The 60,948-nt window shown below is 40.4% G+C and overlaps 2 protein-coding genes and 1 pseudogene across 2 annotated transcripts; 2 read left to right on the top strand and 1 right to left on the bottom strand.

Annotated features, from left to right (window-relative positions):
• The first annotated feature begins 293 nt into the window (after positions 1-293).
• On the top strand, positions 294-33,941 carry LOC109439251 (arfaptin-1). The gene is given in 7 exon segments (XM_074323331.1): positions 294-435; positions 1,424-1,536; positions 15,681-15,902; positions 22,063-22,220; positions 29,657-29,831; positions 33,787-33,892; positions 33,895-33,941. Coding segments are annotated over 7 exon segments (963 nt in total).
• LOC109439250 (ATP synthase F(0) complex subunit g, mitochondrial) lies at positions 5,676-6,825 on the bottom strand (annotated as a pseudogene).
• Positions 33,942-52,854: 18,913 nt separating the features above from the next.
• Positions 52,855-58,566, top strand: LOC109439253 (zinc finger X-linked protein ZXDB). Its single transcript, XM_074323256.1, is given in 6 exon segments — positions 52,855-53,500; positions 53,502-53,722; positions 53,725-53,786; positions 53,788-53,914; positions 53,961-54,954; positions 54,956-58,566. Coding segments are annotated over 6 exon segments (2,457 nt in total). The 5' UTR covers positions 52,855-53,102; the 3' UTR covers positions 55,611-58,566.
• Positions 58,567-60,948: the final 2,382 nt, after the last annotated feature.

The raw sequence follows: 60,948 nt of genomic DNA, 5'->3' as shown, positions 1-60,948 counted from the left end.
ATATAAACAAAGTCATATAGTATGCTCTCCTGTGTGTATCATTTATTTCACTTCATGTAACACATTTTAAATTTATGCACGTTCTTTCATGTATTAGTAGTTTGTTCCTTTATAGTACTAAGTAGTAACGATTATATGGATATACCACAATTTGGATATTCATTCAGCTGGGGCTGTTGGTCAAAATGCTTCCACAGTGACTTTTCTACAGTGGTCTCAGGGTCACTGAACTTGTCACTTAACGGCTGACATTCCCCAAAGTGATCAACTTGAGAGAACCATGTGAAGGCTGAATGGCCTATTATGACCCTGCCTTTGAAGGCACATATCATATCATCTGCTATACACTGTTCATCAAAGCTGTTGCAAACTTGCCAAGATTCAAGGACAGGCAAAATAGATCCCACCTCTTGACTGAGGGTATTTCAAAGAAAGGTAGGTGTGTGTTTTAAGAATTAAAAAATGAATTCTGCATTTATTTATATGTGAAATGTTAATATTTTATATCTTATTTTTATTGGACTTTTGTAAATTTCAAAAAGTGATTGACTTTACACACTTTTGGATCATAAACTGTAGCACATACAAAGCAGCAGCACTAAAGACTGGGCCAGCAATAGTAGTGTTCGGGGAAAGAAAATTTTTCTGCTGACTCCATATTTTAACCTTTTTATAACATTTACTCTCTTCATTATTTTACTATACTTCTTAAAATGTTAGAATATTTCTATGTAAAGAGACGAGTATTACAGATATTTAGTAAATATTTTTATGCTATAAGAAATATTTTATAGGACTCATTTAATTGCAGTTCTGAAATTGTCATACCTTACTATTTTTGGATCTGTGCATGATTATTCACTGTTAGTATTTTATCATTACTCTTGCTTACTGTCATTTTCTTTGTCGCTCAATAAAAAGGAAGTAAAATGTAAGTATTTTTCAACCCAAAATTTTAGACTAATTGTGAATTATTTTTAATGGCTTTGTAAAATTAGAATGCCATTTCCAAATCCTCTTCAAGTATATCAAATACTGATTTTGGCTGTGGTCTACAATGTGCAGTGAAACAGAAATTACTATGAGGAATACTAGACTCGTATTAACAAAGTTTATTTTAGGCTCATTAGGTTATGAGATAATATGCAAAAATTTACTTAACGTTAATAGGAGCTAATATATAAAGAAAACTGATTAGAACAGAAATTTGAATGAAAGCCAACCATATGTCATTTGCTATTAACTGACAGAAATTATTTCTTGGTAATTGCAAAATTATCTTCAAAGATTCCAGCAAGTTTTAGTCCTTTTATTTATGGAAACTACTTTTTAAAAACCTTAAGTAGTTTAATTTAAACAGAATTTCCTTTCTATATTCATATTTACTTGATTTTTCCTTCTGTTTTTGTTTACAATAATGCAGATTGCCAGGTGATCCCACCCAAATGTGGGTTAATTACTATTGAGAATGAAATGAAAAACCCAGTGATAGAGAAATTCGAACTATTAAGAAAGTGGAGCCTAAACAAATACAAGGTTTGTAGATTTTGAAATAATTATTATAAGTTTTCTTCCCTCTACGTGGCTCTAAAGACTCATTTCTTATTCAAATTATTTTGTTAAGCTATGTGTGCATATAGGGAAGATTGATGTCATATAAACAGAAAAGCACAAATAAGGCATAAAGTATTTCATATTATTGTTAATATCCAAAAAATCCTAGTAAAGAGAATCATTAACAAAACAGTTAATTTCAGATTTTTCAAACTATTGAAATGGAGATAATACAGATGATTGAATAAATGTATCACCTTAGAATACATTCAATTTAGTTGGTGGTTTGGTAATATATTGTTCTCCTTTGGGTACTTTATAGAAATGGAAAGTGAGGAGAAGTATACTAGCTCCCACAAATTTAAAGTCATCTGATATAAGTACTTCTTTAAATAATTGGCCATTAACACGATAGGCATTACTAGTGTATAAGCAGGATGTGTTTTTACAGTTGTTTGTTACAGTGCCTCATATTAATTAATTTTTTTCTTCTGCCTTTCACAAAACACTTTTTAATCCCAAATATGGCTTATATAGTTATAATTAGTCAATCACTGAATCCACCTAAGTACTTTTGCATTTTGAGGAGGAAAGATGGTGGAATAAGCTACAGGCTAGAGCAACCAACTCTTTATATTCATATGTTAGTTGTGAGTCTAGTGTTTTGTACGTCAGGGAATTGTATTTTTAAAAAGGCAGGTCCCTTTTATGTGACTTATGACAAAGTACAAAAAAGACAAGTATTTTGGTTAATACTTTTAAAACATGGATACAAATTAATGTCTTCATGATAGCAAATAAACTGTACATTTACTACCATTTGTTAAAGGGTAAGAGAACGTTTCCTCTCTGTTTACCTCATGCTTAATTTATGTATCTTTATTATTCACTCACTCAACAGATATTAAACCGTTGTTATATGATATGCTGTTCTGGATATAGAGTTTAGAATATGGCAGTGAATGAAATGAAAAAAGATCCGTGTCTTCATGGAGCTTGTGTTCTGCTAGTCACAGAGAAGCTCCACAGAAGCTTCCCAAGCTTTTCCTTTGTTTATAAAGTATTTCTAAGATTAATAATTATTGATTTTAACTTCATTTTTCAATGTTTATTAAAGTAATCACTATTGTAATCACAGTGTTAATCACTATTGAACTGAAAAAACAAGCTAATTTTTTCACTATATTTAAGGGTCCCGTAGAGGATAAATTCTTCCCCTTTTTTCCTGCTACCTGCAGAGAGAGTTGGACTTCCAATGTGGACTAGTTTTGCTTTTATTGATTATCTGACTTTCTTCATAACATAGGGTTTTTTATCTTAAAATCAGAACTTAAAAGTGCCATTCTTTGATAAACGTCTAAGTTTTGCTTTGTCTTGTGCACCTGAAACTAATTAAAAAACAAATAAATAAATTTGAAAAAAAAAAAAAAGTGCCATTCTTTTTTTTTTTTTTTTTTTAAGAAAAAACAGGGTTTTTTTAAGCATTGATAGATGTTGGAGACTTTTTGGTTTTATAATTAAGCTTTGATTAACTTAATCTGACATTCAACTACAGAGAAATATTTTTTATGTTCCATATACATGAATGTATTTTGAATGTATTGTTTTTTCACGTGGCTTAGTTTCTGAAGAATATATATTTTCATCTTGTTCTATAAAAAATCTTCAGCATAGGACTACTTCTTCCTTGTTTTATAAACCATTAATGGGTAGGATTATGCATGAGTTGTTCTACTAAAAGTACTGATTTAATAATTTTTAATGAGAAAATAAATGTGCTTTTATTTTTATTTCCCAAATATCTCTGTTTCTCTAGGATTATTTTACCCTTTTAAGCCATTAACTGGTTCCCACTTTTTTAGTGCATGCTATTCAAAACACCTCTACTATGTTTCAATTTGGCTGTCCCAAATCACCTGTAGTTTAGTGCAGTAAATGCTGAGTTTGATTTCCATACTGCTTAGGGAAAAATTAAAAATGTATATCAAGAAGCTATCTCAAGTCTTCATATGCTTATGGTTATTCCATCCTCTTTTTATGTTAATTTCTCTGAACACCTGAATATTACTTTATTGTTTTAGGAAAGTATGAATAAACAGATATAGTGGGGGATTTAAAATTTTTTTTAAAAAAAAACCTTTTTTATTGCTTTGTAATTTAAAGAAGTCTTGAGGAAAATAATTACTATAAAATGTGATCCTTTGAAGAAAATAATGACTTTTTTTGAATCGGGGTTGTTGTCATTGAAATTTTTAACCTCCTACTTTATTTTATTGTTATTCTTATATTGATTAATCTGCAGAAAAAAAAGATTCATTTAGCAAGCTTTAGTAACATTGCCCCTCCTCCCATTTTAGATTTTAAAAGTTCAACTCAAACTAGCTTGAGTAATAATACATAGTTTTGTTGGGAAGATAGTAGGGTAGTTAATAAATCAAAGTAAGAACTCCAGGAATCCGAGCAGTTCTGATGACTTCAGACACAAGAACTAGGGGCTCTAGCCAAAGGACTTCCCTTATCTGTCTCTCATCTCTACTTGGCCTTATTCTCTTTTATTGCAGTCAGGCATTCTTCATGGAGACATCACCGTGGACGACAGAAGAGAGATACCCCTTTCTCCAAGCTTCTGTATACTAAAATTCCACAGAGACTCATTAGTATAATATTTTTCTATTCTCTCTTCTGACTTTGATGGTGTCAATCTCACAGATCAGACCCTATATTCAGAAGATAGGAAACTGTTTTGCCAGACCTGGTACCCCTTAGCTACTTTTATGAACTAGATGGGATACTGTGACTGGCAAACCTTCAAGAATCATATACTTGGAATGGAGGGTAGAGTGGTTCCCTGGAGTAAGGTGCTTTCTGCACTTATTAGAGGTGCTTAATTACCAATAACAAATTGTATCCTTTCTTGGGTGTTGTATTATAAGGATACATATCTGTTGATAAAAGACACAAAATCTCATAGAAATGCAAAAACAAAACCATAATGATCAAGTCCTTGTTAAGTCTTGCTGAAGTGGTTGGCTCCATTTCCAAGACAACTCAAAGTTTTCAGATTAGGAGGATATTTTTTTCTAGTGCTCTACAATTATCCTAACCTAATTAACAGGAATTAGCTCCTTTCTGTAGTGTTTCACCCAAGATTTTCCCAAAGGGTGTTTTTCTAACTACTAGTTAGAAATGAATTTTGGTGATAAAAACATAATAAATATGGGAAGTCCAAACTTTGCATCTCCTCTTTGACACTCACAATAAATATTTAGTAGAAAGTAAAGGCTCTAAGACGTATTGCTGTAAAGGATCCAGTTTAATTTTTTTTTTAAAGATTTTATTGGGGACGGGGAGCAAGACTTTATTGGGGAACAGTGTGTACTTCCAGGACTTTTTTACAGGTCAAGTTGTTGTCCCTTCAATCTTAGTTGTGTAGGGTGCCATTCAGCTTCAAGTTGTTGTCCTTTCAGTCTTAGTTGTGGAGGGCGCAGCTCAGCTCCAGGTCCAGTTGCCAATGCTAGCTGCAGGGGGCACAGCCCACCATCCCTTGTGGGAGTCCAACCGACAACCCTGTGGTTGAGAGGACGCCCTCCAACCAACTGAGCCATCTGGGAGCTCAGTGGCAGCTCAGTGGCAGCTCAGCTCAAGGTGCCGTGTTCAATCTTAGTTGCAGGGAGCGCTGCCCACCATCCCTTGCAGGAGTCGAGGAGTCGAACTGGCAACCTTGTGGTTGAGAGCCCACTGGCCCATGTAGGAATCGAACTGGCAGCCTTTGGAGTTAGGAGCAGGGAGCTCCAACCACCTGAGCCACCAGGCCAGCCCCAGTTTAATTTTTTAAGTCATTTTTTTCCATTCTGTAAATCACTGATTATAAATCTACTATTGTCCCAGGAAAACAAAATTTTTCCTCAATTGCATGACCTCTATAAATAATTTCTGCTTCCTCCTAAACTCATATATAACAAACTATGGGAGTGCTGGATGAAGAATTGCTAACTGTTTCAACTGCTCAGGATTTTTAGGTAAAAACACTGAGAGAAATCACCAGCTAATAGACATTTGGCTTCTTTTCTTTTTCTTTCTTTTTTTTTGATATCGAAAATACTGATTTTGACATATTTTATTCAAATACCAGTCTGATCACACATGGTCCAAGAACATTCGAATAATAAACCCAAAAGAAACGTGTTAATGATTGGTCTTCGAATATTATAGCCAATGATGCCACGCTTGCCGATAACCTCACCAACATCAGTGGTGACCAAACCATTCAGCAGACCTTCCTTAGCTGTGAGCCATTTGAAGCCCCTAGTTTGAGCACTACTGACTATTTTATTCAAGCTCTGAATAGCTGTAGGGATCTCAGCAGGGGTTGGAGGAACCAGCCCAACCTTGGCATAGTGCCAAAATGTGACCAATCGAGATTTCAAGTAAGTCACAGCAGCATTTACCAGTGCCGGGGCCTTCTCTGCGAGGTTACAGACAAACTGGGCCGTGGTTCTAGGATGGAAAGTCTCTTTTCATTTTTTTAAATTATTATTAATAATTCTGCTGAAAACATTAATGTGCAAGACTTAGTACAGATATGTATTTTTTTTTATCTCTCTTGGGCAGATACCTAAGTGGGAAGTGATAAGCCAAATAATGAATTTATTTTTCAGCATTTGAAGAAAAACCAAAATGTATTCTAAAGTAGCTGTAACATTTTGTATTCCCACCAGCAATGTATACGAGTTTCTGTTTCTCCACATACTTGCCAATATTTGTTGATGTGTACCTTTTGTATCTCTATTATAGAAGGTTTGAAATGATATCTCATTGTGGTTTAATTTGAGTTTCCTTAATGACTAATAATGTCGAGCATGTTTTCATGTGCCCATTAGCCATACTTTTATTTTTTTGAGAAATATCTATTCAGATTGTTTGTCCAGTTGTTTGTCTTATCATTGAGGTGAAAGAGTTCTTTGTATATTCTTGGTGCAAGTCCTTTATCAGATATGTGTTTTGGAAATATTTTGTTTTCCAGTGTGCTGCTTTAATTTGTTTCTGAAAATATAGTTTATTCTTTTGGCAGTTTTAGGTTCACAGCAAAATTGAGCATAAAATAAAAAGAGAGTTCTCATATGTTCCCTATCCCCATTTTCTTTTATTTTTTATTTTTGACATTTAATATTATTTTATGTTAGTTTCAGATGTACAGCATAGTGGTTAGACATTTGTATAATTTATGAAGTGAACCCCCAGTTAGTCTTCTACCCACCTGGCACTGTACATAGTTATTACAATATTATTGACTGCATTCTTTATGCTGTAATTTACATCCATGACTGTTTTGTAACTACTAATTTGTATTTCTTAATCCCTTCACTTTTTTCCCCCAGCTCCCCCAACTGGCAACCATCAAAATGTTCTCTGTATCTGAGTTTGTTTTTGTTTTGTTTGTTCATTTATTTTGTTCTTTAGATTCCACATGTAAGTGATCATATGGCATTTGTCCTTCTATGTCTGACTTACTTCACTCCGCACAATACCCTCTAGGTTCATCCATGTTGTTGCAGATAGTAAGATTTCATTCTTTTTTATGGCTGAGTAACATTCCACTGTAAATATGTACCACCTCTTCTTTATCCTTTCATCCATTCATGGACATACAGGTCGCCTCCATATCTTGTCTATTGTAACTAATGTTACAGTGAACATAAGGGTGCATATGTATTTTCAAATTAGTGTTTTGGGTTTCTTCAGAAAAATACCCAGCAGTGGAATTTCTGAGTCCTTCTTTCCTTTTTGTTATAACCTTTGTTTTAAAGTCTATTTTGTCTGATATAAGTATTACTACCCCAGCTTTTTTTATTCCTTTTCTTGTCATATAAAATGTCTTTGTCCATCTCTTTACTTTTAATCTGTGTGCATTTTTTGATTTGAAGTGAGTCTTTTGTAGGCAGCATATGTAAGAGTTTTGTTTTCTTATCCATTCAGCCTCCCTATGGCTTTTGATCGGAGCATTTAATCCATTTACATTTAAAGTAAATCTTGATAGAAATGTAGTTATTGCCATTTTATTATTCATATTTTCTTAAAGTTTTTGTTCATCTTCATCTTAAAGAAATCCTTTTAACATTTCTTGAAATACTAGTTTGGTGGTGATAAACTCCTTTAGCTTTTTGTAGTCTGGGAAGCTCTAGCTGCCCTTTGATTTTAAATGATAACCTTGCTGGATATCTTGGTTATAGGTCTTCACTTTTCATCACTTTGAGTATTTCTTGCCAATCCCTTCTGGCCTGCAGTTTCTGATGAGAAATCAGCTGACAGTTTTATGGGAGCTCCCTTGTAGGTAACTAACTGCTTTTCTCTTGCTGCTTTTAAGACTCTCTTTTTATCTTTAACCTTTGGCATTTTAATTATGATGTGTCTTGGTGTGGGCCTGTTTGAGTTCATCTTGTTTGGGATTCTCTATGCTTTCTGGGCTTGTATGTCTATTTCCGTCACCAGGTTAGAGAAGTTTTCCATCATTATTTCTTCAAATAGGTTTTCAATTCCTTGCTCTCTCTCTGCTCCTTCTGGTACCCCTATGATGAGAATGTTGATATGCTTGATGTTGTCCCAGAGGCCTCTTAAACTCTCCTCAATTTTTAAATTCTGTTTTTCTTTTTCCTGTTCTGGTTGGGTGTTTTGCACGACCTTGTCATCCAAGTCATTGATTTGATCCTCTGCTGCATTCAATATGCTGTTGATTCCTTCTAATGTATTCTTCATTTTTGACTGGTTCTTTTTTATGGTTTCTGTCCCTTTCCATTTTTACTATCTCTTTGTTGAAGTTCTCACTGAGATCACTGAGCATAATTATAACCAGTGTTTTGAACTCTGCATCTGGTAGATTGCTCATCTCCATCTTGCTTAGTTCTTTTTCTGGAGCTTTGTTCTGTTCTTTCATTTGGGACATGTTTCTTTGTCTCCCCATTTTGGCTGCCTCCCTGTGATTGTTTCTATGTATTAGGTAGGGCTGCTATGTCTCCCAGTCTCAGTAGAGTGGCCTTATGTAGTAGGTGCCCTGTGGGGCCCAGTGACACAGTTTCCCTAGTCACCTGAGCTGGGTGCTCCAGGTGTGTACATTGTATGGGTTGTGTGTACCCTCCTGCTGTAGTTGAGCCTTGGTTCCTGTTGGCACATCAATGAGAGGAATTGACCCTCAGACTGATTGGCTTTAAGAACTGGTTGTGACCACAGTGAAGGAACTATTGTGCAGGGGGTGACCCTATGAAGCAGGATTCACTTTAGCAGGGCTCTGGTGCCTTCCTAGTCTGTTCTTTGGGTGTGTTATTTGTGGAAATGATTCGATGGTGCTGTGGTGTGGTTGGGAGCTGGTCACCCGGTGTGTTGGTTCTGGGGTCTCTTGAAAGGGGCTCTGTTGCAGGTCAAGGTCAGCCACTGCCTGTGCTCTGTCTGGGCCACTTGATAAGAGCTACAAAGTGATTGCAGATTGTTGTCGTTAATCCTGGGCTTGAGGCTGCTGACGGAGAGGTACAGGGCATGCTGAAGCCAGATTCTGTTTTTGGGTGGTATGTGAAACTTTGTGAGATTTTAGGAAGCTGCAGCATGAACCAAGACAGGCTGTTTGTATGGAAAAGCCACTGTAATAGGTGGGTCGGCATGTTAGGTGGGTTGGAGTCTCAGGGAATCACCAAGGTAGAGGGAATGGTATTAATCAGGTCGATGGAGACTCAGATATGGTAGCTGCCTGTGTCTGCCCATTGGGTAGAGGAAGGGCTCAACAAGGAACAATGGCTTCTGCCAGCACATCTGTCTGGGAGAAAGCTGCCCTTCCAGCCCTTACCCTGAAGCCAGACTATTCACTTTCTCCCTGTATGTCCCTGGCACCTTGTGAGCTGCTGCCCCAGCACTGGAGCTCAAAGTGAGTGAGTCTGTCAGTGAGTAAGTATATCCCCAGGCTTTTTAAGAGGAATGCCTGGGTCTCCAGAAGCCCTCCACCTCACTAAGCCACAATATCCCCCTGGTTTTCACAGCCAGTTTTCACAGTTATGAGTAATTCTCTCTCCAGCACTGGAGCCTGGGGCTAGGGAACCCAGTGTGGGCCTGGGACCCCTTACTTCTCCAGGGGGACATCCAAAACTGAGATATCCCTCCTGATTTTAAAACATGGGCATAAGGCCAGCCTGTTACACATCTTTGCCCTTCCTACCAGTCTCTACATGGCTTCTTCTATATATCCTTAGTTATAAGGATAGACTTCAGGCAGTTCTCAATGATGGTTGTTCTGTAGTTTAGTTATAATTTTGATGTGGTCGTGAGAAGAAGTAAACACAGCATTTACCTACATCACAATCTTGACAGGAAACAATAGATATTTTTAATGCTTTAAAAATTTCTTCTCTCTGCCTTTTAGTCTCCATGATTTCCAATGAGAAGCCAGCTAGCTGAAAACCTTACTGATGAATTCTTCTACACGTCAGTTCACTTTTCTCTCTCTCTTTATTTTTCAAATAGAAAGTGTATACATTTAAAATATATGACATTATTATTTGATATACATTCTAAAATGATCACTATAGTCAAGCTAGTTAATACATCTGTTTCACATAGTTACCATTGTTTTTTGTTATGAGAACACCTGAAATCTACTCTATGTAAATTTATAGTATTCAGTACAGTATTCATCATTTTCAACATTAGATCTCTAGGCTTATTAATCCTCCATAACTGCAACTTTGTACCCTTTCAGCAATATTTCTCCATTTCCCACAAACTCACCACCCCTGGTAACCAACTTTCTACTCTGCTTCTGTGTATTCAACTTTTAAAAATTCCACATATTAGTGAAATCATGCAGTATTTTTCTCTCTGCATGTAACTTATTTCACTTAGCATAATGTCCCCCATGTTCATTCACTTTTTGGCAAATGGAAGGATCTTCATATTTTTAAAGCTGAATAATTATTCACTATGTACATATACCACAATTTGTTTATCTGTTAGCAGGTACTAAGGTTGTTTCCATAAACAATGCTATAATAAACATGGTGGTGTAGATATGTCCCTTCTCTGTTGATATGTTCAAGATTCTTTGCCTTGGCTTTCAACAGTTTGATTATATAGTAACTTCATGAATTTGGGTGCTGATTAAGAAACAAGACATGACCGAAAGATTGCAATAGTATACAATAAACTCTATTTTACCCATGATTTTATAGGAAACATGAGAGGGAATGTTAATTATATCTTGAGACTTGCTAGCAACAGTAGCTTGAGGCTACCTCCCAGAAGCAGTGAAGAGCAAGGGAATTCCAGAAGTAGCGACACATCAGAGAGCATGCTTAAGTGTCTAATTTATATTACTCAATTTAAAGACAACAAGTGTGGGGACAGAGTCCCAGAGAGCAGTTTCCAGGCTGTTGGCCTCACATGGAAAGGTGCTGGCTCGGTTAGTAGATGGACATCAGCTGTTACTGGTTAGCCATTAGCCACTAATATAACCGCCATGGCTGAGCTAGGGGGTTGGTTGGTTTGCAGAGAAGCGGCCGGCGGATTGCGGATCACGTGGATCCTACTTCCTGTGTCTCGCCCGGCCACCTGAGAGACTGGGGTGCAGGAAGACTCCTTGTTGGGGTACTGGCAGATGTTTGCTTTTGTGTCTCGACCAGCCGCCAGCGAGAATTTAGTGGTATGACTCCCCTATTTATGGCTCCGTGGGTGTTCCTTTTTGGCCTCACCATACCCTGCGTTCTTGTGCAGGGAGCGGGAGCTGAGTCCCTGCGTGACAATAAGTCTCTGAGTCAATGAGATCTGAATGACAGTATAAACTTATGGTCTTTTATAGTCCCAGAGTTTCTTTTATCTGTTGTTAGAAGATGTTTGGTGCAGTGGCTGTGAGTGACTAAATATATGCTTATTAGGCCTATATCACAAGCAACTGGATGTATAAGTATTTGAGCTTGGCTCCAGCAGGCTTTGAACTGACTATTGTGGTTTGCTGTGAAGAGGTAAACTGTACAGGCATGCCTTCATTTTATTCCATTTCACTTTATTGTACTTCACAAAAATCACATTCTTTTCTTTTTTTGTACAAATTGAAGATTTGTGGCAACCATGCAATTAGCAAGTCTATTGGCATCATTTTCATTTGCTCACTTTGTGCCTGTGTGACATTTTGGTAATTCTCAAAATATTTCATACGTTTTCATTATTATGTTTGGCATGGTAATCTGGGATCAGTAACCTTTGACGTTACTATTGTAATTTGGGGGAGGGGAGCAGCATGAACAGCAAACTTAGTAAATAAATGTGTGTTCTGACTGCTCCTGTTTGCAACAGACCAGCTGTTTCCTCGTTTTTGTCCCTCTACTCAGGCCTCCTATTCCCTGAGACACAACAATATTGAAATTAGATCATTTAATAACTCTACAGTGGCTTCTAAGTGTTGAAGTGAAAGGAAGAGTTCCACATTTCTCACTTTAAATCAAAAGCTAGAAAGGACTAAGCTTAGTGAGGAAGGCATTCCAAAGCCAAGATAGGCTGCAAGCAAGGCCTCTCATGCTAAACAATTAGCCAAGCTGTGAATGCAAAGAAAAAGTTCTTGAAGAAAATAAAATATGCTACTCCAGTGAACACATGAATAATAAGAAAGGAAAACAGCCTTATTGCTATGGAGAAAGTTTTAGTAATCTGCATAAAAAAATCAAACCAGCCACAATATCCCTTTAAGCAAAAGCCTAATCCAAAGCAAGGCCCTAAGTCTTTTCAATTCTATGAAAGCTGAGAGGTAAGGAAGCTGCAGAAGAAAAATTTGCAGCTGGTAGAGGTTGGTTCATGAGGTTTAAAGAAAGAAGCTGTCTCTATGACATACAAGTGTGAGGTGAAGCAGCAACTGTGGATGGAGAAGCTGCAGCAAGTTATCCAGAAGATCTAGCTAAGATAGTTAACGAAGGTGGCTACACTAAACAACAGATTTTTAATTTAGATGAAACAGCGTTATGTTGAAAGAGGATGTCTTCTAGGACTTTTATAGCTAAAGAATTGAAGACAATGCCTGACTTCAAAGCTTCAAAGGAAAAGCTGACTCTCTTGTTAGGAGTTAATCTATCTGGTAACTTTAAGTTGAAGCCAATGCTCAATTACCATACTAAAAGTCCTAGGCCCCTTAAGAGTTATCCTAAATCTATTCGGTCTGTGCTCTGTAAATGGAACAACAAAGCCTGGATGACAGCGCATCTGTTTACAACAAAGTTTACTGGATATTTTAAGCCCACTGTTGAGACATACTGAGAAAAATAAAAGATTCTGTCCAAAATTTGATGGCTCACTGACAATGCACATGGTCACCCAAGAGCTCTGATGGAGATGGACAATGAAATCAATGTTGTTTTCATGCTTGCTAACACAACACCCATTCTGCAGCCCATGGATCAAGGAGTAATTTTGACTTTCAAGTTTTATTATTTAACAAACTAATTTCATAAAATTAGAGCTGCCATAGATAGTGACTCCTCTAATGGATCTGGCAAAAGTTGAAAACCTCTTTAAAGGATTCACCATCCTAGATGCCATTAAGAGTATTCATTATTCATGGGAAGAAATCAAAATATGAACATTAACGGGAGTTTGAATGAAGTTGATTCCAAACCTCATTGATAACTGCGAGGGGTTCAAGACCTCAGTGGAGGAAGTAACTTCAGACGTGATGAAAATATTAAAAGAACTAAAGTTACAAGTGGAGCCTGAAGATGTAACTAAATTACTGCAATATCGTGATAAAACTTCAACGAATGAAGAGTTGCTTCTTATGGATGAGCAAAATAAGTGGATTCTTGAGATGGAAGCTACTCCTGGTACAGATGCTGTGAAGACTGTTGAAATGACAACAAAAAATTTAGAAGATTACATACACTTAGTTGCAAAAGCAGCGGCGCAGTTTGTGAGGACTGAATACAATTTTGAAAGAAATTCTACCATGGTAAAATGCTATGAAACAGCATCACATGCTACACAGAATTTTTTGTGAAAGGAAGAATCAATCAATGTGCCCAACTTCATTTTTGCTTTATTTTTAAAAATGAAGCACACCCTCCCAACCTTCAGCAACCAGCACCCTGCTCAGTCTCAGGCACCAACATGGAGGCCCCCCCAGCAAAGATGGTAACTCACTGAAGACTCAAGTGACGTTTAGCATATTTTAGCAATTAAATATCTTTAAATTAAAGTATGTACATTGTTTTATTAGATATAATGCTATTGCATACTTCATACACTACAGTATACTGTAAACATAACTTTTATATGTAGTGGGAAAACAAAAGATTTGTGTGACTCACTTTATTGTAGCATTCACTTTATTGCCATGGTCTGGGGAAAAACCTGCAATATCTCTGAGGTATGCATGTAGTTGAGTGTGTGCCATACCCATTTTGATGTTGGTGATGTTGTTTTCTTATTCACTCAATGTATAGGAGTCACTCAGCCAGTTCCTGGATGTTTATCACAGGGGATTTACCAATGTGTAGCTAGTTATAGGTTTTATGTGTCCATGGGAAAAGTTGTGTTACAAAGGCTAATATGTCACCATCTTGGATAAGTACCTTTCCGATAGCTTTAGAATCCAGTCACGTATTACACTGGTCCTCATACTTGAGAGTGTTTTAAAATCACCTGTTAGGACTTGGGAAAGTACAGATTCTTGGGTCCCACACCTAGAGTTTCTGATGTAGTTGCTTTCAATATTTGTTGAATTGATCCCTTCTCTGGTGTTCCACAAAATTGGTATTTTCCTTTAGTGCTTATATATTACTTCTTATATGTATATGAATACATATATATACATATATAATATATGTTTCCATTCTTATCATTTGTGTATTTTACATCTATAATATTAAGAACCACTTATCTGTACTCATCATAATGTAAAACATTAATGTGTTCCTTTCGGCATAATTTTCTTTCAAGTGATCATTTCTTCCATTTTAAAGGAAAAATATATTTTATTATAACCTATTTTTGGTATTTCAGTGGAAGTCTAAGTAATATGGAGCTTATTATACAGCACATATGAACTGACAAAAACTTCTTCCTCTAGTAAAGCCCAGAGCCTGATATAATTATTGGTTCTATGTGACTCTGTGTTTCTCAGGCTTTCTGAACTCTTTAGTACAATTTATGATTCTTTGTCACCTGGACAGGCACTCAGCTACTGATTCTGATTTAGTTGATGTAGGATAGGAGTGTATGCTTTATCCAGTTTCCCCTTGGATACCTTCATTCTGGCTGTGACTGTTTTCTTTTGTGAATTTCAGGAATACTTTCTCATTCCTATTTTGCAGTTCCTGTTTCTGTTCTCTTGCAAACACATTCTTAAGGTATTCTACGTAGACATATTTTGTTACAGAACTAATTTGGTGTCAAAAATTATTTTGGTCACAACAGGTCTGATAAGTTATATGCTTTCACCACTTTCTATATAGAAAGCTAAATATCTCTCATGGGACAGGATAGTTTAGCATGCCTCTTAGTAACATACTCTTTGGCAAAAGTAAAAAGACAATTCTCTCTCTCCCTTTCTCTCTCTCTCTCTCTCTCTCTCTCTCTCACACACACAGACACACACACACACATACAATAGCTATCATAGCTATTTAAGGTAAAACTATAAGAATACTGAAGCATTTGAAAATAGAAAAGTGGAATTTTAATATTTTTACTATTCATAATTTAATAGTTTTATATTATTTAAAAATCAATGTCCACTAGCCGCATTGTCAAAGGCAGGTGGTTAATTGAGTACACTAAACTTAAAATAAGATATGTGAAAGACCACATTTTTCAGATAATACTTAGCTGGATAATTCTTCAAAATTTTTAAATATAATGTTTATATTAACATAGGTTGACAGGTGTATAAATATTTTTATTGAGTTCTGATTAACTTCTATGGTGCTTGACAATTTACACTGTGTTGTGCCTTATTAAATCAAGAATGCTAAGTTAAGATGTTTAAAATAGCTCATTTGAAACAAACGAAAAAAATGATGTATGTTATATGCTCCAGCTTTTGTACTTGTGGGTTGCTATGTTATGTATTTTATGTTTTTAACTGAAAAATTGCACTTTTGCACTTTTAGTACACTCGACAACTTATGTCAGAGAAGCTGGGACATGGCTCAAGAACAGTCGACCCTGAACTTGATTGCCAGATTGATATATTACAAGATAACAAGAAAAAGTATGAAAATATTCTAAGATTGGCTCAGATGTTTTCCAACCATCTCTTCTACATGGTGCACACCCAAAAACAACTTGTACATGTATTTGCTGACTTAAGCCTGAAGTCACTAGATCTACATGTAAGATTATTTTATAATAGCTATAGGAATGGAGGGAAGGAAAGTGATAAATTGAAATAACGCTGAGATAATAGATTTAATTGGTAATTTATTAAATTCTTACTAAAATTAGAATTTATAAGATTGTCCTTAAGAAGTGCCAACTGAATCCTTGGAATGTGGGAATCCAATTATAGCCTCAAAGTTAGCATAAGTTGCATAAGTTCCTTCATGATATACATTAACTAAAATCATGAATGCGTAATAGTAATTTGAGAGAACTTTCTTTGTCTTATAGTGATACCTTTTATGTCTTCTCTGTTGCTTTCTCTACTTAAAACTACAAGTTCAGGTAACCCTCATCATTCAGGCTTTAATTTTAAATCTTTGATAATTAGTATATTAACCAAAATTTTTTATTGTGGTAAAATGTACAAAACACCTTTTTAATCATTTTAAAATTTACAATTCAGGGCATTTAGTGTGTTCAAAAATATGTGCAACTGGTACCAGGATCTGATTTTTTAATATTTTCATCATCCTAAAATGAAACCCCATAGCAATTAAGTAGTAATTTCCCATTTTTGTGTTCCTCAAGCCCCTGGAAATCAAAACTACTTTCTGTTTCTATGGATTCGTTCATTCTGACTATTCCATTAATATGAAATCTTACTGTATGTGGGTGTTAGTACCTTGCTTCCGTCATTTAGTATATATTGTCTTCAAGATTTATTCATGTTGTAACATCTATCAACAATTCATTCCTTTTTTGGCCCAAAATATTCCATTGTATGGATATATCACACATTTTTTCCATTCATCAGATGAGGTACATTTGGGCTTTTTCCACTTTTAACTATTATAAAATATTGTTGCTATAAATATCCATATACACATTTACTTTAAACATTTGTTTTCAGTCCTTTGAGGTAAATAGGTAAGGATGCAATTGCTGTTTCCATCACCATATATTGGATCCCCTTTACCCTCATCTACCATCCCCCTACCCCCTTATCCTCTGGTAACCACTAAATTATTGTCTGTGTCTATGAGTTTTTGTTTCTTCATTTTGTCTTGTTCTTTTGTTGTTTTCATTTTTATATGCCACATATCAGTGAAATCATATGGTTCTCTACTTTTTCTGTCCTCTTCAATTTTTTGGAAGCATTTGAGAAGAATTGGCATGAATTCTTCTTCAAATGCTTGATAAAATTCAACAGTGAAACAATTTGATCCTGCACTTTTGTTTGTTGGGAGGTTTAGATTACTGATTCTATCTCCTTACTCATCATTAATATGTTCTGATTTTCTTATTCTTCATGACTCTTTCTGGTAGGTTGTATGCTTTTAGGAATTTAGCCATTTCTTCTAGGGTATCCAATTTGTTGGCACATAATTTTTAATAGTAGTCTCTCTGATTTTATACGTATTTATCTAGTGTCTGTTTTAATGTTCTCTTTCATTTGTGATTTTTAATATGCCTTCTCTTTTTTTCTCAATTGGTCTAGCTAAACATTTGTCAATTTTACCTTCTGAACAATAATTCTTAGATTTATTCATATTTTCTAATGTTTTCCTTGTACCTATTTCATTTATTTCTGCTCTCATTTTTAAATTTCATTTCTTCTGCTAACTTTGGGCTTTGTTGTTCTTCTTTTTCTAGTCCCTTGATGAGTAAAGTTAGACTCTTTATTTAAGATCTTTCCTTTTGTCATGTAGGCAATAATTGCTATAAATTTCCTTCTTAGACCTGCTCTTGCAGCTTCCCATATATTTTGCTATGTTGTTTCCATTTCATTTTTGTTTTCAAGATATTTTGTAATAGCCCTTTGACTTCTTGATCCATTGGATTTTTCACAAATGTTCTTCTTAATTTCCACATATTTATGAATTTTTCCAACTTTCCTTCTGTATTTATTTCTAGTTTTATACCATTGTGTTTGGAAAATATACTTGGTATAATTTCAGTCATCTTAAATTTGCTAAACTTGTTTTGTGACCTATCATATGCTCTATCCTGAAGAAAGCTGTGTATATGCTTGGGAATTATGTATACTCTGTTACATTTGGATGAAAAATTATGCATCTACTGTTAGTTCCAGGAGTTCCAAAGTATAAAATCCAATACTTCCTTGTAGATTTTCTGTCTGGATTTTCTATCCATTGCTGAAAGTGAGGTGGTTAGTCTCCTACTATTGTATTGTCTACTTCTTCATTTAATTCTGTTAGTATTTGCTTAATACATTTAGGTGCACCAATGTTTGGTGCACATATTTTTCAACTATATCTTCATGATTATTTGACCACTATATCATGTTATAACCTTTTTTTGTCTGTTGTTATTGTTTTGGGCTTAAAGTCTATTTTGTATAAGTATAGCTACATTTCCTTACTTTTGCTCTCCACTGTGTGCTGTATCTTTGTCTATCCCTTTACTCTGAGCCAGTGTGTGTCTTGAAAGCTGAAGTGAATCTTTTGTAGGTAGCATATAGTTGACTCTTGTTTTTTTGTTTGTTTGTTTGTTTGTTTGTTTGTTTGTTTTTGCCCATCCGGCCACTCTATGTCTTTTTTTTTTTTTTTTTTTAAGATTTTATTGGGGTAAGGGTTACAGGACTTTATTGGGGAACAGTGTGTACTTCCAGGACTTTTTTCCAAGTCAAGTTGTTGTCCTTTCAGTCTTAGTTGTGGAGGGCGCAGCTCAGCTCCAGGTCCAGTTGCTGTTGCTAGTAGCAGGGGCACAGCCCACCATCCCTTGGAACCAGCAACCTTGTGGTTGAGAGGACACACTCCAACCAACTGAGCCATCTGGGAGCTCAGTGGCAGCTCAGCTCAAGGTGCCGTGTTCAATCTTAGTTGCAGGGGGCGCTGCCCACCATCCCTTGTGGGACTCAAGGAATTGAACTGGCAATTTTGTTGTTGAGAGCCCACGCTCCAACCAACTGAACCATCCAGGAGGCAGCTCAGCTCAAGGTGCTGTGTTCAATCTTAGTTGCAGGGGGCAGAGCCCACCATCCTTTGCGGGACTCGAGGAGTTGAACCAGCAACGTTGTGGTTGAGAGCTTCCTGGCCCATGTGGGAATTGAACCGTCAGCCTTCAGAGTTAGGAGCATGGAGCTCCAACAGCCTGAGCTACCGGGCCAGCCCCTCTATGTCTTTTGATTGGAGAACTCAATCCATTTGCATTTAGAGTATTTATCGATAGGTAAGAACTTAGTAATTCCATCTTATTTATGATTTTCTTGCTCTTTTAAATTGCTCTTGTTCACTTTTGACTTTCTTGCTGCCTTTAAAAAATGATGATTGTTCTGTATTGGTATGCTTTGATGACCTTGCCTTTATCTTTTATGAATTTATTTTAGGTTTTCTATTTCTGGTTACTATGGGGCAGTCTATTTTATGCTCATAACAAATTAACTTCTTGTGTAAATTCTGCATTCAAAGAATTTACACAAGAAACTTAAAAATTTTTAATATGATAATAGAATTGTGGTTATGTAGTGCTTATGTGGTTATGTCCTTGTTCTTAGGAGATTAAGAAATGAAGTGTAGTAATGTCTACAGTTTACTCTTAACTGTTTTAGATAAAATGCATGTGTATGTGGGTGGAGAGAATAAATATGGCAAAATTTTGCAACTAAAAAAAAAAAATTAACTTCAATCGCATACAAAATGTTTATACTTTTACTCTTCATCTTTTCTACTATTGATGGCACAATATACATATTTTATATTGTGTATCCATTAACAAATTGTAACTGTATTTGTTTTTAATACTTTTGTCCTTTAATCTTTATACTAGAAGTAACTCATTAGTACACCTCCATATTATAGCACTAGAGTACTTTGAATCTGACTATATGCTTTCCTTTACCAGTGTGTTGTATATTTTCAGGTGTTCTGATATACTAATTAGTGTTCTTTCATTTCAGCTTGAACTCTTTTTAGCATTTCTTGTAAGGCAGGTTTAGAAGCAATGAATTTCCTCAGCTTTTGTTTGCTAGTGAGAGTCTGTATGTTGCCTTTATTTCTGAAGGACAACTTCACTGGGTATAGTATCCTTGGTTGACAGTTTCTTACATTTTGCATTTTGAATTTGTCATCCCATTCAATTCTGGCCAAAGTCTCTGCAGCAAAATCTGCTGATAGCCTTATGGGTTTTCTTTAGTATGAGATAACTTTTTTCTCTTACTTCTTTTAAAATAATCTCTTTTTTTTTCTTCAGATTTGTGGCTGTTTTATTTTAATGTATCTCAGAGAATATTGCTTTGGGTTGAAGTTTCAGGGTTAGCTATTAGCTTAATGTCCAAATTTCTCCCCAGATTTGGGGTGTTCTCAGTCATTATTTCTTTAAATAAGCGCTCTGCCCCATTCTCTCTCTTTTCTCCTTATGGGACTGCAATGATGCATACAGTGTTTTCCTTGGTGGTACCCCATTTGTCCCATATATTTATTTCTTTTCATTCTTTTTTATCCTTTTTGCTACTATGATGGATAATTTCAATTGACTTGTCTTCTAGCTCACAGATTCTTTTTATATGCTGTTTAAGTCTGCTGTTAAAGCTCTCTATTGAATTCTTTAGTTTGGTCTTTGTATTCTTCATTCCAAAATGTGTTTGGTTCTTTATGTTTCACTATCTTTCTTGTTGAACTTCTCATCGTTTTGTTCTTGTATTGTTTTCCTGATATTGTTAAGTTGTTTATCTATGTTCTCTTATAGCTTTCTGAACATCTTTAGAACATTTTTTAAAAAGTCTTTGTGGGAAATTCCTGGATCTCCATTTCCTTGGGGCTAATTACTGAAAGTTTATTTCATTCCTTTGGTGGAGACATGTTTCCCCAATTCTCTGTGATCTTTGTAGCCTTCCATAAGTTTCTGCATATTTGAAAAAGTAGTTACCTCTTCCAGAGTTTATAGATTGACTTTGGTAAGGGAAGACTTCCACTTGCTGATAGAGATACACTGGAGAATGCAAAGATCCCAAGTCTAGTGGTGCAGGGTGCTCAGTGTGGGGCACATGGTGGCACCTTGTCTGGGTGGGCACAGTGTCTTATTAGCTCAGGCTGCTGTTGTCCATAGTATTGACAACTCTGTGGTGCTTGGCAAGAACTGGGTGGGGGCCACAGTGGCACCAAGGTTTGTTGGGGTCTTCATTGTTCTTTGAGGTGAAGTGGCTAGGGAGAACCAGGGAAGGCAGTATTGGTGACCAGTGCTAGTGGTGTGCACACACTCATCTGGGCCCCCCAGATGAGTGTGTGCACACCACTAGCACTGGTGCATTTGCCTATGTAGTGGCAGGGGATGGTTTTAGACACACGTGTAGTGGTTGGGACCAGGACAAACAGCAAGCACTAGTACCAAGCATGTGCTCACTGGTAGCTGTGGGGACTGTCCTGTCTGTATGTGGCCGTATAGCTTCCCCCTAGGTGTGTACACTGCAATGTGTGCTAGATGTGATTCTAAGAGCTTTATATTTATTACACATTCAATGCTCACAACAATATTAGACCGTAAGTCCTATTGTGGTCCTCCTTTTACAGAAGTGGAAAGGAGGGACAGAGAGGTTGCATAGTTAACAAGTGATATCATTGGAACTTGAACCCAAAGAATCTTGCATTAATGTTTCTGCATTTAACCATCATGATATACAAAGCTGCATTACCATTTGACTACTTAGGTTTAGAGTACCTAAACTCTTACCTCTCTTCTCTTCTGATAAATGAATTTCCATTTCAGAAAACCCTATAGGTAACATTTTTAAAAGTAAGATTTTTATAGCAGTGAGAAACATGGGCTTTGAAACCAGCTATTCTTCTGAGCCAAAAATAATTTTTGTTTACCTGATTTTTTCAACAATCATTTAGTTACCTTTGATTTATTTCAATTTTCAATTATTTGAAAAGTGTAATTGAAAAAATATCACAATGGAAGGAGAACTGACTCTGGTGTGTGAACACACAATGTGATATATAGATGATATATTACAGAATTGTACCCTTGAAACCTATGTAACTTTACTAATAATTGTCACCCCAATAAACTTTAATTAATAAAAAAAGAAAAAAAATCACAAAATTTTTTTAAAGTTAGATCTCTCCATATTGAATAACTTCCAATTAGTGGCTTTTTAGTCATATTTACTAATGCAATTATAAATAAGTAAATGTATGTTCTTTATTATAGAAAGAGTTTGGCAAAAATGCAGATACTCAGAGGCTGATGGTAAAAAATGGAGAAACTCTTTGTGTGGCCATTAATTCTTTCATTGAGAATGTCAACACTTTAGTGAACAAAACAATTGAAGACACTTTACTGACTGTGAAACAGTATGAAAATGCCAGGTAGGTAAAAATTTTCACTCTGTGGTCTCTTTATGACATAAAATAATTATGTATTTTAGTTTGCAGACAACAGAAATTGTCTCAAGCTGATATAGGCAAATAATTTATTGCTATTACCTTTGATAGCCCATGGAGTTAAAGAAGGTTGAAGAAAAAAATTTGGAAAACAGGCAGCAATTAGAGCCAATGTCATGTCACATTAGGATGATGCTAGCACTTAATTTTACTACTGCTATGGTAAATAATTTCTGAAGTAACTCCTGAATCTCTATATAATTATTTGGAAATTTATAGTCCTGAGTGATAATGTCTAATAAGTTGAGCCCAGGTCATGTGCTCATTCCCTTCCTGAATGGGCATGAGGAGATGGAAATTCTCCCAGCTCATTCCCTTAGAGGGTACTAGGGTTCTTTGTCTTATAGTTGGATGCTGGATGACCTTCCACAATCTTATCTAAGCTAACTTTCAACCTTATTTCTTTTCTTTTCTTTTTTTTTTTTAAAGATGTTATTGGGGAAGGGGAACAGGACTTTTATTGGGGAACAGTGTGTATTCCGGGACTTTTACCAATTTCCAAGTCAAGTTGTTGTCCTTTCGATCTTAGTTATGGAGGTTGCAGCTCAGCTCCAGGTCCAGTTGCCATTCTTAGTTGCAGGCGTGTAGCCCACCATCACTTGCAGAGTCGAACCGGCATCCTTGTGGTTAAGAGGACACGCTCCAACCAACTAAGCCATCCAGGAGCTCAGCGGCAGCTCAGCTTAAAGTGCCATGTTCAATCTTAGTTGCAGGAGGCAGAGCCCACCATGCCTTGTGGGAGTCGAGGAGTTGAACAGGGAAACTTGTGGTTGAGAGCCCACTGACCCATGTGGGAATTGAACTGGCAGCCTTCAGCATTAGGAGCATGGAGCTCCAACCACCTGAGTCACCGGGCTGGTCCTTCAACCTTATTTCTTACTGCTTGCAAATGTCACCTTTCCACAATATCCAAATTCATTATTTTAATCACTCTTGCATATAAAAAGATCATTTTGCCTCCAGGTTTTTCCTCATGTAAGCATCAATTCCCTCATCTTTTCTTTATCCAAATTATACTCAGCCTTCAACCCCTTTAGAGTTTTACCTTTAACATAATTACATTTCAATATAGGTTTATAGCATAATATTTTCAAGGTGTTTAGAGATAAATGAAGCACATATCATGCCATTTTATAAATGGAGAAATGAGGTTCAAAGAAATTGTTACATGCCTCTAGAAAGTGGCACATTTAATATAAATAGCATTCCCAAATTTTTAACACCTGATCTTCTTGTTTTTCCCTCCTGATGGCTCATTGATTTATTAACCTGATTTCTGATTAATTATTTTCCTTTGAATTTCTAAAATCCTTATTTTTTAAAGTGCTGTTGTATAATGATAAAGCTTTACATATAGGAAGCATAACTTGACTTTCCAGCCTCCTGCTCTAGATAATGATATGAGAAGTGATTATGAACTTTCTAAATTTATCTAATCTTTTTGCAGTGCATATTATTTAACTTCCTAAATAAGTAAAAACAAAAGTTACTTGGAAAAGTTAAGTTTTTATCTTTTTTTTTAATTTATTGGGGTGACAATTGTTAGTAAAATTACATAGATTTCAGGTGAACACACAATGGGATTTATAGATGATGTAATACAGAATTGTACACCTGAAATCTATGTAATTTTACTAACAATTATTGTCACCCCAATAAATTTAATTTAAAAAAAAAAAATGCAGGTTGCCATCTCATTTCATAAATAATCATTTTTCATTTAAAATACAATTTATGGTGTCATCCAATGACTTAATTTTGGATTTGATGACCCTTTCTGTGCATGAACTGGCTGTAAAATTGACTTGATGCAAAAATGAAGATAACTTCAAGACTGAAACACTGCTTACCATGTGACAAAGATTTTAAAAAAAAAATGCCAGAAGCTTTTAAGTTTCATATAGTCCCATTCATTTATTTTAACTTTTACTTCCATTGCCTTTGGAGTCAAGTTCATAAAATGCTCTTTGAACCCAAGGTCCATAAGTTCTAACAATTGTCACCCCAATAAATTTAATAATAATAAAAAAAAAAAGAAAAAAAGAAAAGCTGGAAAAAAAAATGCCAGATTGAAAATTTCTCAATAGTTGTATTTTCTTCTTTCAAAGGCAGAACACACTGATATTTAGGGTGAAGCCATCTGTTTGATCAGGATTTTTAAAAGTGCTAATAAAGGCAGATACCCAGAGGGCCTTTTAATTCTTCCTGTTATATATTGTGTATAACTAAAACTTCTGGTGCATTATGCATGGAAAAAAATTTTGAAAAACAAAATCATCAATAGATGAAGAAAAAGCATTGACAAAAGTCAAAATCAATTTATGATTAAAACTCAACAAAGTGGCAATAGACAAACGATAACACAATAAAGACCATATATGACATGCCCATATCTAGCATTATACTCAATGGTGAAAAGTTGAGAGATTTTCCTCTAAGATCAGGAATAAGACAAGGGTGCCCCCTCTCATTGCTTTTATTCAACAGTAGTGGAAGTCCTGGTCAGAGCAATTAAGGAATTAAAAGGCATTCAGTTGGGAAAGGAAGGAGTAAAATTGTCACTATTTGCATATGGTATGATATTATATAAGAAAACCCTAAAGACTTCACCAAAAAGCTGGTAAAACTAATAAATTCAGTAAAGTTGCAGGATATAAAATCAATGTGCAAAAATCTAATACATTTCAATGATTAATCACAAACTATCAGAAAGAGAAATTAAGAAAATAATTCCATTTACAATTACATCAAAAAAGAATAAAATACCTAGGAATAAACTTAAGCAGGGAGATGAAAGACCTGTACACTGAAAACTATGGGCTCCACGATTGCCTGGATTCTCTCCTCAGGCTTACTTAATCATAACTGGCTACTCTATTCAGTAATAGATGGGAAACCCTCCATACCTGGTACTGACTATGCTCTGGGGGCGATCAGCTCTTCCTGCTTATGCATAGCTGTGTTACACAGCTTCCAGGGGCTCTCAACAGCCCTCTGACCAGATGGGACCAGGAGACACTCTCCCAAGCAGGTGGGTCTATGACTCAGCTCCTGTCTGGGTGAGGACAAACCGGGCTCTAGGGCCAGAAAGAACTCCTCATTTGAGTACACAAATCCAGCAGATCTGCACTCCATGAAGTTCCCTGGTCAGAGTGCACCACCACATTGTTTGTGCAGATGAGCAAAGCTGCTGATTGGAATGACTATTGGGGCCCTGAAGGTATGAACTTGGACTGCCAAGATTCTTGTGCGGATTGTTGCAAGCCCTTCCCCTCTTCTTCATCACAGCCACATTCCCAGTGGTTGAGCATTATACATATTTCCCTACAATCCTCATGGGATGAGAGCAGAGTAAGAGCTCCCATAAAGTGACCCACAATGCTAGGGGAGTTGGTTGTCCTCCCCTGGGCTCTCCATTCCCATTGGAGGAACTGGAGTCTCAGGGGAGGACTCTCCATGTGGTCCTGCATAGGCATGGGAGAGAGGCAATGCAGTCAGTGTGTAACAACTTCTCTTAACCTTCTGCTGCAGACTGTTTTAGTTTCTGTGGTACACTGGGTTGCTTCAGGCTCACCCCCATGTTCTAGAAGTTTCTCAGTGGTATCTTATTCATGGATACCGTGTTTCTTTTATCATTATAAAATGTCACTCTTTAGTAATATATTTTGTTTTAAAGTTCACTTTATCTGATATTAGTATAGCTAATCTATTTTTTTGTATTTATTGTTTGAATGGTCTATCTTTAAAATATTTTACTTTCAGTATGTATGTATCTTTGAATCTAAATTTTGTTTCCTATAAACAGAATATAGTTGACTTTTTTATCCAATCTGACAATCTCTGCATTTGATTGTATTTATTCATCCACATTTAACGTTTTATTATATAGCTTGATTTACACATGCCATTTTATCTTTGTTTCCTTTGTGTCTCATATCTTTTTGTGCTTCTACCTCACCTTACTGCTTTATTTTACATTATTGAATATTTTCTAATGTAGCATGTAATTTTACTATAGAGTTTTTCACTACATTTTAAAATTACTTTTAGTGGTTGCTCTAGGACTGACTATGTACATTTTAACTTATCAGAATCGGCTTCAGATTTATACTAGTTTAATTCTAGTACAACATAGAAATACTAATCCTATGTAGCTTTATTCAATTTTCTCTTTTGCAGTATTATTGTTATACATATTATATCTATTAGTGTTAAAAACTCAAGAATGAATTGTTGTAATTATGACTTTAGCATCTGTAGCTATTTCCTTAGCCCAATACACCTTTATTCCCACACAGCTACTTTGTGCTGTTGTTGACAAATACATTACATTTCAATATCTTATGGGTCTAATACCATATATAGATACTTCACACAATACTTTAAAAGTCACTTAACAGAAGAAAGAAGGAAAAATACATTTATGCTATTTTTTATATAATTACAAGTATTCTCTTATTGGAGCTCTTTGTTTTTCATGTGGATCCAAATTATCATCTAGGATTACTCTTTCAGCCTGAAATACTTTCTTTAATATTTCTTGTGAGGTAGTTCTGCCAGAAACAATTTTTTCAGTTTCTGATTATTTGAAAATGTTTTATTTTGCCTTCATTTTTGAAAGATAGCTTTACTGGATATAGAAGTTTTGGTTTAGATTTTTGTCTTAGAGCACTTTAAACGTGTTGTCCCATTGCCTTCTGTCCACAAGTATTCTCGCTTAGAAGTTAGCAATTAATGTATAGGGGTTCCCTAAAATGATGAGTTGTTATTTTTTTAACAATAACTTGAGTAATTTCCTCCTGCTAGTTTCAAGATTTTTCTCCTTATCTTTGACTTTTAACATTTTTACTATGACATGTCTGTTTGTGGATCTCTTTGGACTTTATGGATCTATTTGGAGTTTGCTGTGCTTCCTGAATGTGTAGTTTAGTGTTTGTCAATACATTTGGGAAGTGTTCAGCCTTTAGTTGCTCAAATATATTTTTTATCCTCCTTTATGTCTCTACTCTCCTTCTGTTACTCCAGTTACTTGATTTTTGGTGCACTTAGTGCTGTCCCATATTTCTCTGATGTTCCATTCGTTTTTCTTCATTCATTTTTCTCTCTGTTCTTTGGATTGCATAATCTCTATTTATCTATCTTCAAGCTTATTCATTCTTTCTTCTTTTAGGTCAAATCTACTATCGAGCACCACTAGTGAATATTTCATTTTAGTTTTCCTACTTTTCAATCCAGAATTTCCATTTGGCTCTTTTTTTCTTACAATTTTTAAAATGATATTCTGTATTCAATATGACATTGTCATCATACCTTCCTTTACTTTATTCAAAGTTTTCTTTATTTCTTTAAATATATTTATAATAGGTATTTGGAAGTCTTTTTTCTCTTTTTTTAATTTTTATTAAATGTATTGGTGTGTCCTTGGTTAGTAACATTCTATAGGTTTCAAGTGTACAATCCTGTAATACATCATCTATATATTGCATTGTGTATTTACCACCCAGAGTCAGTTCTCCTTCCATCACCATATATCTTAAATCCAACATTAAATTTTTAACACAGGCAAGTATCTTTTGCCTGCTTTTATTCCAGTGTATAAGACACACTTTCCTGTTTCATTATTTTGTAGGGTTTTTGTTGTTGTTGTTGTTGTTGAGAACTGGATATTTTATATAATATATTGTAGCAACTCTGTGAGCTATCTTTTTACAGCCTTCTTCTCCACTCAAGAAAAATCACTGAACCAGGACTCTGGAGATAGAGGTAGGGATAATGGCATGCTTCTCTTTGAATGGCATGCCCACTTAGGAGCTCATCACTCAGTGGAGTAAAGGTAATATCTTGCGGTCTTCTCAACTTGTATCTCCTAGAGTAGTGACACCACCTTAGGAGCCAGGAAACAGGGGATCATGTCCCAGTATTTTCTGTGTCTATGCCTAAGGTAGAGTCTTCATTCCATTACGGTGAGTGGGAAGAAGAGAACCCTCACCTCTTGACCACACTCACCCAGAACTTAGATTCAGCAACACCTAGTTAGGAGCAAGATAATAAATACTACCAGGAAAAAAGACCTCTACCTCTGCACTGGTGAGGTCTGTGTTCTTGGGTATAGCAGTCTTAAATGGAGTTTCTGACTTATTCAATTTGGAGGGAGGAGAAAGGGAGTGGTCTTTGTTAAAATATCATACTCTTACTTTTCTATAGCATTTTCATAGATTTTCTTGAATAAATATTTCTTTATTTGCTATATACCCTTAGGACAATTTTCAGAGCCTTTAAGTGGTTGTTTTGTTGCTTTTGTTAAGTAATTTTCATTATGTTTTCTAAGGAGCAAGTCCATGTTTCTCTTCACACTGAAGTCAATCCATTTTTAGTTTCAGTTTCTAGCGTTGTACTAGCAAACAGAAGATTTTTATTTCCATGAAAGGGACTGATAAATTTATTCACAAATTACATTTACAATGTTATTTCTTTTTGCTATTTAATGTATGGTTGATTCACAAAATAGGGTATAAAACTATGCTATAATTATTTGAATGAAGTTCAGCTTTGCAGGATGAACTTTGTAACACTGATTTCACTAAACTGAAGGTATTTTTGCTTCTTGTCTTAACCATGTGATGAATGGTTTTCTTTAGTTTTCTAAATATATTTGTAATGACTATTTTGAACTCTTTTTTTTTCTTAAATAAATGTTACTGTGGCATTTTCACATGTTCTGAGATAGAAGGATATACTGGGTTTTGAGAGAGCATGCAGTGGTGGCAGTGGCAGGAGGTGCCTCTTTCAGCTGCTGGTAGAAAAATATGAGTGGAAGTTTCAGGGAGGAGATGATAATTCAGTTATAGCACGTGTTACTGTCATAGTATAAACGTAGATTTCATGAGAACCCATAGATTATACTTTATGCATCACTAAGCATGTGTGACATAGGTGATTCGTCTGACCCTCAATGTATCTTTAACGTGACTTCCTCTTAGCAGATACTTTACCAATATTATTTTGCTTGTCCACAGTTCACACCTGCTTTATCTTCACTAAAATTAGCTTTTCCACCACGTTGGGATTGATCATATGACTGTATTACTATTAAGTTGTCAAATTCAGTCCTTAAAACTAGTTTTAAAATTTTGTGGTTTTCACTTGCCATTTAATACTGTTGTGTAGAGAGAGATAGTTATGAAATAAGATAAATAGCCTTTTATCTTTCCCATGTTAATAACTGTTTTACTCACAGAAATAAATGACTTAAAAGATCCCTGGTATATGATATGTATGAATAAATCAGTGTGAATTTTCCTCCTTTGTACTAAATGTATTGTACTCTGTTTCTGTGATCCTCCACTTTTTTCTCTTTTAAGAATTGAATATGATGCATATCGCACTGATTTAGAAGAACTGAGTCATGGAATTGTGGGCCCACACAGTTTGCCAAAGATTGAGCAGTCAAAGCTTCTCTTCCAAACATATAAGGAAAAATATGAGCAAATGCGCAATGATGTTGTTATCAAACTCAAGTTTCTGGAAGAACACAAGGTAAATTTATTTTTTAACTTCTGAGATCTTTCTGGAAAATTTAAAATGAGATCACCAGGACAAAGGAGACTACACAGAAAGATTTGATGGTTCTTTTATTCTCTTTTATGAGACTCACAGTAAAGAATTCCAGTCACAATTAATGATGAGTCTTTAAAAGTACACAAAGTATACTTTCCTTTCTGTCCAAAGAGATATCACCAGTTCCACTATCCACACTTTTATACTTGACAATTAGCAAAAAAGTATCTTATATTTAAATATGGACTGGGTAGCAATTACTTTTAAAAATTTAATTATGCCAAATTGCATTCTAAATTGTATTTAAAAATCTTGATGCTTGTTACAGCTTATGTAATGGATCAATGCAGATTTGAGGGGAAAAAAGCATTCTTCCCAGTTACTGCTAACTGAAGAATGGCAAGTGGTCTAATTTGCAAGCATGCATTTATATACCTATAAGACATATATTCAGAAATCAACTGTCAACATTTTTTTTTTTAAATCCACATTTTTATTGTTAGATTCATTTATTAGATAGTTAGACATAAAATTACATTTCAATAAACAAAATCAGAACCAACATAAAAGAGGAGAAAAAAATACAAATATTGAGCATATTGTTTTTGAAAGTATGCATACAAATGATTAACCTAGGTAAGCACTACTACCTTCATAACTTGATTGTTCCACACTTTTTTTTAAATTTATTTATTTATTTTAAATTAGTTTCAGGTGCACAAGACAAGGCAAAACTTACACGTTTATCATTTATATCCCTCACACTGTGTGAACCCCCCTCCCCCCATCCACTATCCCTCTGTACGTTCCCCAAATTAATTTTCAAACCCCCATGACCATCTTGTGGTTACCGACTATTTTTCAAAACCTCTCACCTTCCCCTTATCCCCACCCCCCCCGCCCCTCTAGCAACCCTCTGTTTTTCCTCCATGTTTCCAAAACTGTCTCTGATTAGTTCATTCACTTATTCTTTTCTTTAGATTCCGCATATAAGTGAGATCATATGGTATTTGTCTTTCTCTTTCTGACTTATTTCACTTAACATAATGTTCTCTAGGTCCATCCATGTTGTTGCAAATGGTAAGATTTCTTTCTTCTTTATGGCTGCGTAATACACCATTGTATAAATGTACCACAGTTTCTTAATCCAGTCATCTACTGATGGGCATTTCGGTTGTTTCCAGGTCTTGGCTATTGTGTATAGTGCTGCAATAAACATAGGAGAAGAGTCTGATAAAACTTTTGTAGGTTTTGCCTGGAAATGGCTTGATGTCCAGCTCCTGGGTTACTGTATAGGTAGAAGACGTTTCTGTCATTTCGTGCAGTCTGTGTTTTGTGTGAAAACTGTAGTCGTGCAAATGAGAGAGCTAAGAGTGAGTGATGTGCAAGTTAGGAGAGCAGAGTCCCTGTGGGGATACCATCTTGGCATTGCACATAAGCAGTCCCTCTTCAGTGCCCTTCACACTTTTGAAGTCATCACATGCCTTCAGCCACAGTTTCTGCCAGTAAATAATTTTAAAATTTTTGTGCAGTATACCCAAAGGCAGCAATATTTATAACACCCTTCATCACATGAAATTTCTTCCTTAAATTCCCAAGAAAGTGTCTGCTGATACCCTCCGTTTTCTCTTCCATTTCATTACAGTCTCTGCTCACTGCCATAATATCTTCACTTTTCCCTTCAGAATGACACATTTCCTTGGGACATCATAACACCTCCAGCATGATCACTGGTACATCTTTGTCACCAATTAGGGTTCAAAACTCTTTAGGGGAAAAAAGTAACAATGATACACAGGAAGCCCTCAGAAAATGGTCAGATTTCCCAGAGACATTCAATTTGAGGAAATAAATTATAGTGCCACCTGGTAGTACTCAATGACTTAGTGCAAAGATAGAAAAGTACTTGTTCTACTCTGCTGGATGACAGGCTATGAGAGAAATATCTATCATCTGCTATGTTCAGCACTAAGAAGGACATAAACATATTAATATATGAAATCTATATTGTACATACAAAATACTTTGAATATCTGCCCTATAATAAATCAGACAAATACTGAAACAACTTTGCTACCATTGTATGGTCTGCTGTCCATAATCTGAATTGTAAAAAAGAAATATACCTAATTTAAAGGTTAAATATGTCTTCAGATTGAGAAATTACTGAAGAAATACAAAAGTATTTTAAGCAGCAACAATGGTTCTGCCTAGCATCCAGGATTATGGGTAATCTTTTTCTTTCTATGTGCCAGAAAATATTTTATCCTGGAAAGAATCTCTAGGCTATTGGTATATACCATGGTTTAGAAGAAGAAAGGAAGTATAAGCATGAAAACTAGCGAGAAAACTTTTACAGCAGGATCAAATGACTAAGATGCAGAACTAGGGTAATTGCAATGGCAATAGAAAGGACAGATGTAGACGGTGATTTATTTCTTGCCTCCTTAACTGGGAAAATAATGGTACCATTGACAGAGACTGGAAAATCAAAACAGGACTCCGGTTTAGCTTTTGTAGGAGTGGTACTTGGGATGCATGGAAAAGGGACAAAAGATAGTTCTACTAGACCTGTATTGAGTTTGAGATAATGACAAGTTATTCAAAAGGAAACAACTAGTAAAAGTTAAAAATATGAGTTTATAGTTTGGGTGAGTGGTCAGTGTTTCAACTACTTGTTATTATTGCATAGTTTATCTTTGTTTTTGATGTTGTTAAGCAACTTTTACACTTTATATTTACACCTTTAAAAATGAGGGCATGGGACTATGAACTTTAGGTGATAATGATGTGTCAGTGTAGGTTCATCAATTGTAACAAATATACCGCTTTGCTGGGGGAAGTTGATAACGGGGGGAGGTTCTGCATATGTGGGGGCAAAGGGAGTATATGGGAAATCTCTGTACCCTCTGCTCAATATTTCTGTAAATCTAGAATTGCTCTAAAAATAAAATCTAATAAAGAATAAAAATAATAAAAATAAATGAGGGGATGGGAAAGAAGCACAATCTTTAGCCTAAAACATGACTGTCATCCTATTTGCTTTCTTCACGGTTTGTATTGCACTAACGCAAAACCAAGTTTTTTCTTGTTTTCATAAATTTGAGCTGAAACAAAAACAAAATTGGTTTAATTTTGTCAATCACATAAGTGAATTATTTAACTACTTGTTTGTTAAGCTACATATAAAAGGTAATTTCAACAAAAACATTATACACTTCCTACTTACTTAATCATAATATACTCAATATTTTTAAAACCTAAAGTTTTCTGAATATCAGTGATTGTGCTTTTGCACAGTTGGTTAATGTCCTTAAGGCTACCACAGGAAATGGAGCTGTTTTTTTGTTACTTTGTTAAATCATATCTCTTGATATGAAAGAAGATTTAAGCAATTGAAAATTAGTATCATATTAGCTTTAAGTAAATTAAAATAATGAGAAATTTCTGCTGCCACTTGTTTGATTGTTTACAAACTATATACAGAGTAATCCTGTATCTGCAACGATTGAGCCCACTGAATTTTATATATAACCTGGTCTTAATAATGTCCTAACTTTTATAGCACAGATGGTACAGAAATTAGTATTCATATAACTCTACATCTTCCACATTATCTTGTACACAGTTGGTTTGATAGGAGAATTTGGTGATCTTTTTAAACTAATGCATTGACTAATATTTGGAAATTGTTTGCACTATATTTAACTTTTTTAACTGATTTGAATTTATTTTTTTCACTCCAAGTAAGATGGGGAATTAAAATGCTATCAGAGACTCAGTAATCCTGCAAGCAGTTTACAGCTTACATATATGAAACACTCTATAATCATCAAACTTAGCTTTTGGAGAGTTAAAGTACACAGTAAATAATCTTAAATTCCACTGTCCATTGTAATGCTAATTTTTCACTTTTCTTTCTCCTTGTGCACAGGTTAAAGTACTGCGCAATCAGCTAGTCCTTTTTCATGATGCCATTTCTGCTTATTCTGTTGGGAATCAGAGACAGCTTGAAGAGACACTGGCACGGTTCCACATCAAATGAAAACTCCAGGAGAAAAAGCCACATCTTGGTTTGAAGAACACTAGTAACAGCAGAAAAAAATAAAAACGTTATTTTACCAAACAAGTTTAAGAGTTATTGAAGTACATTTGGGGGAATGAGAGATAGCTTTGCTATTTTCAGACAAACATCTCATTATTTTTAGTTATTTAAATCAACACAAGTTCATTTTCTTACAGTTTTGAGGGACAAGAATCTGTCATGGCTTCCCTGTATTCTCTACTCAGTATCTCACACTAAATATGCCAGCTGACTCCCTGTTCTCATCTGTGCCTTGGAGTCTGTTTCCAAGCTCATTCAGATTGTTGGCACAATGCAGTTTCTTTTGCTTGTAGGACTGAGGTAACCAGTACCTTGTGGGCTATTAGCCAGGGACCTCTCGCAACTTTCTTCACACATGAGTCCTTCCATCTTCACACCAGCAAATATGTGTTGAATCCTCCTCACACTCCAATCCTCCATTACTTCCCTCAACTTTTAAAGGGCTCAGTAAACAGATCAGATCCACAAGGATAATATATCTACCTGAAGCTCAACTCATTTGGGACTTTAATGACATCTGCAAACTCTCTTCACAGCAATATGTCCATTAGTGTTTGGTTGAATAACTAGGAGACAGGAATCTTGCATGGGCCACCAAAGATGGTAGAGGGGTGGTGCAAAGGCTGGACATGCTTCATGACATCTCTGAAAGGTCCTCAGAGCTCCAGAGTTCCCTGTAGATTTGGCTGAGGCTCTGGATATGACTGCATCAGAGCTGTGCTATATTTCTTACCAACCACGTGTCCTTTGTTTACCCATAGGGGTTCGTCCCAAAAGTGTACCCACAACATTTTCTTGCACATAAATCTCCATCTCAGGGTCTGCATTCCAGGGAAGCTGGTCTGCAACAGTTGGTATTGGTTATGAGTTCAAACTATTATTTCCAGTTATTAGATACAATCACAGGATTTCTTTATCCTTTCTCCCTCTCCATATTTATAACTCCCTTCTCTGACACTGGGAAACCTGGCTCCTATTATTCATGATATATTCATTTATTTGCTCAGTCCTACAATACATATCAAGTAATTGGGATTTGCCAAACATGACTTTGTGAAAAAGAAACCCACAAAATTAAGTTCAATAATTTATTTAAAGTTCTTAGTTCTTCACTCTGAGGGCATGTAGTCCAAATAATGTGCTCCAATGATTTGGGGTTATTCTCCACCCCCCCAAATTCTGTTGTAGTTATGCTATTGTTTACTATTATTTTAAATACGGTCCAGTTTATTGTGTCTGTTTGTACTCCATTTTAGAGTGTTTCTCCCATCCTTTTTGCTTATATTTATGTATTTATTTTGAATGTAAAGGATGTAAAAATTGATGTGGCACAGTAAGACAAAATTCTGTAAAAATTAGACCCTCCCTTCTTTCTATACTTTTCATTTCACTCCTACAAAAACCATGCAGGCAATCTGTTACATGGGATTCTAACTTACATCTCAGAGTTTTTGTACAAATGAACAGATACGCATATATTTGCCTATTTCCTCTTTTATATGAGGAGTTGCTAATACATATATTCTTTTTCACTGATCATTTTCCCCTTAACAATCCTTCCTGGAAATCACTCCGTATTGTCTCACAGAGAGCTCCCTTCTTCTTTTACAGCTACCTAGTCCTCCACTTGGGTACTGTGCCAGAGTTTACACAATCCCTCTGCTACATATGAGGATTGAGATAATGTCCAATATTTTGCAATTGGAAGGAATGTTGCCATGAATAATCTTTCACATATGTATATTCTTACTGTTTTAGGCATGTCTTCAGAGTACATTCCTAGTAGGGAAAAAAAAAAGTAAATGTATCTGTAGCTACCACTCAAAGCATAATAACAGAAAGGAAACTTGATAAAATGGACTGCATCCAGATTAAAACTTTTTGCTCTGTTAAAAAAGCCCATGTGATCACCCCAATAAATCTAGTACCCATCTGACACCATACATAGTTATTATGATATCATTGACTATATTCCCAATGCTATACTTTCCATCCCCATGACTATTTTGTAACTACCAATTTGTACTTCTTAATCCCTTTTATTTTTCACCCACCCCCAAACTCCACCATTTAGCAACAATAAAATATTCCCTGCATCTTTTGTGTTTGTTAGTTTACGATGTTCATTAGATTCCACATATAAGTAAGATCATATGACATTTGTCATTCTCTGACTTACCAAACTCAGCACAATACCCTCTAGGTCTATGCTGTTGTTGCAGATGGCAAGCTTTCATTCTTCTTTATGGCTGAGTAATATCCATTGTATATATGTACCACTCTTCTTTAACCATTCATGCTTTGATGGACACCCACGTTGTCTCCATATCTTGGCTATTGTAAATAATGCTGCAATGAACATAGGGATGTAAATGTCCCTTCAAAGTAGTATTTTGGGATTTTTCGGATAAATACCTAGATGTGTGGTTACTGGGTCCCTCTTTGTCTCTTGTTATAGTTTTGTTTCAAAGTCTATTTTGTCTGGTATGAGCATTGCTACACCACCTTTATTTTTCGTTTCCATTTTCATAAAATATATTTGCCATCCCTTCATTTTCAGTCTGTGTGTGTCTTTTGATTTGAAATGAGTCTCTTGTAGGCAGCATATCTAAGGATCTTGTTCTCTTATCCATTCAGACACCCTATGTCTTTTGATTGGAGGATTTTATCCATTTCCATTTAAAATAATGTTTGGTAGATACATACTTATTGCCATTTTATTACTCACATTGTTTTATTTTTTTCTTAAATAAGTCCCTCTAAGATCCCTTGTAATACTGGTTTGGTGGTGATGAACACCTTTAGCTGTCTCTTTTCTGGGAAGCTCTACATCTGTACTTCGATTCTACATGATAGCTTTGCTGCGTAGAGTAGTCTCAGTTGTAGGTCCTTGCTTTACATCACCTTGACAATTTCTTGCCACACCCATGTGGCCGACAAAGATTCTGTTGAGAAACCAGCAAACAATTTTTTGGAAGCACCCTTGCACATAATTAATTACTTTTCTCTTGCTGCTTTAAGACTCTCTCTTTGTCTTTAATCTTTGGCATTTTAATTATGATATGTCTTGGTGGGGGCCTCTTGGGTTCATACTGTTTGGGATTCTCTATGCTTCCTGGGCTTCCATGTCTATTTCATTCACAAGGTTAGCGAAATTTTCAGACAGTATTTATTCAAACAGGTTCTCAATCCCGTGCTCAGTCTCTTCTTCTTCAGGGACACCTGTAATGTAAATATTCGTATGCTTAATGTTGTTCAACAGGCCCCTTATATCATCCTCATTTTCTTTAATTATCTTTGTTTTCTCTTCTGATTGGGTGTTTTCTGGTACCTTATCTTCTAAATAGCTGATTCAGTCCTCTGCATTATCTAATCTACAGTTGATTACCTCTAATGTATTCTTCATTTCAGTCATTGTATTCTTCATTTCTGGCTGGCTCTCTTTTCATGTGCACTATCTGTATTTCTATGTTTCCTAACTATTTGTTGAAGATCTCCCCAAGATAATTAACCATCCTTATAACCAGTGTTTTAAACTCTGCTTCTGGTAGATTGCTTGTCACCATTCTGTTCACTTCCTTTTCTGAAGCTTTGTTCTGTTCTTTTATTTGGGACATGTTTCTTTGTCTCCCCATTCTGGCTGCCTCCCTGTGTTTGTTTCTGTGTGTTAGGAAGGGCTGCTATGGCTCCCTTTTTTATTAGAGTAGCCTTATGTAGTAGGTGTCCTGTGGGGTACAGTGCTCCCCTGGTTACCTGCATGTGTCCCTTGTGTGGGATGTGTGTGTCCTCCTATTGTAGTTCAGCCATGGTTGCTGTTTCCAGATCATTCAGAGGGATTGACCCTCAGGCTCCATGGTTGTGAGGAATGGCTGTGACTACAGTGGAGAAGCTGCTACACAGGGGCTAACACTACAGAGCAGGATTTGCTTCAGTGGGGCTCCGATGCCTGCCCAGTCTGCCCTTTGGGTGTCTCATCCTTATAGTCGACCAGGTATTGCTCTGGCTCGGTCTGAAGTTGGCCACTGGGTGTGCCAGACCAGGGGCCACCTGGAAGGGGACCAGCCACAGGCCAAGTTCAGCAGCAGCCTGTGCCCTGCGGGGGGCCACCTGGCATGAGCCACAAAGCAATCTGTAAATGGTCGCCAGCTGGGCTGGGCTTACAGGTACGTCAAGAAGCCATGCCACAAACACAGGTCACCGGTTGCTAGTGCCGGGGTAGGGCTGCTCTGCCAGTGGTATAGGACCCACCGAAGACAGATGCTCTTGTCTGCACTTTGTGAACCTTTGAGAGATTTTAGGAAAGTCTGCAACATGAGTGAAGGCAGGCAGTTTGTACTGAAAAGCCAATGGAAAGAGCTTGGGGTGTGCCCCAAAATAGGGTAGGGCGGAGGCTCAGAATCACCAGGGCACGACCAATGATTGTGGTTAGCCAGGTTGATGGAGACTCAGATATCAGGGCAACCTGTGTCTGCATGCCAGAAAGGGGCAGGGCTCAACAAATGTACAACGGCTTTCGCCAGTTCCTCCGATCCTGAGAAAGCTGCCCCTCCAGCCCTCGCCCTGCAGCTAGAGAACTCAGTTCATCCCCATATGTCTCTGGTGCTTTTTGAGCCATTGCCCGAGGATTGGAGCTCAGAGTGAGTAGTCTCAGTTGTAGGTCCTTGCTTTACATCACCTTGACAATTTCTTGCCACACCCATGTGGCCGACAAAGATTCTGTTGAGAAACCAGCAAACAATTTTTTGGAAGCACCCTTGCACATAATTAATTACTTTTCTCTTGCTGCTTTAAGACTCTCTCTTTGTCTTTAATCTTTGGCATTTTAATTATGATATGTCTTGGTGGGGGCCTCTTGGGTTCATACTGTTTGGGATTCTCTATGCTTCCTGGGCTTCCATGTCTATTTCATTCACAAGGTTAGCGAAATTTTCAGACAGTATTTATTCAAACAGGTTCTCAATCCCGTGCTCAGTCTCTTCTTCTTCAGGGACACCTGTAATGTAAATATTCGTATGCTTAATGTTGTTCAACAGGCCCCTTATATCATCCTCATTTTCTTTAATTATCTTTGTTTTCTCTTCTGATTGGGTGTTTTCTGGTACCTTATCTTCTAAATAGCTGATTCAGTCCTCTGCATTATCTAATCTACAGTTGATTACCTCTAATGTATTCTTCATTTCAGTCATTGTATTCTTCATTTCTGGCTGGCTCTCTTTTCATGTGCACTATCTGTATTTCTATGTTTCCTAACTATTTGTTGAAGATCTCCCCAAGATAATTAACCATCCTTATAACCAGTGTTTTAAACTCTGCTTCTGGTAGATTGCTTGTCACCATTCTGTTCACTTCCTTTTCTGAAGCTTTGTTCTGTTCTTTTATTTGGGACATGTTTCTTTGTCTCCCCATTCTGGCTGCCTCCCTGTGTTTGTTTCTGTGTGTTAGGAAGGGCTGCTACGGCTCCCTTTTTTATTAGAGTAGCCTTATGTAGTAGGTGTCCTGTGGGGTACAGTGCTCCCGTCTCCCTGGTTACCTGAGCCGGATGCTCCACATGTGTCCCTTGTGTGGGATGTGTGTGTCCTCCTATTGTAGTTCAGCCATGGTTGCTGTTTCCAGATCATTCAGAGGGATTGACCCTCAGGCTCCATGGTTGTGAGGAATGGCTGTGACTACAGTGGAGAAGCTGCTACACAGGGGCTAACACTACAGAGCAGGATTTGCTTCAGTGGGGCTCCGATGCCTGCCCAGTCTGCCCTTTGGGTGTCTCATCCTTATAGTCGACCAGGTATTGCTCTGGCTCGGTCTGAAGTTGGCCACTGGGTGTGCCAGACCAGGGGCCACCTGGAAGGGGACCAGCCACAGGCCAAGTTCAGCAGCAGCCTGTGCCCTCATGGGGCCACCTGGCATGAGCCACAAAGCAATCTGTAAATGGTCGCCAGCTGGGCTGGGCTTACAGGCACGTCAAGAAGCCATGCCACAAACACAGGTCACCGGTTGCTAGTGCCGGGTAGGGCTGCTCTGCCAGTGGTATAGGACCCACCAAGACAGATGCTCTTGTCTGCACTTTGTGAACCTTTGAGAGATTTTAGGAAAGTCTGCAACATGAGTGAAGGCAGGCAGTTTGTACTGAAAAGCCAATGGAAAGAGCTTGGGGTGTGCCCCAAAATAGGGTAGGGCGGAGGCTCAGAATCACCAGGGCACGACCAATGATTGTGGTTAGCCAGGTTGATGGAGACTCAGATATCAGGGCAACCTGTGTCTGCATGCCAGAAAGGGGCAGGGCTCAACAAATGTACAACGGCTTTCGCCAGTTCCTCCGATCCTGAGAAAGCTGCCCCTCCAGCCCTCGCCCTGCAGCTAGAGAACTCAGTTCATCCCCATATGTCTCTGGTGCTTTTTGAGCCATTGCCCGAGGATTGGAGCTCAGAGTGAGTGAGTCCGTCAGCGGGTAAGTCCCTGTGCCGACCCTTCAAGTAGAGCACCTGAGACTGCAGCCACCTTCAGTCTCATTCAACCACAATCTCTGCTGCTTTTGACAGCCAGAGGTTTTGGGGACCTCTCTCCCAGGACTGGAACTCTGTGCTAGGAAGGTTGGTGTGGGGCCGGGACCCTCACTCCTGGGAGGGCAGGGAACGTCCCCAGCTGAAACATCTCTCCCCATGTTTAAAGGTCATGCATGGCTGTGGGACCAGCCCGTTCTGCTACTCTGCTCCTCCTACCAGTCTCTAGGTGGCCTCCTCTGCCGGTCCTTAATTGTGGGGCTTCGCTTCAGGTAGGCTTGAGGCAATTCTCAGTGATGGTTGTTTGTAGTTTAGTTGTGATTTGCATGTGGTCAGGGGAACAGGTGAGCACAGTGTTTACCTACTCCTCGTTCTTGACCGGAAATCATAAACCGGTTTTCTGAGAGGAGAGATCAACACGGACTGCAGCATTTGGAAAGGTGGTAGGAGGGGGTTGTAAAACGAAGCCTAGAAAGGCAGGCAGGTTTTACACAGACAGAGAAGAGGATAATAGGAAAATGAGGGAAATGTGAACAAAGATGTAGGGATGGGAATGAGCATGGCAAGTGTGGGGAACAGCAAAGAGAGCTACCTAGACAGGGAAAGAAAAGTCTGTGGGAGACATCATAGGAGCGGCCTTGTAGGTTCATGGAGAGCACAGTGGATCGCAACTGAGAGGATCAGAAGGCTTCAGGAATTATTCTGGTTCTGCCCTTACTAGGTGGGTAGCCTTCATGAGGTCATTCAGTCACTTAGCGTCCTGGCTGTAGTCACTTTCACAGGAGGATGCTGATAAGAGCCTGCTGTTCTTTCATGTTTCTTACACAACTAGGAAAGGTGATGCGTGAAGAGATGTATGTTAAACAATAAATTGAAAATCAAGACCCCCTTCTTCAACCTTGTATGGCATCGGCATGCTGAGAAAGTGCTCCACGGCCCACAGCGGGGTTTGATTTCTTGTGTGCTGCGGGAGGAAGATTACCGCCATGGCGGGGTGTGGCAGGTGATTAGGAAAGGAGAAGACCATCTTTACCCCTGTGGGGAGTTTGAGCAGGGGAGACAGAAGTGTTTCTTGGGTTCCGTGCTGTGATGTGCCAAACAGTGACATCTCTGAGAAGTTTTTGGCTTCTGACATCAGATGAAACAGGAGACAGGACTGTGCTCCTGAAGGCTAGAGCAGGGTGACTGGAAGAGACCTGGATCTTGGGGGAAACCTATCTGGGTCATCATGAACATGTGAAGTCAGGCTAGCCAATTCCTCGCTCTGGACACCAGTGCCCCCATCTGCTAAACGGAAGCTGAAACAGCATCTGCCCAGTATCCTACAGTACAGGGTTATTGCAAGGACCAAGCACATGAAATGTGAAAGGTTGTTTGAAGTCTGAAGAGGGCTAGGACAACACAGCTTGTCTTTCTTTTTCTCATTGACAAGGGACACTGACTGTTCTGACCAGCGAATATCTATTAATTTATATCTCTGACATACCTAGTCACGTCATCTATCACCTCAGAAAGTTTATATTAACATCAGCCGCTGTGCGTAAGCACCCTAATAACAACTTGTACATTCTTAGGGTGCGTATATAATTAAAGTAGAAGCCCAATTTGGGATGAGGACCACAGAGTCACGAGCTATTTGAACGAATGTTTTGATCTGCCATTAACAGTAAGGGCCAATTCCCTCAGTTCCATCTTACTGTGCCTGCATACTGCTTTCTGTGTGCAAGAAGACAGTGTTCAGAATATCTGAGTCACAAAAGTATTCCTACTAAGCTGTACTCCATGAGGAGATTAACCCTAGTCTGGATAAGCCTGTGTGAGTTTAGTGTCTTCTTCTTATTGGCATTCTTGCTCTGGCAGCTCGCCTGTGTCCCTCTGAGAAAGAGTGGGCCTCCCCGTTAGAGTCTTAGTTCCATGTGGACGTCAGTCTGTGTCAACTCTACTTTACACAGAGTACCTCACCCACATGGAAGCTCCACGCTGGCTTACCAGACCAGGAGGGCTTTGCAAGAGGTGATTTTGACAGTGTGACCTGTGAAGGCGATGAGCACCCCTCCACCTAGGGAGGGGATAGGAGGTGAGTCTCGTCTTCTCATCCAACCAAACCGACGGTCTTCACACTGACCACTCCCTGTAGCTTCAAGTGTGTCCATTGTCCACGCTGCACAAAGATCTGTTGTGAGGCTGAGCCACGAGCTCAGGGAACTCACCCTTCCCCACCCCCAGCCAGAGCGAGGACATCACTGAGACGTCACTGGGGCGTCACACGTTCTCTGTCCTGTTGCCCCGGGTGACCACATAAGCCTCTCTGCCAGTGTCCAGAGTCCTCGTTTCCCCAGCTCTAACCCTCCCCATGCGAGGCCCCTGCCTGGAGCCCTCTTTCCGCCGATCCCCGTCTGCCCCTCCCACCTCAACCCCCACTCTCAGAGGCCAACTTTTGTTCACTTTGTCCCTAGAGGTTGAGAAAAGTCAGACTCATGAGTGCAAGGGAAGAGGACGCCCCCTCGGAGGTTTCTGACTCACCCTCCTCCGAAGACACGCCAACGCCCGAGGAGGACTCTTTCACCAGTGGAGACTCCCCCCAGGGCCTAGTCCAGGGCGAGGTCACCCGGGAAGTGACCCGCGAGGCCACTGGGGCCACAGACACCAAGGGAAAGGAATCCAAGAAGACCACTGCAAAGCAGGTGATAGGCAGCGTAAAGTGGTTTAACGTGCAGAACGGCTACGGTTTCATCAGGACGCAGGACACACGGGAACACGTGTTCATTCATCAATCGGCCATCACCCAGGACAACGCGTATAAGTACCAGCCAAGCGCGGGGGACGGTGAGATGGCCGAATTCGATGTGCTGCGGAGCCTTCAGGGTACCGAGGCAGCCAAGGTGACCGGGCCGGGGGGCACCCCAGTCCAGGGCAGCTGTCATGCCAGCAAACGCCACGGGGTCCGCAGGAGCTCATACCTGTGCTGCCAGGTGCCGTCACGAGGCCACTTGGGCTCCCACCAGGAAGAGGCGGACAGGGACAACACCGATGGCCGTCACCGCCAGCACAGCGGGTTCTTCATGTCCCCAGGCACACACTCTCCCGGCCCCTGGGGAGTGGGGGACCGAGGGGTGGACGGCAGCCCCGCCACCACCGCTGACCATCCCAGCACCCCCCGTGGCTTGTCCATTCGGCGCCCAGCACCCCCGTATGGCCCTCGCAGCTCTGACGACCAGGACGGGGACAAGGACACCACTGACCAGCGCCGGGGCTTCCGCTTCAGGTACCTTGTGCCCTTCCGCCATCCCGAGAGTCCCCAGGGTCACGAGCCGGGCAGGGACGGCGCCCTGGCCTCTGAGCGCCCCGAATACCGCAGCAACACGGCCATGCGCCTCCGCGCAACCCCGGCTGGCCTCCGGTGCTCTGAGGACCAGAAATGGGCCAAAGATACCGCCGCTCAGCGCCCCTATTTCCATCGGGGATCCTCCATCCGCCACCGCATGCCCCCCCACGGGCCCACGGTCGCCCAGGCTCAGAAGAAAGAAACGCATCAGGAGCAGGAGGACTGCTTCGCCACAGCCCAGGGTCCTCGTCGCCGGCTGCCTGACAACCGCGTAGGTCAACAAGTGCGGCGCCTCCCGCCCTTGCAAGGGGCCTCAGCCATAGCCTGCCGCCCTTTTCCCAGCAGCGGCCTGCGTGCGGCTCACCTGCCTGGATGCACCCTGACCATAGGCCCAGAAAGCGCGCCGCGCAGGGAGCCAGGCCCCTGCTACGACCTGCTGAGTCGCCCAAGGGGCCGCAGCGCCGTTTCAAGACCAAGATTCTCACCCCACACGTCTGAGAAGCCTCGAGCAAAGGACACGGAGGGCCTATGTGATGCCGGCAGCGCACGGAATAGGCCCCTGCAGCGCTACCTAGTGACTGCCCCTAAGGAGCTGCACTGCCGCCCACAGGCGCCACCCCCGGAAGCCCAGGTCCACAAGCCCCAGGGGAGGGAGGGCGAGCACGAAACGGGGACTGCAGACACCCATGCTCAACCCAGGGAAAAGCCCAGCACCGGTAATGAGGACCCCACAACCACTCTCGCCCAGTAACAGCCCGGCTCCCTCCAGGGTACTCAGGCTGGGGCTGCAGAAAACGTACCCTGGGTGGAAGCAATGCCCTCTATGGAGACGCTACCCATGTAGCAGCCGTATTCCATATTTACTAGTAGTCTGAACTCAATGAACACTCTGACTTTACCTCCCCCCAGCACATTTTGAGGGGAAATTACAAGATCTGATCATTACTCAATTCCCTCTGAAGCTCTACTTATGCTTATTTGACGGATAAATACGAATGTTTTTGCTTCCATTTTTACCCCCAAGACCTGGGTGGGCCCAAGATGGTTTGCAATGTTACCGGGGAAATGGCCTGAGGGATGACCCGATTCTTTTTCACCTACACAAACATTGTTTCAGAGTAACCCCGCAAGGATGATTTAACACACAAACTATTATGGGTTCAACACTATATTCAAATGGTCCACTCAGCTGTCCTGTGTCCAAATAAATCATCCGATGTAATTGTGAAGCATCAACTGTTGTACTCTCAAGTGTTTTTGTCTATTAGTTCTAAGGTCTGTAGCCAACTGTATTTTTGAGGTGGTCTTTGCAAAGCTGTTTCACAAGAAATTTCACCAAATTACAATGCCAGGTGTGTCCTTACAAGTAACACATTTAAAAGTAATGTTACACAAGATGCAGGGTTTGTTCCCCCCGCCCCCCCAGGTGATTCCAAGGGCTCACCACCTGTTCAAAAGAAAGAAATTAGCTTCCTCCTCACTCTCCTCTTGCCCACTTCCTTTCAAGCAGTAAAGGTGGGGAAGTACTGAGAAAGAATTGTTGAGTTGCACAACAAGACCTCCTGCCCCCGCCCATACTGGGTGCACAGACACACTGTGAGCTTTACAAAGCTGTACAAGGTGACGTGAGAGTGTGAATCAACCACTTGACTCATTTTTCTTGGTGGGAAAGGGGAGAATGAAATTTAAGACCAAAGAACCAACAAAACAATTTGTTTGAAGCAAACGTCTTCTCTGGGAGCTTCGATCAAGGAGGACAAGCTGAAGAAAGAATAGGCTTTTACCCTCGGAGGGGGCTGTGAGGGAGAACTCTTCTTCGCCTTGGAGAGAATGCTAGAGGAAGGAGAAGTTCGGGAAAACCCAGAAGGTGTAATTAATTTTCTCCTCCAGCCATGGCTTCTCCCTCTAGTCCTCCTCCGCCTCTCACATCCCAATACCTGATTCAGTACAAGCAGCATCTCCTCACAGAAATGGGCACTCCTTTATAAAGGTCTCAAACCGTCCATCATCTTAAGATAAGTCACACAATTTCCCCTTCAGTTATGATCCCTATTTCTTTCCTTCTCAGTTTCCCCGAGGCTTGTACGTTGTCTCTCCATGGGCACTGTTTCTGCATCAGGATTCCTTTGCCTTCCTAGGTTTGACAAGGCTACTTGGATCTTCCCTGAGGATGATTTAATATATCACATGTGATGTGGTTTTCATACGATTTCATATACAAGAAGCAGTCGCCTGTTATGTAACATAATGCCTTCATATATAAAAGCCTTAAAGAAATGAACCGCCTTTGAAACAAATGACCAAAACATTTGATACTTCAAACCCCTGAAGATTTTGCATTCTACTATTTTAGTTGAGGGAGAAGTCCAGGAATTGTATGGTGGACTTCTGTCAAGTTCGGTCATATTACTTGGCCGATCAACAAAAAGTCAAAAAACAAGTGATCACCTGGTTTGCCAGACAGTTCCTATTGTTATTCAGAATGTGGTAGCATTTCCTAGAAGCAATGGAGCTTCACATCCATTTTAAAAATTGTGCTTTCTTTACTTCTGTTACTGTTTTTGTTTTAATCTCCACCATTTCCTCTGGAGTCTCAGAGTTTCCATCGTTCTGTTTACTTTAGCCATCTGTTCTTGCATGTTGTCCCCTTTCCCCATTGGAGCCCTGACTTAGCAGTATTACTCTCAGTTACCTTTAAGGCTCAGTGTGGCCATCGCTAAATAGTTGCCACGTCTGAGTCTGGTTGCGATGCTCGGTCTGTCTCTTCACACTGTGTGTTAAGAGTTATATTAGCATGAGTTCTAAGGCCTTTGGAGCAGGGTTCTATGAGGTTACACCTGAGACTGTTCACTGTTTTCTGCCGCTGTCGGTGTCAGAGGCTAAAAATCCCCTGCTATCCTTCTTTGAGCCTCCTCCCTTGTGGTCTTGGGTTTCCCTAAAGATTCCTTTTTTAAACAGGGTCTGAGTCTTGCAATTCCTGTTAGCTGCCACCCTTTGTTAGTGTGCAGAACACTTATTGTTATGGTGGTGAGATTGGGGGAGGGGAGGGAGTACCAGTGTCCTATAGGCCTGTGATTCAGCCTCAGGCTTTCAGTGACCCGGTGCCCCTGGCCCATGACTTCCACAGGGACTTCTCAGCTTTTCTTTATCACTTAGGTGAAACAGGAAGGATAGGAGGGGGGGGAGTTCCCTGTTATCGTTCCCCTGCTTTGCAGGCCAGACAGGCCCAAGGTGGGTACGCCCTTTCCCACGCGTTGACTAGGCCCAGGTAAAAGAATTTCCTGTGCAGCCAGGCCTGTGTTAAGGGGAACACAATACTCTGAGCACGCTCCAAAATGGATGATTTTCCTCCCCCTCTGGAAGAATGTAGGAAGCTTTCTGTGGTCTTTACAATGAGCACCTGGTGGGGCTTCCGGAAGAAAACTCAAGTAACTTGGAAATCCCCTGAGACTGGGCTTCCAGGCATTCTTATCTCTCAAGGGAATCCATGATAAATCTCCAGCAATCACTCGCTGATGGTCTCAGTATCCCTCCCAGAGGCTGACTCCAGCAGCCTTTTCTACTCCCGGCGTGGTGCATTTGTCTGTGTTTGCCTGTCTCTCCAGTTTTCAGGGAACTGATTTGCCTTGCGACCTCAATTTCCTCATGAATGTAAGAAGTGATTTTCAGTTTTCCATCTCCTTTTGTGAGCAGTGAATGCCGCTTGCCAAGCTGCTGACATGTATAACTGGAAACCAGAAGGCAATGCCCGTCTCTATACATCCAAACACAAGCGCTGTGGGAAACACGGGGAATGACCTGAGCACGTTGAAAACAGTGCTGCTGGAGCTGTGCTGACCCTTGACACCTTGGTCAGCACAAGTGACTGTTGTGCAAATTATTCTCTACTTCATTTCGGGAGCTTAAAGAGTGTTGTCTGTTGTAAACCTTAGAAACCCTTTTAAGGTTTAAGAGGTAGAGTCACCTGTTTCCTTTGCGTTTTAAACAGTTTTTTGCATTGGGGTGACAAAGGGGGGCGGGCTTCGATAAAGCATTTCTGCTCTGTCATGGGTAGATATGTCGAGATCCTAAGCTATGCATCAATCAGTACTTGTACAATGAGTGAAAAAAAGGATAGGAAAATGAAAACATTCAGACTTTGTGAGTAAAATATCAATATCCATCAAAGTGATATTCACTGGAAGAGTTAATGAATTTCATTTGGCAAATAGGTTAGGCTATGGGACACAGTTGTTTGGTCAAATACCAGTCTCGACAATGCTCTGAGGTGGGTTTAGGTATACTGACGTCTAAATCAGTAGACCTTGAGTCAAGCAGATTACCCTCCATAATGTGGTGAACCTCATCCAATCAGTGAAAGGCTTTAACAGAAAACATTGGGATCATCAGAATAGGAACATACTTCTACCGCCAGACTGCTTGGATGCGAAACCGCAATGTGAGGTCTTGCCAGAATTTCCATCCTGTCAGTCTGCCCTGCAGATAGTAGTCTTTGCCATCCACACAATCACAAGGGCTCATTTTATCCATATCAAATATATATATATATATGTATATGTATATGTATATGTATATGTATATGTATATGTATATATGTGTGTGTGTGTGTGTGTATGTGTGTGTGTGTATATATATATATATATATATATATATATATACACACATACATGCATATCGATCCATCTAGATGTAGGATGGTTCTTCAGAGAAACAGAACTGATAGGAAATAATGCTATTCTGTTTCCTGGAGGACCCTCATTAGCATATTTTCGTGCTAAGATAGCGTCTAGAGCAAAAGAACCTTAAGAACGTGTTTTCAGTATTGTTTCTGGGGCTTCCGGAATTGGGTCTGTAATATAATTAGCTCTGAAGGCACCGTTCTCCTGCCCAGTGGTAAAAATGAGTGCTGACATCCATGAATTCCTGTGGCACTAGAGATTCACAATCGATCACCATCTGGTATTTTCACTCAAATACTTAGAAGAGGCAAGGTGCGGAGTGACCATGCATTTGATACCCTAGAACATTATGTCAAACTAAAGAGGGTACTGAGACCGGCTGACGGCTTCTAATTGCACTAGAGAAAATGGAGGGGAAAGCAAAGCCTCAAGGATCCCAACTCCCAGATCAAGTGGCAGATAAATGCCCTGAAAAGTTCTCTCCGGTCTGAGAGAAAGCCGTGTGTGTCTCCTACACCTACAGAGCTGAGATTGCTGACAACCAAAGTCCAGCGTTTAGCCCTGCAAGTGGCGAATTAAGAACACTTTGTTTTCTAATCTCAAAGGGTGTCTGCTCTTAGAATGGGAACGCTGACTACAAAGTAATGGGATGCTCAAGATTGGAGTGCCGTGTATGGGAGGGTCGTCGTGGTGCTGGAAGACACTGACTTTAAGGACCCTTCTTTGCCTTTCCATCCCTGTCTGAGTGCAATAAACCTACTTTGCCCGAGGAATCTCTAATGGCCCCCGTGAGGCATTTGCCTTGACACACACTCCCGATTCTGGTCTGGCCTCGCCCTCACAAGCTTTCTTTGCATCTAGGCCTACAAGTAGACTCGAGCACCTGCAGGCCCTGAAATGTGAGGTACAAAATGTCACCCACTGGGAGGTGTGTTACACTCCAAGAGAGCTGCATGGTTTCTCAAGGTTATCCCACACTTCTGGGGGAATGTATGTGAATAGAACGTATGTGAATAGAATTGATGTGGGATAGTGGTAGGCGATAACACAAAGCTGGATCAGGACAAAATTATTGATGAGGGCCCAGCCCACTAAGCAGAGATTTGGAATTGGATGCTGAAACCCAGAGGGTTAGGAAGGGCTCTGAAAGTTTGGTTGTTTGGCTGAAACACGGACCAAACAGTGGCTCAGACGAAATGAAGACGAAATTTTAGAACTGCATGGTATACTACAGAGAAAAGGATTCAAAGAACCAGAGAGAGGGGGATATCAGGTGGGCTTCTCTTTTAAGACCTGCTCACCACACCGAGGAAGGTCCGGAAGTCACTCCTCTTGCCGTGACCTTGAGAAGGAAATTGATGAGGGCAGCCCAAACATGGAGAGAGAGTAAAAAGATCAGTTGTGGCCAGGGGCTGGGGCTGGGGGATATATTGGCAGGACACAGGATTTTCAGGGCAGTGACAGGACTCTGTATGATACCACGGTGATCGATACGTGTCATCATACTTATGGTCCAACCAAGAGGATGTACAGCACTGACAGGGCCCTGTAATGCAAACTATGGATTTGGAGTGATTATATAATGTCAAAGTAGGTTCATCAATCATGACAAATGTACCACTCTGATGGGGGATGTTTATAAGGGAGAGACTATGCATGCATGCATCAGGACAGGGTTATGTAGGGAATTTCTCTGTACAGTCCCCTCAGTTTTGCAGTGAATGTAAAACTGCTGTGAAAGAAAAAAAAAAAACAGTCTTAATAAACATAAATTTCTGCTTCTACGAGTTCGACTCTTTTCGATTCCATCTGAACGGAGTCACAGCATTTGTTATTCTGTGACTGGCTTATTTCACTCAGCCTAATGCGCTCAAGGTTCGTCCATGGTGTCCAACGTGGACGGATTTTCTTGTGTTTTAAGGCTGACTGTTATTCCACTGCCTGCATATACCACATTTTCTTCATCAGTTCATCTGCCCGTGGACATTTAAGTTGCTTTCACATCTTAGCTATTGTGAAGAATGCTGCAATAAACACGGGAGTGCAAATATCTCTTCGGGACCTTGATTTCAAATCTTGGGGATGGCTAGATGACATGGTAGTTTTCTTTTTAATTTTTTGAGCAACCTCCATCCTATTTTCCACAGCAGCTGCACCGCCTTGACATTCCCACCAACGGTGGACAAAGGGTTCGATTTCTCTACATCCTCACCAACACTTGCCATCCTTTTCTTTTTTCCAATTTAGCTATCCTAACAGTTGTGAAGCAATACCTCATTGTGTTTTGTTTTTTTCTTTTTATTTGTTTTAGGTGTACAAAGCAACATGCTACTTGGACGAAAGTGATAAGCCCCTCCCCCAAGCTACTACCCTTCTGACATACAACTGTTACAATACCTGTATGTACGTCAACTCTAAGTATACGTACATCTGTAGTCACGGGAGGTGGACTATAGCATGAGGAAGACAGTCAACGGTATTGTAACCTCATTGTGGCTTTGATTTGTGTTTACTGGGCAGTGAGTGATGTTGTTGTCATCTTTGCATATACCTGTTGGCCGTTTGTATGTCTTCTTTGCAGTCCTGTCTGTTCAAGGACTTTGTCCACGTTTGAGTTTTCTGTGTTTTTTGTTTGTTTGTTTGTTTGTTTTGTTTTCTATTGAACTGTAGAAATTCCTTATATATTTTCGGAATTAACCCCTTCTCACATGTGAGGTTGGCAAGTACCTTCTTTTATTTCTTTTCCTGCCCAATCGCAGCATTGTCCATAGTCGTAGCCCAAAATAAAAACAACCCTTCGTGTCCAGCAACTATAGAATGGCAGAATCAGATGATAAGCCCTTTGCTAAAATCATACACTGGAATGCTAGTCAGCGATGGAGACAAAGGATGTACAGCTACTGCGGGGCGACGTGGATGAGTCTCTGAAATAAATATGATACAGAGTGAAGGACCGTGAGCTCTAAAGGGAAGCACGCAGTGTGCTTCTGTTTATAGAACTTCACGTGAAGTGGTAAAGAAATAAGGGAAAGCACCGAGATGATTATCGCAAAGGCAGAATAATGACTGTATCCATAGGGGAGGGAGTTGGTTGTGATGGGGAGGAATTCTGGAAGGCTGGCAATGCGTGGTCTGTTTCCGCACCCTGGTGACATGGGCGGCTGCCTTTATAAAGTATGTAAACACGGCAGATATGTCTTATGCACCCTCTAGATCTCAGATTTGAAAAAAACGCGCCCCCCAAAAATGTCAGACGAAGCAGAATCCGTGAAGTACAAGTTTTCATGAGGTTTGATTCGTTATGGAAGAAGAGCGTGATCTTGGAAGCCAGGTATCGGCGAGGGTACGTTAGTTATCGCGAGAAGAGCGTCAGAGCAGGGGTTCTTGAGACTGTAGGTTCCCGGTACTCCAGTCATCTCTCTAAACCTCTCTCTTGCTTGACGCCTCACCCTATATTTAGATCAATTCCCAACTCACTGATGACAGACACACTGGAGGATCACCATCTCCACTGATAAGATCACGAGGCATCCCAGGCCAAACCCTCCACGGTGAGACCGGGCCACCATCACGACTCCCAAGCAGACCCGCGGGGCGGGGCGGGGCGGGGTGGGGGGCTACCTCACGGGGTCCTCTGCGCATTTTCCTCAGGAGAGGCCGTCGCAGCGACTTAGGGTTTGGCCTTATCACAGTGAACAGGTGCTCACTCCTCCGTGTGCAGGAGCGTCCAGAGGCAGCTGAGGACGGTCCTCCCAGTGCTGTGACATCGGACATGAAGTCGAGCTTGGCGTGAGTGACGGTGGAAGGGCCAAGAGTTGGTTTAGGTTGTGCACTGTATAGGGAGAACCCAGCAGAGGGTGGGGTGGGGTGGCTTCCAGATGCCGGTGTAAATTATTTCCTCCTCCAGGCTTAGCTCTGCGAGGCTGGACAGTGCTGATGTGTTGTGGCCCCACCTCGCACTCGTTCTAATCTCTGCAGCAGCAGAGCAACAACAACAAAATGACCGTGTGCCAAATTTTCCAGAGGACCTTGCTCAAGAGAGTTCTGGATACGGAAGGTGTGGGGGGGGGGGTGAGGGGAGGGAGACACCATTTTCAGCAGGAATTGCCAGCACCTCGTAGTTTCCACACGTACTGTGTTCTCTTAGGAATATCCTCTCATCCATCTACCAACCCAGCCAGGCAGCCAAGCCCGTCCAGGATTTTTCACACATGAAAAGCACTAAGCAGCGCGCTCAGCACTGGGAGGGGCTGGGGGTGTTTATTTTGGCATATACGGAGAGGCAGGGATTTCGGCTGCATTTAGCAGCTAGATACCTAGGTGTTCCCGCAGCATTTGCCGAAGGAACTGTCACTGGGTCCCCCAACTCCTGGGAAGACCGCCTGGATTTCCCGGCAAGACTAAGCGTGGAATGTATTTAGGCACACCAGGCTCTGCGTCTGGGCTCTCTGTCCTGTCCCAGAGACCCAGTACCACAATATTTAAATCACTGTGGCGTTCAACACGTTTTAATATCTGATAGGGCCAGTTTCTGCGCATTGCACTTTTTTTTTCCCTTTCAGGAACGTGTTCGGGCCCGCGGCAGGGGGCGGGGTCGCACCTCCTCCGCGGCTCTGGTTCCAGCCGAGCCTCACGGACGCGGAGATGGAAATCCCGAGGTTGCTCCCGGCTCGCGGGACGAGACAGGGCGGCGGCGCTGGCAGCCCCGCGGGCGGCGGCCGGGTCCACGGAGGCCCTGACCCGCGGGCTGGCCAGGCCCCCGCGCGCCGCCTCCTGCTGCTCCGGGGGCCCCAAGATGGCGGGCCCGGGCGGCGGCGCGAGGAGGCCCGCGCGGCCTCACGGGGCCCGGGCCCGAGCCCTTTGGCGCCCAGGCCCGATCCGGCCGGCGGCGGCGGCGATGACTTCTTCCTGGTGCTGCTGGACCCGGTGGGTGGCGACGTGGAGAGCGCGGGCGCTGGCCAGGCCGCGGGGCCCGTGTGGGGGGAGGAGGCCGAACGCGGCCCGGGGCTGCCGGGGGGCGAGCGCGGCGCGAACCCCGCGGGCCGCCCGGGCCGGGCCCCGCTGCCTGTCGGCGCTCCCCGGCCCGGCGCCGGCCCGGGCCCCGGCACAGGCCCCGGCCCGGGCCCCGGCCCCGGCCCCGGCCCCGGCCCGGGCCCCGATCCCCGCCCCAGGCCTGGGCCCCGCCGCGGCCTTCGCGGGCACCGTGACCATCCACAACCAAAACCTGCTGCTGCGCTTCGAGAACGGCGTCCTGACCCTGGCCACGCCCCGCCGCCGGCCTGGGAGCCCGGGGTCGCTCCTGCCCCGCAGCCCGGGCCCCGAGCGCCCCGCCGGCGCCCGCGGGCGCCCGCACGCCGCGCAGCCCGGCGACTGCCCCGAGCTGCCGCCCGACCTGCTGCTGGCCGAGCCGGCCGAACCCGCGCCCGCCCCGGCGCCCGAGGAGGAGGCGGAGGGCCGCCGCCGCCGCCGCCGCCGCCGCCACAGCCGCCGCCGCCGCCACAGCCGCCGCCGCCGCCGAGAGCCCCCGCGGGCCGCTGGGCCCGGGCTCGGGCATGCTGCTGTACCTGTGCCCCGAGGCGCAGTGCGGCCAAACGTTCGCCAAGAAGCACCAGCTGAAGGTGCACCTGCTGACGCACAGCAGCAGCCAGGGCCAGCGGCCCTTCAAGTGCCCCCTGGGCGGCTGCGGCTGGACGTTCACCACCTCGTACAAGCTCAAGCGACACCTGCAGTCGCACGACAAGCTGCGGCCCTTCGGCTGCCCGGCCGAGGGCTGCGGCAAGAGCTTCACCACCGTGTACAACCTCAAGGCGCACATGAAGGGCCACGAGCAGGAGAACTCGTTCAAATGCGAGGTGTGCGAGGAGAGCTTCCCCACGCAGGCCAAGCTCAGCGCGCACCAGCGCAGCCACTTCGAGCCCGAGAGGCCCTACCAGTGCGCGTTTTCCGGCTGCAAGAAGACGTTCATCACGGTGAGCGCCCTGTTCTCCCACAACCGCGCCCACTTCAGGGAGCAGGAGCTCTTCTCCTGCTCCTTTCCCGGCTGCAGCAAGCAGTACGACAAGGCCTGTCGGCTGAAAATCCACCTGCGGAGCCACACGGGCGAGAGACCTTTCCTCTGTGACTTTGACGGCTGCGGCTGGAACTTCACCAGCATGTCCAAGCTCTTGAGGCACAAAAGGAAGCACGACGACGACCGCAGGTTCACGTGCCCGGTGGAGGGCTGTGGCAAGTCGTTCACGAGGGCCGAGCACCTGAAAGGCCACAGCATCACCCACCTGGGCACAAAGCCTTTCGTGTGCCCCGTGGAAGGCTGCTGCGCCAGGTTCTCGGCGCGCAGCAGTCTCTACATTCACTCCAAGAAGCACGTGCAGGATGTGGACACCTGGAAGAGCCGCTGCCCGGTCTCCACTTGTAACAAACTCTTCACGTCCAAGCACAGCATGAAGACCCACATGGCCAAGAGGCACAACCTGGGCCAGGACCTCTTAGCCCAGCTGGGCGGCCAACTCTCTCACGCCCAGCAGTGAGCTCGCCAGCCAGGGCCAGAGTGACCTCAGTGACGCGGAGCTGGTGTCTCTCTTCTCGGACGTGCCGGGCGGCAGTTCCGCGGCGGTGCTGGACACGGCGTTGGTGAACTCTGGCATCTTGACCATCGATGTGGCCTCCGTGAGCTCAACTCTGGCAGGTCACAACAGCAGCTCCCTGGGGCAGGCTGTGGACCCTCGGGCCTTGCTGGCCACCACTGACCTTCCTCAGAGTCTGGATACCTCTCTCTTTTTTGGAACGACCGCCGCCGCCGCTTTTCAGCAGAACCCCTTAGACGTGGATGATGTCTCGAGTCCAAGTGCGGGGCCGCTGGGGCCCCTGGGCTCCTTGCTTTTGAAGAACTCCTCCCAGGAGCCCCAAGCTCTGACCCCCAGCAGCAAGCTGACGGTGGACACGGATGCCCTGACTCCGTCCAGCACCCTTTGTGAAAACAGTGTCTCGGAACTACTGACGCCAAGCAAAGCAGAGTGGAACGTGCATCCTGACTCTGACTTCTTTGGGCAGGAAGAAGAAACCCAGTTTGGATTCTCCAATCCCGCAGGAAGCCATGGCTGTCAGAAAGAAACGGATCTTATCACAGTGACTGGCAGCTCGTTTCTGGTATGAACGAACTCTACTCATTCCTCGCCCACGTGGCTTACTTTTCTTACTTACACCCAGTTTTGAGGATGTTCTGGACTAAATGTTTAAAGGCAGTCGTTTTTTTTTAAACAGTTGTGACAAAGAACAGAGCCCTGGGCTACGAGTTGGGAGATGTAAATTCTGATCTTGAGTCTGGAACTGACCAGTTGTGCCACCCTGAGCGAGTCACTTAACCTATCTGAGCCTTAATTTACTTATTTATAAAATGAGGTGGTTTGAATAGATTGTTTCCAACGTCTTTTCAGCTCTTTATTTTCACAATTTTGTGCTCTTTTTTGAAAATTTTAGGGCATTTAAAAATTATTAAGTATTGCATGTGCTTCTAATGTAATGAAAAATGCATTGAGAGTTAATGATCAGAGATCGTGGAAATGCTGTTTAACTTTAAAAATGAAATTTTATGCGATGCCAAAGTATTTCTAAAATCTGGTTGTAGAACTTATAAAAAGAAAGCTAAAATTATGGGTTAGTTCTCCTTACCAGTTTATCTTTATAGCCTCTTTTTTGATGTAAGGTTGTGTTGTGGTATGTGTCTGGGCTTCTCTATAACTCAGCCCTGGAAAAAAAAATGACTTTGTGGTGTTGAATAAGTGGCCTTAAATAAGTCATTTAGTCTCACTGAGCCTCACTTCCCTAGCTGTAAAATGGTCATTGCAATGTACATATACCTGGTGCATCTTAGACACTTTTTGTATCCCAGTAGTTAGTGTTGGAGGGAAAGTGTTAATGCATTATGGCATGTTTTAGTGAATCTGTCACATTTTCTGCTCTCTCATTCCGTCCTCAAAGAGGAGAAATTGGCATAATTTAATATTACATGTGTTCAGTCAATAAAGGTTTAGGAATGTTAAGAAGCAAGGAAGGCAATCTCTGTCGTCCACAGATTAAGAAGGATTTTTCTCCACACAATACTTGTATGACATTGTCTTCATGTCCATTGGATCAAATAGTAGTGTTTTCGCTCTACATTCAAAGGCAGCCCACAGAGTGAATAGAAAGCCTGCAGTTCCCAGGAAATCTGGGAATGGGCCAGAGTGAGATTTTCTCTCCTCTCTCTCTAGAGAGCTCATTGGGTGCTCTCTCCTAGAGTTGGAATGAGAGGTTTTGTTTGCATTTTGAGGAAATAGTGTCCATCTTACATGAGAGTATAGTGTTTTACAGTTTTTGTAGCACTTTCCCAAATGTTATATTTGATTCTCATAATTTTGTGAGATAGTGGTGGCCAAGTTTTAACTCTAACTCATTAAAATTTACCTAACTTACGTTACACATAAATGTTGCTTGTGTAACTAATATATACATATATCTATACATATATATGTGTGTGTGTATATATGTATGTATGTATGTATGTATGTATGTATATTAACTCCTACCCATTCTACTCTTCTGAGTTTCACGATCACTTTTGTTTATAACCACTTGTTCTATCCACCTAATTTGGTGTCTGTTAACTTCTGCCAGCTCTGCTCCCTCTCCAACCTATTCTCTAGCCTGTGCACACCAGTCCTTGCCATGATCTCTTTTTAAAACATTTTAATTAGACATTTTTTTTCATAGTCATCATCTCTCATCCGTTCTCCCCATGCCCATTTTTTGGTTACAGAATTTACTGCAAGCCTGAGTGTGCACTAAGAAATCACTTTCTGGATTTAGATGTCAGTGCGTTTATATATGAATCACATGATAATAGGGATATTTTATGTAAAGTTTTAGTGAGATGTGTACTTCTTTTACTATTCTAAAGTTTTTTACCATGTAGTTCTGCTAGCAAACACTATTCATCTCTCTGAATCATTCTAACCCAGTACTGTTTGCATGTAGGTGTTTGTAATAACAATTACATAGCTGTTGGGCAATGCACTTTATAGTTTGCCACTTTGAAATGCATCTGTACTGTCTTTCTAATTTTTAAATTGGTTGTACTCATTCCGTGGAAAAGCAAAAGTATACATAAATTCGTAATTGAAACAAATGGTGAGAGTTTGATTGTTTCTAACCATTTAACAGTTCTCTCTCAGCACTTTGGAAAGATTTTAAACCCATTTTAGACATGTGTTAACATGGGTTAAGTCCTCTTAAATATATTGTTCTTTTCTACAGTTAGTAATACAGAGGCCTAAAGTGAACATGCAGGTTATAGCTTCTGTCAAGATAGATAGCCATAAAATATTTTGAAATCCAGTCACTTTATTTAATCCTTCAGTCCTATTTTCTCCCATGAAGCACTATCAGAAAATATTCTGTGGACTTGCCAAAGGACAAATTTTACTTTCTTGAAGATAATCTTGTAATTGTTTGTGGGCTTGCATGGTTGCTTTCAGTCAATGTGTTCAAAAGATTGTTCTTTGAATACCATTTTCCCAGCATGATAATGAAAACGGCATGAAATTACAGTCAAAAGTGTGACTACAAACAGAATGGTTATATTTCTGTTGGTGTTGGCATAAATTTTCCCTTTAAAAAAATAATGGGTCACGATTTAATGTTCATGATCTCATTTGCCTATTGTGCCTCTTTAGTCCTTGTTTTATTAAAATGTTGCCAATTGAAAATGTGCTTTTGCAGGAAGGTTTGTGTCCAGGGGAGTCTTTTGAACCTGTTCATCATGAGTTAAAATACGTTAATCTTTACATTTTTACCATTATCTCACTATAGTACTACATAATTGAAAGCCTCAAGTAGAAGTAAAAGTTGATAGAATGTGAGGATCATTTTTCTCTGTGGATTACATGCTTCGTATTCCCATCCAGGAAAAGTAAAAGAAAGCTTTGTTATAGGGTATTTATGACTATTCCTTGATTCCAGATAAAGCATTGATTAGCTCCCTGTTTGGGAATACTCAGAATCCCTTAGTAATTATTGCTATTAAACACGCCCACTTGATGATTTGGGAATAATAAAACCTAATTTAGATGCAGCTCACTTGAAATATGTGATAATTGAAATATATGACTGACCTGAAATTTATGGATATATTTCTTTTGAACAAAATATTTTTTTAGAAGTTTTTTAAAAAAATGAAATGTGTGTTGGGGATTTAGAGAACAGATTATCTAAACACTTTTACAGAACACAACTACATATGAAAAGCAAATCACTCATTACAGATGAATTATTTTATATTGTCAAATCTGAATTGATGGGGCCTTTGGTAACAATGTTTAAGCTGGTGACTTTATTGTGTATTTTAAGTTAATTTACTGGTTACATGCAAGATACATGGTATAGTAGTAGGGATATAGATAAGAGGAGTGAAATGTGAGCAGCATCTTAATTTTAGAGAGGACATACGAGTTCACATATTAAACATTTCAGAGCTAAATACCAGCAAACATGTTTCAGACACCAAATTAATGGCTTGGAGGAAAAGGAGGGGCAGTAGTTATGCTTTAATTGATGGTTATGTTTAGTTCTATAGAGAAGAGAGTAGATGAATTCCAGCCAGGGAGAAAAGCACAAGGAAAGGGTTTGGAAAGGAATTGACCACACAACACTGGTAGTAAAGACAACCTAGCTCAAATACAGAGCTCATGTTTGGTAAGTGCTGGGTGTTAAGATTAGACTGCCAGTATGGAACCAAACTGGAGAGCTGTGAAAACCAGTCACGGCGGATAGGACTCTATTCTGGACATGATTAAAAGTCAGTGAAGATACTTAAGAAGCAAAGTCAAATGATGAATATATAGAAAGTTTAACATAGTGGACATGTACAATGTGGATGGGATTGGGGGAGATAGGAAAATCATTTAAAAGTTTATTGTAATAATTTCAGAGTGTGGTGATGAATGCTAGGATTGGAGTTGTATCAGGAAGGGACAGATATTGGAGATGTTTCCAAATTGAGGAAACATAACTTTGTGACTCATTATATGTGACATCCATCAGAAAAAGAAAGATCAGAAATGACTTGTAAAGATTTCTTAGAGTGTAAAAATTACATTTCCGTTTAACATGAACAAGAAGGTCGGTTATTGAAGTTTTTTCAGAAACATATAGAAAGATGACTGGGGCATGTTTAATTCTTTGGGAAATGATTAGTCATAGTTACCCCTAAATAAATGATACGTATTGTGGATTACACACATTAGACAGCAGAGGCCACTTCATCTCCCTTGACTCCTTCATATGGTCTCAGATTCACATTTAATGTTTGCACCCTTGTTTGCCTTTGAGTATTTACAGGTCTCTTCAACCTCATACAGTACCCTCCTAGAACACTCTGCATCAAAATGAGCTATGTCACCTCTGTCTGACCTTTCTTACTAGTACTTTCTTCCCTATTATGGATATTCAATGGATATTTTATGTGGTACTTAGTAATATAATAAATCATTTCTCCATAAATTGGGAGACGCTGTATAGTCATTAATTTCAATAGTTCCTCAATATTAAATTTGTTAGATTGAGTGTTACTTCTATTAGATTGAAAGAGAGGCCTAGGATTGACCAAAGCCAACTTCCAAGTGATCCCCGGGGCTCCTTACTCATAATCACTAATTAACATGGTGTGGGAACTCAACTACAGGAATCACATCCTCTGTTACCTACATACCCTAACATTTTCTCCTTTTCATTGTTATTCTTACCACTAATGGTGATAACTCAGAAGGGAACCTAAAGAAAAAGCAAAAGTAAATAAATAGCATAACCATTTAGTGATATACATTTTGTTTGATAATGAATTTGCTGTCCTGTGTTGTCAACAGAATGCTTCATCTTATTCTAGTTTTCCACTGACATTTTTGGACTTGGAAAACATTATCTGTCATTTGGCCTACTGAAAATAATTCAGTATTTTAAACAAAACTTACAGTGATTCCTAAGAGCACTAATAAGGTGTAAATCCCTTAGGAATATCTCTGTGTGAGTGAGGCACTATGAGGTATAACACAAAAACAAACATTTTTGACCACATATTTGACAAGTTCTGTCCTTGTGCTCGCTCCCACACATTATGATCTAGACAGAAACAAAAATCAAGCAATGAAAAATACAATCAAGTTCTAAATGGTTACATTTGGAATAATATAGATTTAAATAGAATCGCTAAAAATTGTGGTGAGGAAAATTCAATGCACAGATTATCAAAAGCTATTTCAAAAAGTTCTAAGAATCTAAAATTTAATCTGGGATTCAGCAAGTTGGGTAAACTGTCCTATTAAAATGTAAACAGAATTTTGAGTGATAGCTTAAATAATTATAGCAAAATCCTTTGGGAAAAACATTTTAAATTATGCTTTATTTTTATTTATTATAGGTAGGAATCCTATATCAGTTATATCTGAAAATGATCTTTTGG

This window comes from Rhinolophus sinicus, chromosome X (genome assembly GCF_036562045.2).
Source record: "Rhinolophus sinicus isolate RSC01 chromosome X, ASM3656204v1, whole genome shotgun sequence".
Lineage (NCBI taxonomy): Eukaryota > Metazoa > Chordata > Mammalia > Chiroptera > Rhinolophidae > Rhinolophus > Rhinolophus sinicus.
The sequence above is the reverse complement of the archived record's forward strand: the minus strand, read 5'-3'. Positions and strand labels throughout refer to the sequence as shown.